General features: G+C 35.6%; 1 pseudogene; it reads left to right on the top strand.

Annotated features, from left to right (window-relative positions):
• Positions 1–60,086: 60,086 nt before the first annotated feature.
• On the top strand, positions 60,087–66,850 carry LOC124888938 (annotated as a pseudogene).
• Positions 66,851–72,089: the final 5,239 nt, after the last annotated feature.

The raw sequence follows: 72,089 nt of genomic DNA, 5'->3' as shown, positions 1-72,089 counted from the left end.
ACTTGTAGGCTAGAAGCCTAGTGAACTAGTTGGTTAACCTTACTTAGTTAAACTATGGAAACTAGTCCTTAAGTTTGTAACAGGCTCAATGATAATAGACCTAGTATTGTATGATGAGTGATTAAGTTGACATATATTATATGATGCCATGGTGAGTGAATTTATGACTTATAAAATTAAGAGGCTAACTATAAGATTGCTTCATGATGGGTGACTAAATAATAGTATTGGTAACTTGTAGCTTTTCCTTATTTGATGGCTAGTAAACTATAAGAAGCACAAACTAGTGGCTCGTGGAAATGGAGGATAACTATTATAGACTAGGAACGGAGTTAATAATGAGTTAGAGATTAAATAACAATATTCAAGTTATGGTGATATCAGCATCATTGTGTCAAATTGTTTTATTAATGATGATTGTAGACTTCAGTATGTGGCCATGGCAGGAATGTACAACTCATAGATTTGGTGAGTTGCTTGTGTTGTTGTTCCTTGATATATTGATAATTAAACTTTTGGTGTTCTCTATGGTAGTATGGGACACCATAATGATTTCTTCATTTGTTTTCCTTGAGTGTACTTCCCAGCGGTATGGGACATCATGGTAAATTCTTTTGCTTTATACTCTAATGATGGTAGTTGTGTTGACTATGGTAATTACATGAATTTTATTATATATATATGGCATTATTCTTCCAAAAATATTACTCTTGTTGTATGAAAGTTATGGTATATGTGGATAAAAAATGGCATACTATTGTTCTAGTAGATTAGTTATTTAGATAGTTATACCAACGAAGATTCTAGTTTGATTTTATTCATTGACTTTAAGTTATTGTCTTACTCTATATCATCCTTATTTTATAATTTAGCTCAATCGACCGATGATTCCTACTAAGTACCTATATTTTGGTACTCATACTACACTTCTGTATATTTTTTATGCAGACCCAAGTTCTAGTTGTCGTTGTTGAGTCGAGATCATACGGTGTTGATCATAGGAGATAGGGTGAGGTCTTGGAGTTCATGTTGCCCTTTTTCCCTTCTATCCTTATTTTGTCTTTTGTATTTGAGATGAATGTATGAGATTATTTAAGTCTATTTAGACATTGAGTTGTAATTTCTATTGTCACATGTAGAAATTCCCTCGTACTAATACTATCAAGTCATGGGATTGGTATTTGAATGTCAGTTGTTACTTTGTGAAAATTTATTGTTATATTGTATTCCCATATAGGGTCCATGTTGGACATTTCTACCAAGGTAACCCATTGCATTAGCTTCAGGTTATATTGTTAGCTTACCTACTATAGGTTATGGTTATGCCATCATGACTTAGAAATTGAGTCATCACAAATTAGTATAAGAGTTAGGGTTTCACCGATATTAATGGTATAAGAGTAAGTGTCTGATATAGTCCTATGGATCAGAACGTTGACGTCTATTTCCTATCTTCAGGAATATATATGACATTCTTAGGAGTCCCTCACTTCTTTCACTCATATTGTGGTAAGAGTCTAAGTTGGTTTGTTTGATATTCTCTTGACTTTACTATTTTCAAATACCCAGGACTCGTACTATAGTTATACATAAGGAGGGTCCCAAAATCTATACTCATGATGTGGCTTCAGTTAGGGATCAGTGTAGACCTCTCAAAACCCTTATTCCTACACTCAAGCCAGATATCCCTTCACCTCAGCCAGCAGTGGTCTAGGGATCAGCCTAGGCTCCACCAGGATTCATCCCTTTTTCTTCTCTTAGAGATGCTTTTGTTCAGTTATTGGGTATTATTGATGGTTCACAAACTACTAGGATAGGAGTCTAGCCTGCAACTGCAGCTCCTACAGTTTAGGTTCCTCCTATTTTGGTAGTTGTTTAGCCGATATTAGCTCAGCTAGTTGTGACCCAGCCTTTTATGTCTGCTGAGAAACAGAGGATGCTGGATAGATTCTTGAGGTTGCCTCTACCTAGGTTTCCTAGTGTTCCCAGAGAGGATGTATTTGCTTTTCTGAATACTTATGAAGATAGGTTTCATAGGTTAGGCCTTATTGAGACTCGTGGTGTGAATTATTCCGTATTTCAGTTGGATTTGTCTACTCAACACTGGTGGAAAGGTTTTGAGATTTCTAGGATATTTGGATCTTCCTCTCTCTCTTTTAGGATTAGTTCTCCAAGATATTCTTTAAGAAGTATATGCCAAACAACTTTAGAGATCATTTGAGAGATTGGTTCTCTCGATTGGAGTAGGGTTCTATGACAGTCACTGTGTATGAGGCTCATTTCCATGAGTAGACTAGACATATGACTTTTATCTTTGATACTGAGTATGAGAGAGTTTGTTGCTTTGTGAGAGGATGGAAACTTCATATTAGAATAGCTACTCAGAGTTTGGTTGCTGCGGGTAGGACTTTTACTGAGGTTTTTGATAATGTTAGAGTGATGGAGGACATGCAGCATAAGGGTCATGATAAAAGGCCCACATTTCAAGGTAGACTTGGTTGGAGCCATAGTAGTTCCTGATTTATGAGTAGTATTCATTATGCTTGACATTCTCTATGTCTATTTTTTTAGCCTAGAGTCAAACTACTCAACCAGTTCAGGCAGCTTTTTAGACCACTGATAGTGGTCAGTTCATTACCAGTTGTCACCTAGTAAAGATGGTGATCAGTTATTTAGTGGTTCATTTGTAGGCCATGTTATGTGTGGCAACTATGCTGGATCATCCGTATCTAAGAGTTCTGGTTTTGCTCGTGATTCTTATTTTGCTTGCAGACTTCCTGGTTATTTCTCTAGAGAGTGCCCTAGTCGTGGGGTGATAATTGTTTTAGCCCAGGGAGATACTCTCAATAGGGCATTTCATCCTTTAGGTAGACACGGTTCACAAGGTCATAAGGGTGGTTACCAGGGTGCTCAAGGTAGAATTCAGGCAGGCAGGAAAGGAGGTTGGTCAGGTGCCTAGATAGGCAGCGAGTGCGGTTAGTTGTTTGCAGTACTTACTAGATCCAAGGCTGAGACATTGGATAATGTAGTTACAAGTGAAATTTTGGAATACCGCAAGTTAGCTCTAGCTTTTTTAATCATGGATCCACTAATTCTTATATATTTTCTTATTATGCACCACGGTTGGACTTGATTAGTGATTTACTATTTGTGCTATTAATCGTATTTACACTCGTAGATGATTCTTTAGTAGTCGATCGAATATTCAAAATATGTGTTGTGATAGTTAGTGATGTTTATACTTATATTGACCTTATTATTCTAGATATGTTGGATTTTGATGTAATTTTGGGCATGGACTAGTTATCCCACTATCATGCGATCATGGATAGTTTTTCTAAGACCGTTGCCTTATACATACTTCGTCCACCCCCAGTCGTATGGTAGGGAGCGATTAGCTGTAAGACGATGGGCATTGTTTCTTATGTTTGTGACATATGGCTAATATCAAGAAGTTAAGAGTCTTATCTCGCCTATGTATATGATACCCATGTAGAGAGTCCGACACTTGACTTTGTTCCTGTTGTGTGTGAGTTTTCTAATGTGTTTCCTGCCGATTTTTCTAGTATTCCCCTAACCGTGAGACTAAGTTTGCTATTAACCTTAAGTCTGGCACTCGACCTATTTCTATGGCACCTTACCATATGGCTCTGACTGAGGTTAAGTAGCTGAACTCCCAGCTTCAGGATCTTCTTGGTAAGGGTTTTATTAGACCAAGTGTGTCCCTATAGGGTGCCCCTATTTTGTTTGTAAAGAATAAAGATAGTTCAATGCAGATATGCATTTATTATAGGCAGCTTAAAAAGGTGATGGTGAAGAATTATTATCCTATGCCTCATATTGATGATTTATTCGACCAACTTTAAGGCGTAACTATATTTTCTAAGATAGATTTGAGGTCTGGTTATCATCAGTATAGGATTCAGGTTAAGGTCATCTTGAATACAGCTTTTAGGACCCATTATGGTAACTATGAGTTCTTGGTGATATCTTTTAGGCTGACAAATGCCCCAATAGTATTTATAGATTTGATGAACCGTGTGTTCAGACCCTATCTAAACTCCATTATTATTGTGTTCATTAATGATATTCTGGTGTACTCGAGGAGTAGTGAGGAGCATGTGCAATATTTAAGGATTATGCTCTAGGTCTTGCGAGAGCATATGCTATTTGACAATTTCTCCAAGTGCTAGTTTTGGCTTGACCCAGTATCATTTCTTGGACACTTGGTGTCCAAGATGGATATTATGATAGAACTGGCTAAGATTTTAGTGATTCATGATTGGGCTAGGCCTACGTCTCCGACAAAGGTTCGCAATTTTATTAGTTTGTCTGGTTATTATAGGCTCTTTGTTGAGAGCTTTGCCACCATATCAACCCCTATGACTAAACTTACTAGGAAGAAAGTTCATTTTCAATGGTTTGAGGAGTGTAAGTCGAGCTTTGGAAAGCTCAAGGATTGTGACACTTCACCACCAATGTTAGCTCTTTCCTTTGGGGGGTGGTTCACATTATTTTGTGATATATTTAGTGTTGGTCTTGGATATGTTTTGATGTAGCAGGGTAGTGTCATTGCCTATGCTTCTAGGTAGCTTAAGGTGTATGAGCAAAACTGCCCCACTCATGATTTGGAGTTGGTGGCAATAGCTTTTGCACTTACAATTTGGAGGCATAACTTGTATGATGTGCATTACGAGATTTTCACCGATCATCGTAGTCTACAGCATCTTATGACCCAGTGAGAGCTTAATGCTTTCCAGTGCAGATCGATGGAGTTGCTAAAGGTCTATGATATTTCCATCTTGTATTATCCGGGTAAGGCAAATATAGTGGTTGATACCTTGAGCCACAAGGTGGCGAGTGTGGATAGTTTGGCATATATATTAGTTTCTCAGAGGCCCTTGGCACAGGATATAAGTCCTTAGCCAATTTGATGGTTCACCTTGATATTTTTTATCCCGCAAGGATTTTGGCTTTTGTAGAGGCGAGGTCCTCCCTGTTTGAGCAGATTTGCAATCGTCAGTTTAAGGATAGTAAGTTGTGTCTTCTTCATGACCAGGTGATGAGTGGTTAGTCTTGGAGACACACCATAGATTCCAAAGGTACCTTGGGGTTTTAGGGTCATATTTGCGTTCCCCTACTTGTGACATTATTCAGTCAATTCTACATGAGGCCCACAACTCTAGATATTCTATTCATCTAGGTAAGCTAAGGTACATGGAGATTTGAGGAAGCTTTATTGGTGGGTTGGTATGAAGATAGATATGGCAGACTTCGTAGCTTGATGCCTATATTGTCAGCAGGTTAAGGCCGAGCATCAGCATCCTGGAGCTTTGATTTAGAGGCTACCCATTCTCGAGTGGAAATGGTAAAGGGTTACCATGGACTTCATTAGTGGTTTGCCTTATACTTTCAGTGGTCACAATGGTATTGGGGTTATTGTGGAGCGTTTGACAAAGTTGGCATATTTTGGTCCTATTCAGTTGATCTTTAGTGATGAGAGGTTGGCCTAAATTTATGTTCGAGAGATATCTTATTTACATGGGGTCCCTGTGTCTATCATATCATACTGCAGTTCTATTTTGACTTCATGGTTTTGGAGAACATTTCAGGAAGAGTTGGGTACTTGGGTGGATTTAAGTACAGCATTTCATTCTTAGATGGATGGATAGTCCAAACAAACTATTCAGGTTCTTTAGGCTATGCTCCGATTTTACGTTATAGACTTTAGAGAATAATGGGATCAACACTTAGCATTGGCAGATTTCGCCTACAACTATCATTACCATTTAGGTATTAAGATGGCGCCTTATGAGGCTTTGTACGATAGAAGATGTCGTTCTCCTATAGGATGGTTTGAGACTTCTAAGGTTATACCCTATGGTACCAATTTGCTTCAGGACTCATTTGATCGAGTTAGGTGATTCAGGATAGGCTGAGAGCAGCCCAGAGTAAGCAGAAGGCCTATGCCGACTGTAGACTCTGTGCCTTAGGATTCAGAGTTATTGATCATATGTTCCTTTGTGTTTCACCTATGATAATTGAGATGAGATTTTGGAGAAAACGTAAGCTTATCCCTCGCTATATTTGTCCTTTTAAGATTCCCTGTGTAATAGGAGAGGTGGCTTATTAGTTAGCTTTACCTCCAGACTTTGCCGGTGTTTATCTGATTTTTCATGTCTCTATGTTGCAGAAGTATATTCTAGATCCTTCTCATGTTCTTAGATGGGACTCAATCAAGTTAGATAAGCAATTGACCTTTGTGGGGGAACCCGTGCTTAATTTGGAAAGTGATGTGATATGAGGTGGTTGCATTCTAGAGAGATTTCGATAGTCAAGTTTTAGTGGAGGCACCACCCAGTAGAGGAGGATACTTGGGAGATTGAGAGTGAGATGCGGGCCTAATATCCTTATTTGTTCAAGACTTCAAGTATTTTCTTTTTCTTTAACTTTCGGGGACAAAAGTTCCTTAGTAATGGATATTGTAATGACCTTTCAAGACATTGTCCGTGTTCTTGCTTATTTTTGCCGATAGAGATTCTCCATAGTTGCCCTAAGCCATTAGTGACTTATTGAAACCAATAGTTTGGTTAGTTAGCTGTTCGTTTGGTATTTAGAACCACTTTCCCAATTTGAAGTCTTTGATCGATCTAATTGACCATCAAGCAAAATCTTTAGCAAAACAGCCTTAAATACGAACTTTGACTTAGCCTACCTGTCTGAAATGATAAAATCTATGTGGCTATATATCTCATATTGTCAAAATAGACTCTAGATGCATCTCGAGGCATTGGCGAAATCCCATAACCAAGTTCCAATCATCATTCATAGCCTGGCATAGAAGGATATATTGCGACTGTTGTGGTGAGGTGTGAATGTGGTGTTGTGACCGCGGCCAAGGGGGTCCACGACTGCACTACCAAAGGTATGGTCTAAACCTACTTAAAGGATTTCTTGCAAAAAATTTTGGCCATTTTGCGCCTCCCTCTTGAGCTATAACCCTAATAGAGTGTAAAATCTTTAAAGTGAGTCTTATAGGTTGATTGGGAGCTTGAATAACTTGTGTAATCCATTTTTGCTACAAATCAATGGTAAGATTTCTTCAAGTTGGGTATTAATTTCTTGATTTCTAGACTCAAAACCCGTAATGGTTTGAGGTTCAAATGTAGCCACAAATGTGATTGATTTACTCAAATTTCTTAAGGGTTATATCTCACTAATGATAGTTGAACAAGAGGTTGGTCTAAAAAACTCATTTTCTGAGAGTGGGACCTACTTAGGGGTTTGGTGTCATATTGGGCCCATGGCATAATGGTACCTTAATAGGTGTTGTTATTCTTGTAATGATTCTTAGATTATATGGTTGATAGCTTGGCTAGTGGAAAAATCCTCAAGTAAAAGAAATGCAAGGCTCATTGGTTCGTGAGCAATTTGGTACTCAAGGTAGGTTAGGCTTACTTGTAGTTAGATTGAGCTAAATTATAGTATATTTATGATATCTTGTGAGTTTGGATGGCGTCTTAGGTGATAAATGGGTGAATGATGATACTTGGGATTAGTTGATCCTCGTAGTCTATTAAACTTGCAAAAAGTGATGCTTGACTATAGCCTAGAACATTGGATATTTCTACTTGTTTTCTCATGAATAGTATGAGAATACTTTAGTTGCTTTATTAGAGGAGAATGATGTGGTTGACTAACCTTAATAGTATTTTGACCTAGATATGACTAGTTACGAATTGGACTTAGTGTTTGGGGTGTCATAGAAAGGATATTTGAAGAATATTTTCCATTATAGGCGTAGTTAGGATTGATAAGCCCTTATTGTATCATTTAGATAACCTAGCCTTGTTTCCGGTAGAAGATAGTCTTGTAGAAGTTAACTTTGGCATTATTCGGATTTAGGAGTGGTATTTGACCTACCTTAAGCTTGAAATTTGTAATTCCTTTGTGACCCAGATACTTGATGACCATCTAAGTTACGTTATTGAGGTTATAATGGTTAAACTCGGTTGTCGATTTATTATGTGGTTGATGGTTGGATAATGTGTATACTTGATTGATTATCTTGTTGTCATGATATGGATAGCCTTGGAATATCTTATAAATTTAACCTATGGTTATTCTATCACTTGGCTTATTGATGAGTTCAAGAAGTGAACCTCTAATTATGTTACCACTCTTGCAATGACCCAGTTCTTCCCTTCTTCACAAACACCAGGATGTACCTGTTCATAGAATCTACAAGGGGATATGATGGAGTTGACTAAGCTCCACTAGCTTGAGGCTGGGCTCCTAGTGCTCTAAACCCACTATCATACTGAAAACAACAATCACCCGACATCTTTTGATAAAGAGCACTAGCCCTAGAATAGGAGCCAGAATTGCCTCACTTCTTCTTAGACCATTTTCAACCATCTATACCACTCTGTTACTAACCTCCACCATGATTTGAATACCGAAACTTCTTATTCTGCCTTTCACTCATCTCTTCTTCCTTCTTATTTTCCTCTTCTACTTGCAGCATATACACCACAAGTCAAGATCTGTACATAAAATTGCTCAACAAGGTAGCCTTTCTCTCCAGATCAACTAACGGGACAATCCAAAGGAAAACTTCTTCATTGTAGACCTCATACTAGACACCAACTCAAGAGCATAATACGACAGCTGATGAAACTTCAAGACATACTTCTTTACTGTCATCCTTCCATGCTTTAAATTCATGAATTCCTCAGCCTTCACCTCCCTCAATGCCTAAGGAAAGAAGTAATCAGGAAAATCACTAGAGAAGTCATCCCACAAAGCGGACTAGGCATTATTTCCCCTAAGATATTCCCACTATTCATACCATTGGTATGCTATATCCTTCAACTAATAAGCTGCAAACTCTATACCCTCCACATCAGTAGCATGTATCACACGAAAGATATTTTCCATCTCACTATTGAAATTTTGATGATCTTCCTCAAATTTAGAGCAAGTAAAAATAAGAACTCAATATCATAAATTAGCCAACTCTAGTAGCAATAGAGGACGGAGCAACAGAAGCAACCCGCTCAGTCTTGGAGGCCATGAACTGGTTAAGAAAATAAATCAACTAGCAAAACTCAGCATTAGTCATGCCAGCTTGAGGTGCTTGAGGAGGGATAGGGAGACTTATGTAGCTCCATCAAGACAATCAGAAGTAGTGAACCTAGACCAGGTCTGAACTCCAAGAGTAGGATGAGCTCCGTCTGCATTGTTCTCAGACGGGACAAAAGAGTTTACACGAACATCAAATCTTTTGGGAGGCATGATCTGAAAAGCAAATATACGAGGGTTAGAGGAGATTCAAGACCTTAGACACTATAGATCAAAATAGAAAAACAAGAAAGGGAAACATTCCTAAATGCCTCATAGCCTTTCAACTATAAGTATGGCACTACAGACCTATAAAAGAGACTCTACTTGACATGGCTTTGTTGAAAACCCATTGACACCAATCCTAGGCTCTAATACCATCTTTGTCTTAACCTGAACTACGGCCTAGCCGTGACGGGCATCTCAAATCCTACGTAGATTAGAAACTACCCCCTGCACCTAACCAAGTAACACAATATCCCCAATGTCGGATGAAGTCCGAATATATAACAAGATAACACAATATATGATATAAGGAATGAAGGGTATGTATATAACAATAACCTTCAACCGGACAAAACAACTGACCAAAATCACCCAAATCTGCAGTAATCCAACAAAGCCTTCTAACACAAGAACCATAAACCAGTCTCGGTCGGGACATTTCCCCGACTCTGACAGATGACAATAAAAATTATAATGTTTATGATAATGAAAATGCTTAATTCTAATCTTTGATAATGACGGATGAAATGTCAAAATCTTCTGGAGAATTCAACATCACCACTTCACCATAATGAACCTATGAACCGAGTTGTTCCACTTAACTCCACACAGGAAAAGTAAAGGTATCTCTGATCCCTGCATTGCATAGGGATATAACATCCTCGGATGGTTAGTGAGGTAAAAACTAACATGTACAAACATAATGTCGTGATCAATAGTTCAAAATCATTCAAACCCAATGCACATGATCAAATACATATACAAACATAAATATATATATTTATAAAAAGATGGGATAGGGAAACAAGGCTTAACATACTCTTCAAAACATTACTCGAGATTATGTAGCTCAACAGTCATTGCATAAAAAGGCACCCACAGTCTATATGGGCCCAACTCTCTCCTAGCTGGTAGGACCCTAGTACGTGTGGCCGCACAAACCATAGGGTATACATATGCACCATGGGGGGACTCGAACCTCCTGGCATATCAAAGTTATACAAGCACCAAATAATGTAATATAATATGGGGGACTTGAACCACCCAATCATATGATAACAATAAGAGGGACACAAACCTTCTAGTCATATACACCCCTTCGTCACCAACTATGGTTTCTAGTATCAGTCTCTCAGGACCTCCACTTTCACGACTCAGATAGAAAACTCTCATTAAATCCCAATTAAAACACTTAACAAACATTCCCTTTTATTGAACCATGATACATATTAAGGCTTGCATTTTTGTTTTTTCATACCTACTACACTTTTAAGTTAACATCAATATGACAAAGAAATTATAATCACTTTGGGAAATTTGCAACCCCCTTGGTTCAATAATACATTAACTTGGAGAATTGCACAATGCCATAAGGTTCAATTAAAAATCATCATGCTTCATTAACCTTTCACATTATTCAATAGTTCAAGAGTAGTTCAATATGCATACTTTTCATATTCAAAACCAATTACACAATATAGGGTTGAGGTCAGGTCATAACCACTTCAAAAGTCACAAGTTTGGGAAAATCACAATCCCTTAATTTATTCACCATTCCTATAAATCAATTTGATTTTAAGGCCACCGTTAAACATATGCCATGCAGTGAAAAACATGAAACATCACATAAAAAATAGTTATTTGAAAACCCTCAACCCATGTTTTCAAAACCATCATCAATACCATATGAACAACACTTTAAAACGTATGCTTTTAACAAATTAGCAATTAGGGAAGAGTAACATGCCTGAAATACCATATTTCACAAAAAGAATTCAACCCTTAAGCCTTTTGATGATCTACTTCTTAGAAACCCAAAGTATGGCTGCTTTAGAAACTAGAGAGAGCTTCGGAAGTGTTTGAGTATGCTTTGAATGAGAAATAACCTATGTTAAGTGCCTTATGAACATAGGGTTTTAATTGGGTAAGAAGGGAATTGTCCAAACTGCTCTCAATTTAAAAACTGAAATTTTGTGGTCAGTTACTATGGATCATTATACAACTCGTAGGGACTCATTAAGACTCGCCACCACGAGTCATAGACAAGACAGTCTCCAGGGCACCCATATACTGTTGACCCTATGACTCAACCGCTACTTTTCATAATGGGACCCTATGACTTGTAGGCTCCATCCATAGTCAACACAGAACCCATTTGGGGTAAATGTTGGACATCTTACAATTTACACCCAATGTCTCATGATGAGTCCTTACGAATTTAGTGAGCCACTCATAATAAGAGTAGAACTTATTCACACACTTATTGATTTAGTTACGATTGGGTCTGTAGGACCTGTTAAGACTCCCTACGACTCGTAGGGGAAGACACAGTCAGGAGAGTGAGGATAAAATATAAGAAATTTTTAAGGACAAAAAATATGAGGCATTATAGATATTTAATGGGAAATTATTAACTCAACTCCCTCTACTCATACCCAACTCCAACTTATGATTTCCCACTCTTCCTTAAGACTTAGGGATCAATATTGATGGATTAGGACTTAGAAAATGCAAAAAAAACTAGGAAAAACAATGATATATAGACCCAGGAGTTATACATCATGATTGTGAGGACTCCAAGCTTCCATCACAATATGTAAAAGAATTTTTCATACAAAATGCAAGGAACATGTCCCAAACATGAAGTCATAGCAAGATGAGCTATCAAAAATGCGATACAAGATGTCAAAAATGAAAATAAGTTAAAGAATTGGGTCGGCTCGACCCCTTATTACATTATGCAAGAGGTGAGGATTGCAATTTCGATAGTCAAAAGGTTAACCGTTCAAGAAAGCATCCCCAAACTCGCGAATTCCATGTGCAACGGTTGGCTGGACCAGATGCAGATGCACTAGATTTTCTCAAGTCCCTAATTTACTTTGATTGGGTGCTTGAGACTCGTACAGAACCCTTCGATAACCCAACTAGAAGTTTTGACAATTCATCAATGACTTTTAGCCACTGTAGGAAGGATCAAACACCAAGAATACATGAAAATCAATAAAATAACTTGAAGGGTCATTACAATATCCACTACTAAAAGTACTTCCATCCAAAAAAGTCAATGGGTAGAAAGAGCCCTAAAGCGTAAGAGAATGAGGTAGTAGGCCCACATGCATCAAGCATGACTCCCAAGATAACCTCTAAGATGAAAAAGATACTTTCAATAGATTTTTCCAAAGAGTATAAATTTTTCACTAACTTCCTTACCTCGCTTCTCAAATAGAAACAAACTAAACTTTAAAAAACTAGCCTCCAATTGCACTAAGCATGGCTGAAGCACATAAACCCAAACCATACAATACAACTTTATAAGACCACAAAAAATTTCAACAATTTTTATTTTGACCCTCCCACATGTGTAATGTAAATATTTTTTACTTGAATTATGATTAGGGATGTTAAAATGGTATTTTGGGAATGTTTCAGAATATTTAAAAGAGGTTTGGGGCCATTTTTGGACCCCGAGGCAGTAAGCCTCCTCATAGTGGCATGCCATGGAGCTTAACCTCTGCGATAAGAGTGTGGTACGAAGGCTAAGGTCCACGATAGCACCGTGCCATACCGCTAAATAAAATTTATCCAATTTTTGTTTTTATCAATTGGGGTAAGGGGTTTTGGGTCTTTTTACCCCTTGGATGACTTTTAAACACCCAATTGGACTTTTTTCGTAACTTTACAGAGATTAAACACCACTATTTTCATCTTTAAGTCTCCAATTAAGAAACTTGAATGGCTTTTCAAAAAACTACTACTCTAGGCTCCAAACTTTGAATTGTCTTCAATTTCTTGTGTATTTCAGGCATGTGTATCATCCCTAAACTTGTATTTTACATTATGACTAATGATTGAACATTCATGTGATTCAATTGTTGGGTTTAAAATTAGGTTGAGGGTTTTGATTGGTTTCTACTAAAATTGTTTCCCCATGATTTAAATATGCTATTCATGCTTTGATTAATGATTTTTGGCTAAATAGGGACATTATTATGGGGATTGGAATAGGGAACATAGGTTTACCCAAAATTGTTGTTTTTTGGCTTGAAATTTGAATTAACCTCAACAAATCTTTATGACTTTGGTTTTGAATATGGAATTTGCATACTTTAACTTACTTTTGGAATATCACATCGCATTAATTGATAATGGATAGTAAAAATATTTTTGAATGCCCTTGGTGGTAGTGGTTTTTATTTTAAATGGAACTATGGAATCTAATGATTACATGGCTTGGTTTGGCATAATTATTTAAGCTTGCAACCATATGGGTAGGATGATACCTCATTAGTAAATGCTTTAAATGAATTACTCATTGGTTAATGATTGGGTTTATGTACAAACAATTTTAATTTGGGCTTAAAAGGAATTGTGTAGCTCACCGTGAAGGTGTAGTCCCGAGGGGACCAAAACTAGAAACCATGTTTGTTGGTCAGGGCCTACATGACCACATGTTTGGTGCACACATTATATTTTTATTGGATATCATCTTGGTGTCTTTAGCTTTTCCTCGATTAATGCAGCTAACATGCACTAGGCTCTTTCAGTAGGGGGAATTGAACCCATATAGCCTGTGCGTGCATCTAGGATGGAGCGAGCTACACAGTTCAAGCTAATGTTTTAAACTCTTATTTTCATGACACTTGTCCCTATCCAGCATCCTATATATATACATGTAAATGTTGAGAATATGATTTTTGACTGGTTTTTGTAAATGGCTTTATTTTATTCCTTTCCCCCAAGTTACATGCTAGTGCTCGCCCCACTGTTCATCCATAGATGCCACATCATTTCATGACATAGGGTCCAAGGGCTTTTGATTTGCTCATTTGCAGCATTAGGTGATTTAGTATTGTCACGACCCAAATAAGGCCTTAGACGTGATGGGTATCTCAAGTCCACAGAGGACCAGAGATCACCTACTTTGCTTAGCCAACCAAAACATAATACAACTATCAGTGGATAAATTCTAAACATATAACAATTTAGAATAATGTAAGCTTAAAAGTGTCTAAGAATATCCACAAAAATACCTAATCCATAGTAATCCACAATTCCTCTAACATTACCAAATCAATCTAAATCAGGGCATGCCTCCGACGAGAGCCAAAAATAAGTCCAAAGAAAATTCTATGATAATAGATAAACAAAGAATCAATGACATTCTGAAAGAAGGAGGCTCACAACATAAAGCTAACAGTTGACAACCCAAAAATCCTATCACTGTACGGGAAAAGTAAAACTGTCTTCATGTCCTCAATAGCATGGGGATACATCATCCAGAGATGGTTAGCGGGTTGGCGCTAGCATGTAACTCAAGGATAAGGGGTAAAATAATGTCATGATCCATTGTTCAAAATCATTCAAAATTAGTGCACACAACCATATACAAATATATATAGAGAGAGAGAGAGATAACCTGCCAGGCTAGGGAACAAGGCTTAGATTGAACTTTAATACCTTAACCTAGATTATCTAGCTCAACCATCATAAGAAGGTACCCATGGGTTATATAGGTTAAGCTCTCGCCTAGCTGAAAGGGCCCCAGTACGTGTGGCCGCATGAACCAGAGAATAATCATATATTATGTCCCATAAGGGACTCGAACCTCTAGGTCATGTATCAAAGGTGACTTAAGCAACCAGTCTTTTAACATGGGGAACTTGAACAGCCCAATTATTTAATTATGGCGACTCGAACCACCCAATCATTTAGACCCTTTCACCAGCAAATACGGTTTTCAGTTGCGGTCCCTCGGGATCTCCACTTTCATGGTCCAGCTACATAACCCCCTTTAAGCCCAATTAAAATAATTTTCACACATTCCCATTTATTAAACTAATTCATTCATTAAGGAATACCATTGGTATCATCATACCAACTTCACTTTCAAGTGAACATTATTATGCCATACATATTATCCATCACATATAGAATCCATAACCCCTAAGGTTCAATTATTCATTCATATGGGGAATACATAATTCCCAAAGTTCAATTAGATCAATTTGTGGTTGATTAGCCTTTTAAGCCATGCAATAGTATAAGAAGCATATCCAACCATATGACAAAACCATGTTTCAATGTTAATTTCACATATGGGTTGAGGAAATACAATTTTCAAAACCATATGTCAATCCAAAATCTTCAAAGTTGGGGAAACCAGGACCCCTTATATTATTCACCATACTCATGCATCCAACAAGTTCAAAACTATTATTAAAGCAAAAACAATGTAGAATAAATTATGGGAAAATAATTTAAGAATCAACCATGCCAAAGCCCTCAACTAATATCAAAACCCATGGACAAATCAGCATAAATAAACATATAAATTCATGATTTAATGTAAAAAAAAAGTGTAAGGATAGAGTCACATGCCTAAAAGTATCACATTTATTAAGGTAATTCACCATGGGAAGCTCAAGAAAATCAACCTTGAGAATCCATAGGTGTTCTTTGACTTAGGGTTGTGAGAGATTAAAGAGAGTGTTTTGATTTGTTAAATGATAAAAATAATTTCCCAAAGGTGTTTTATGGGCGTGGGCCTTAACTGGGGAAAGTGAGAATTTACCAACATGCCCTCAATTAAAAGTTGAAAAATTGTCGCTTGTGACAATGGGTCACCATATGACTCATAGGGTCTCCTTATGATTTGTCACCATGACTTGTAATCAAAGAAGTACTTCAAGGCATTCTCTCTAGTCAGGTCACGAGTATCACCCTATGACTCATGACCAAACCATATGAATCATATAGCCGTTATCATGTGAAATCAAACTAGTGAGACTATCGATCACACATTATGACTCGTAATATTTCACAAGGACTCATCAAGTCCCAACCGTATTCAGGACAGAAACTTAGGGAACTATTTACAACTTACTTGTCAGGCTACAATTTGGGTCATGCGACCCATAAGGAGTCATCAAGACTCGTTAGGTCCAGTTGTTTTCAATGTAGTGAGCTCAAAGGTCTTGAAATTTCCAAGGGCAAAAATCCAGGGTATTACATTCAGCCCCCCCTCCCCTCTTAGGATCATTCATCCTCAAATGATGAGTAAAGGTATGCATTAGCATGATTTAACAAAGAATGCATTTACTCTTTCTTTTAAAAAGGACAAAAAGAACGATATTAAGGAACATACTTACCTCAAGAACGATTATCAAAAGGGGGAAACAAGAATGTATATTTAGACTTCATGTCCTCTTCAACTTCCCAAGTAGTTTCTTCCACCTTATTATTCCTCCAAAGAACCTTCATCGAAGCCATATCCTTAGTCCTCAAATGATGGACTTGTCTATCCATAATCTTAATCTAGACTTCCTCATAAGATAAGGAATCCTAAACACCCACACTCTCCAAGTGAACAATTAAGGAAGAATTACCCATACACTTCTTCAATAATGAAATATGAAAATCGATCGAATAGAACCCTAACACAAAGAAATCTCCAACTCATAAGACACATTAAGCACTCTTCGCAAAATCATGTAACGGCCAATATAACGGGGACCAAGATACCCCGTGTTTCAAAATCTCATAAGTCCCTTCATGGGTGATACCCTTAAGAACATCCAATCACCAACATTGAACTCCAACTCCCTATGCGTCACATCTGTAAAGGACTTTTTCTGACTTTAGGAAGTTCTAAGCCTATACAAAATCACCTTAACCTTCTTCATGGCTTGGTGAACAAAGTCTATACCAAATAATCTAGTCTCACCAACTTTGAACCATCTATTAGAAGAACGATATCTTCTACCATAAAAATCCTCGAAAGGATCCATTCCAATACTAGAGTGATAACTGTTATTATATGCAAACTATATGAGAGGCAAATGATAAACCCAAATACCAAGAAAATCAATTACACAGTCCCTTGGCATATCTTCCAAAGTTTGAACATTTTTTCCACTTTTCCATCCATCTAACGGTGGAAAATGGTGCTAAGGTTCACTTTAGTCCACAAGCCATTTGAAAAGAATGCCATAAGTGAGAAAAGAACTGTGTACCTTGATGTAAAATAATATAAATAAGTTTACCATGCAACTTTACAATCTCTTGGATAAATAACTTCGCATAATCCATACCAGAATAATAGGTTCTAACTAGTAAGGACTGAGCGGACTTAGACATCCTATCCATATGAACCAAATAGAATAAAACTAATTTTGATACCATGAAATACAAGTGATGAAATCCATATTAATCACCTCCTACTTCCACACAGGCATCTCAATCTCATGAGACAATCCACAGGCCTCAAGTGCTCTAGCTTCAGTTGTTGACAAACCAAGCATGTAGCAATAAAATTGGCTATTCTCTCTTCATATTATTCTACTGATAAATCTACTTAATGTCATGATTCATCTTTGTTGAACCTAGGTGAAATATATACCTGACTCATGGGCCTCAGCCCAAATTCTTTCTTGCAAACTATCAATGTCGGGAACACTCAATCTATCTTGGTACCTCAAGATACCATCACCACCAATCTAAAAAGCCATGACTTTTGGTTGGCCTACATCTTCCTTGATCTGCATCAAGATTGGATCGAAGACCTATTTTTCCTTCACCTCAGCACCAAGGGATACCTTCACCATCTCATGAACAAATACACCTCCATCCTCGAAATCCATAAGATGAACTCCAAGTTTAGCTAGCTGGTGAATAACCTTCATTAAGCCCGATTTATTCCCATCCATATGAGATAAGCTTCCCATGGAAAACGTGCTAAAAGCATCAACAACCATGTTAGCTTTACCTGGATGATCATAGTATTTGAGCAACTCAAGCCATCTCTTTTGCCTGAGATTCAACTCCTTCTTTGTAAACACATACTGCAAGATCTTATGGTTTGAATAGATGTCTATATATACTCCGTATAGGTAATGGTACCAAATCTGTAAAGCAAACACCACAACTAATAATTCCAAGTTATGCATCAGATAATTCTTCTCATAAATTTTCAACTATCTAGAAGAATCGACAACAGCCCTACCACACTGTATCAATACATACCTAACTCCCACACAGGATGTATTATATTAGACCACTAAACCATCAGTACCCTTGAGTAGGGCCAGGACCAAATCAAAAGTCAACTTGTTTTTAAGCTTCTCAAAACTATCCTCACAAGCATAGGACCACAAAAACTTCATCTTTTCTAAGTCAACATAATCAATGAAGTAGTGATGGAAGAGAAACTCTCCCCGAACCTCCTATAATACCCAACTAAACCTAAGAAGCTCTAAATATCAATTGGAATCATGGGTCTAGCCCTTTTTTTACCACCATAACTTTTTATGGATCCACCATGATCCCTTCACTAGAAACAACATAACCCAAAAAAGTAACAACATTCAATAAGAACTCACACTTAGAAAACTAAGCATACAAGCACTGATCCTTAAGGGTCTACAAGACTATAAAGAGGTGATTGGCATGATCCTCTTTACTTTTCCAATAAACCAGGATATCATCAATAAACACAATAACGTACAAATAAGAAAATCACTAGAATACCCATTTTATAAAATCCATAAATGATGTTGGGGCATTAGTCAACCCAAAACACATGTCCAGAAACTCATAATGGCCATATCGGGTATGGAACGAAGTCTTAGGGATATCCACTTCCCTAATCTTTAACTGATGATAACCCGACAAAAGGTAAATCTTAGAGAAGTACTTAGTACCCTGAAGTTGGTCATATAGGTCATCAATCTTAGAAAGAGGACACTTATTCTTCACTATCATCTAGTTCAACTATCCATAATCTATACACATCCGAAGGGAACCATCCTTCTTGTACACTAAAAAAAGAAGATCACCCCACGGAGAATACTAGGGCAAATAAAATCCTTATAAATAAAATCTTTCAACTACTTTTTAAGTTCTTTCATCTAAGACAAAACCATTCTATAAGGAGGGATAGAGACAGCTCCAGTATTTGGTAGAAGGTCAATCCCAAAGTCAATTTTCCTATCAAGAGGAATACCGAGAAAATTATTAGGATAGACCTCAAGAAATTTATAAACCATAGGAATGTAATGTGAAGGAGTACCCTCCGACTTAGAATCTTTAATGTGGACCAAATGATTAAAAAAACTTCAGAAACTAACCTCTGGTCTTTATAGTAAGAAATGAAACTTTCTCTAGGCTCTAGGAAACTCCCTTCGCATTCTATAACAGACTCACTAGGAAAATTGAAAATGACCTTATAGGTCCGACAATCTATAGAGGTATAACATGAATAAAGATAATATATTGCAAAAATTACATCAAAATTGACCATCTCCAACTCAACCAAGTCTACAAAGGTTTTTCGACCATAGATAGATACCACACAACCCCTATAAACTATTCTAACCCTTTCTTTGCAATATATAAATACCACGCAACCCTTATATACTATTCTAGACACAACAGAGTTATCCACCATGTTAGATATGAAAATGACATCAAAAATACACTCAAGACCAAAACCAAAATAAAAGGCCACATATGAGGTCACATAAGAAAGAGTACACCCCAAATAAAGTAGAAAGTACACATTATGAGAGGAAAGTTTTAGCATACTAGTGACAACATTAGAAAAAGCCTTAGATTCCTAATGGATGGAAAGACCGTAAAGATGATTCTAACTTATTCTAGACATAGAAGTATCACCCTTTGGTGTAGGAGCTAATGAAGTGGCAATAAAAACCTTATTAGCCCTAGAGGCAGCCCTTGAAGGACAATCGCACTGTATGTGACCAATCTGACCATAACTAAAACACTGATCCCTCTCATTATTACACTGACTATGATACAATTGACCAAAAAATTAGCAAAGAGTATATGATGCAGCTGACTGAGCCCCACTAGCCTGAGTTGGGTCCTCTGATGCCTTAAACCCACTGTCAGCTTGGAGATAATGGTCACTAAATAGCTTTAGATAAAGATCACTAGCCGTTGAATAGGAGTTATGATTTCCCCAATTCTTCTTCTTAAACCATTTTTTACTATCCTTATAACTATATTGTCTATCTTCTCCCTAATCTGAGTATCTAAACTTTTTACTTTATTGCTTTTCTATATTTTGCTTCCTTCTTTTCCTCCTTTACATACTGTACGTATACCACCAGCCAATAAATATCTATATCATGATTAAGTAGGGCAATGTTACACTCCATTAAATCTCGAGATATGCCTAAAAGAAATTTCCTCATCCTATCCCTTATGCTGGACACTAGCTTAGTTGTATAACAGGACAACTGATGAAATTTCAAGGCATACTATTTCACAATCATCCTACCTTATTTCAGATTTATGAACTCCTTAGCTTTTGACTTCTTTAACTCCTAAGGAAAGAAGCCATCAAGAAAATCTCTAGAGAAGTCATCCCATAATGCCAACTCCACATCATCACCCCTTGACTGATCCCACTCTTTACACTACTGATGGGATACCTTGTTTAACGAATAAGCCAAAAATTCCACACCTTCAGAATCAGTAGCATACATAACATTAGATATCTTCTCTATGTTACCCACAAAACCTTGAGGATCCTCTTACACCTTAGAGCTGTTAAAGGTCATAGGATTTAACCTCATGAACTGGCCTACTTTAGTGACCTCAAAAGATGAAGCAATAAAACAAATATGATTAACCTGACAAGACTTAGAAGTTACTATCTAAATCAACAGATGAATAGACCAATGAACTAGCATCGAAAGTATCTTCTTGGGGTAGCAGGGCATGATCATCATTAGCCCAAGGGGCCTGAGAAGGACTGGCATAAATCAGTTAACCTCTATGAGAGGTAGTATAATTAGAAGACAGGGTCCTAGACTGGGTTTGAACTCTATAAGTAGGACGAGTTCCATCCATATTGTTCGCTGGTGGGAAAGAAAAGGTTCTATGAGCATTAGATATTTAGGGAGGCTTGATCTAAAATACAAACAAATAGAGATTAGTGGAGTTTTAATACCATACACTCTATAGCCCAAAATTAGAAGACAAGCAAGGAAAATATTCCTAATTTTCTTGTAGCCTCTCCCTTATAAGTATGGAGTGCTACACAGACATAAAAAAACTTTTATTGACATGACTTTGTGGACATTCGATTGACCATGAACCTAGGGCACTGATACCAACTTGTCATGAAACAAACCAGGGCCTAGCCATGATGGATATCTCAAGTCCATCTAGGATTGAAGACCACCCTTTTCTCTTAGCTAATAAGAACATAATATAGCTAGTAGTGGATGAATTCTTAACATATAAAAAGATAAAATATGTAAACTCAAAATATTTTAAGAATATCCACAATAATACCCAGTCTATAGTAATCGACAAAGCCTCTAACAAAATCAAATAAATCTAACTCAGGACGTGCCCTTACGATAGCCAAAAACAAGTCCAAATAAAATTCCATGATAATAGATAAACCAATAAGCAACAAAAGGGAGGCTCACTATTTCAAGCTGACAACCCAAAATCCTATTACTGTGCGGGAAAAAGTAGAAGTATCTTTGCATCCTGCATCATAATAGGATAAAACATTTGAAGATGGTTAGTGGGTTTATCACTAGCATGTAACTCATGGATAAGGGGTAAAATTATGTCATGATCCACAATTCAATATAATTCAAAATCATTGCACATACCATATACAAATACATGCATATATATATCATGCTAAGGCAGGAATAAGGCTTATCATTAACTTTAAAACCTTAACATGGACTGTTTAGCTCAACCATTACAAGAAGACACCCATAGGATATATGGGTTTAGCTCTTCCCTAGCTAAAAGAAACCCAGGGCATATAGCCGCACAAACTAGAGAATTATCATATGTACATATATACCATGGGGGATTTGAACCTCCCTATCTTATATCACGGGTGACTTAATAACCCATTCATTTAACATGGGGGACTCAAACCACCCAATAATTTAATAAAGGGGACTCAAACCACCTAGTTATTTTGACCCTTACACCGACAAATGCAGTTTTTAGTATCAGTCTCTTGGGGCATCCACTTCCATTGCCTAGCTACATAACCCCTTGTAAGCCCAATTAAAACATTTTTCACACATTCTTATTCATTGAATCAATTCATTTATTAAGGCATACCATAGGTATTATTATACCAACTTCACTTGCAAGTTAACATTATCATGTCATATCCACTATCCATTACAAGGGGGTATCCTTGAACCCCTTAGGTTTAATTATTTATGCATACAGGGAAAAAATAATTCCCATAGTTCAATAAAAACAATATATGGTTCATTAACCTTTTATTCCATGCAATAGTATAAGTGAGCAAGTCAAATCATGTGACAAAATAATATTTCAATATTAATTTCATGAATGGGTTGAGGGAACCAAATATCCAAAACCATATGACAATCTAATATCATCAAATTAGGGAAAACCATGACCCCTTAGTTTATTCACCATACCCATGCATCTCATGAGTTCAAAACTATTAATAAAGAAAAAATAATGCATAATAAACTATGGGAACACAATTTAAGAATCAACCATGAGAAAGACCTTAATTCATATCAAAACCAAAGTATAAATCCGCATAATTAACCATATAAATTCATTCTAATGTAAAACAAGATTAAGGTTAGGGTTACATGCCTCAAAATATTACAATTATGGAGGTAATTCACCCCCTTGAGAAGCCCTAGGTGTTCTTTGTCTTTGGTATTTGAGAGTGTAAAGAGAATGTTTTGATTTCTTCAATAATAAAAATAATTCCCCGATGGTGTTTTATGATCGTAGTTCTTAAGTGGGGAAAGATGGAATTTACCAACGTGCCCTCAATTAAAAGTTGAAAATTTATTGCTAGTGGAAACGGGTTATCATATGACCAAACCATATGACTCATATAGTTGTAATCGTGGCCATAATAGAAAATATGGGCAATCACATTGGTGAGACTACAAGTTACACATTACAACTTGTAATGTCTCACAATGACTCATTATGTCCCAACTATAGTTAGGATAGAAACTTATGGAAATATTGGACAAATTTCTTGTTAGGCTATGATTTCGGTCATACAACCCATAAGGAGTCATCATAACTCATTAGGTTGAGTCATTGTTTAGGAAGTGAGCTCAAAGGTCAAAAAATTTCCAAGGGCTAAAATTTGGGGTGTTACAGATACTCCTATGGATCAACTATGAAGTGGTGAGCCTCCATCTTTCAGAAGGCATGATTATTGCACTTGATTTCTTTATTTCTTAGTATCTCTTTTGGATTTCTTTTGTTATGTCAAGAGCATGTCTCAACTTCATTTGGTATTCTAGATTTAGAGGCTTTTATGAACAAGTGTTGGGATGATTGGTCATTTTGTTTTAACTCTTGGATTTTATTTGATTTATATATCTATATTGCTATTTTTATTGGCTTTTACTGTATTTTTTAGTATACTATTGAGGTTAGGCTAAGGGTGTGGTCTTTGTCCCATGGTGGGCTTTATATATCTGACATGACTAGTCCCTAATTTGGGTGGTGATAAGCTTGTTATCAGATCATGATTCAGTGACTTTGGGTGTCCACAAAGTTATGTTATGTATACTCTCTTTTATGGGTATGTATCACACCACCCCTATTTGGCATTTAGGAATGCTTCCCTTTCTTGTGTTCTATTTCATGCTATAGAGTTTAGTTATCTTGAGACTTTTCTAACTCTTGTCTTACTCATATTTTTGATCATGCCTCTTAAAATATTTGATAGTCATAGAATATGTGTTGGAACTTCTATCCCACCTGGGGAAGATATGGAGGGAACACACTTTGTTTTTGGATTGCAGACCCAATCTAGGGTCCTACTCCTGACTAAATTTCTTGACGTAGGATTCTACAGATCCCAACTAGTCCTTCTTTTATTTCTTAATCTAGAGATACTCATGCCTTTACACCTTAGAGAGATATCTTAAATGCAGAGTTCCATTAGTCTATTTATATGCTTGGTCAATTAGTGTCATCATAGAGTTATAGGTCGATCATGTTGGTTTTGTTGTTAGTTCACATATGAGGTCACTTAGTTTGGCCAGTTTATGAGGTTGAATCCCCTAATCTTGACAAGATCTAAGGTTGAGGAGGATCTTTAAGGGTTTACTGATGAGACGGATAAGATTTTTAGGGTTATGCATGCTATTGATTCAGAGGGTATGATGTTTTTTTCCTATCAGTTGAAAAATATGGCGTATTAGTGGTATGGAAAGCGGGAAAAAATAAGGGGTGATGATGTTGAACTGGTGGTATAGGATGAGTTTTTAAGTTCTTTTCTTGATCATTTATTTCCTTAAAAGTTGAGAGAGGCAAAGGTTGAAGAGTTAGTGAATTTGAGGTAAAGTAAGATAAGTGTTAAGGAGTATACTTTGAAGTTCTAGTAGTTGTCTCATTATGCTTCTAAGTTGGTATCTAACATGAGGTCCGGAATAAGAAACTTTTCCTCTAGTTTGTCTCATAACCTGGTGATGGAATGTAAGGTTGCTGTGCTGAATAATGATATAAATATCTCCAGGCTGGTGGTTTACATGCAGCAGGTGGATAATAAGAAAAAAAATAGGTAGATATTAGAGAGAGGTAGAGAAAGAGGTTTAGATATTCAGAGTAGGGTGCATGTCTATAGAACAATAGGAGAGATGGCAGATAGTGGACCAAGAAGAAGAATTGGGGAACTTCATATTTGACAACTAGTGCTCCTTATCCTAAGCCTTCAGGTGATCATCATTTTCAGGCTAGCAATAGTCCTAAGGTATAGGGTGCTTAATGTCAGGTTAGTGGATTTTAGTCAGCCCCACCCTATCCTCCTTATTGATTTTGTGGGCAGCTTCACCATGGATGTTGTAAGGAAGGGAGAAATTGGTGCAATAATTATGGTCAGCTTAGTCATATACAGTGAGATTTTCCTTTGGACAATCCTTCCACTGGAGCTAATAAGGTTCCAGTTGCAACTTCCTTGGCTCCTACTTTAGGTACCGACACTAGAAAAAATCATCTTTATGCTCTTGATACTCGTTAGGAATCTGGGGCATCCCCTAATATTGTCACTGGTATGTTACAACTCTTCTCTTGTGATGTTTATTACTTACTTGATTTGAGATCTACCCTATATTATGTTACCCCTTATGTAGTTGTACAGTTTAATTTTGGTCCTGAAAATATTTTGACCCCTTTTTTGTATCTTCTCTAATGGTGATTCTATAACTTTTAGAAAAATCAATAGAGGTTGTGTGGTGTCCATCATTCATAGTGAGATATTTGTGGATTTGATAGAACTTGATATGGTGAATTTTGATGTAATCTTAGAGATAGATTGGCTTATTCATGCTATGCTTCTGTAGATTCTAGGACCTGAAAGATGAGTTTTTATTTTCCTAATGAATCGATAATTGAGTGAGAGGGGAATTTGTTTGTACCCAAAGGGAGGTTTACATCCTATCTTAGAGCTCAGAAGTTGATTTCCAAAGGGTGTATGTATCGCCTGGTTCTGGTTAAGGATTCCAATTCTGAATGTCCTTCTATGCAATTTGTCCCTATTGTTAATGATTTTCCTAAAGGTTACCTCGATGACTTTCCTTGAATTCCTCCTTATAGGGAAATAGATTATGGGATTGATCTTCTATAAGATACCCATGTTGTTTCCTTTCCTCCTTATAGAATGGCTCCAACTGAACTAAAGGAATGAAAAAAGCAGTTAAAGTATCTCATTGGTAAGGTTTTCATCTGTCCTAGTATTTATCCGTGGGATACTCCTATGCGTTTAGTGTGAAAAAGGGTCTTTTTGGGTCTCTGAGGCCCATCCAAGGGGTAACACTTGACCCATATAGCCCGTGGGTGGATTATAATGGTAACACTTCACAACCCAAGTTAAGGATTTAGAGTGAATACTAAGCATTTTTCCCTATCCTGGCATGGCATATATATATATAGATATAGATATGTATGTATTTGCATATGGTTATGTTCATTGATTAATCTTGAATTTTGATTATGGCATTACTTTATCCTAGGTGATTTAGGGATAAATTTTGAGTCAGACTGAAGTGGTAAGCTCCCATACTTTGGAAGGCCCCAATTCATGCTATGGATTTCTTCATGTCTTTGCTATTACTTTGGGTTTTGGTTTTAGCTATGGTTGGGAGAATGTTACGACGGAATATTCTTTGGTTTTGATTAGAGGATTTGTTGGACTACTATGAACATGGGCGATATTGGTTGGTTGTTTGTGGTTGGTTTTTGTTATAGACTAATCATTCTATCTTTAAATTGATATTCTCTTATCTTGTTATATTTTCAAAATTTATTCGACATGAGGTGTAAGGTTGTTAATGATTTAGGCATTAAAGGTGGTCTTTGGTAATGGTTCGACTTGAGATACCCAACATTGCAAGGCCCTTGTCTGGTCGGGTCATTTTGTCATAGTCGGGGGAATTCCCTAACTAAATTTTTGTATTCTGGTTTTAGAGGATTTTGTGGAAAGATATTAGGATGATGGATCATTTTGTTTTTGCACTTGAATTTCATTTGATTTAGCTATCCTTGGTGTTATTTTGGTTGGCTTCCTCAGGATTCTTTAGTATGCTCTAGAGGTTAGGCTAAGCGGGTGATTTCTATCTTGCAGTGTGCTTAAGATACCCATCATGACTAGGCCCTAGTTTGGTTCGTGACACAACTTCACATTGATACCATTACAACTAAGAAAAATCTCAATCAAGTTGAAGACAACCCAAGGCATGAAACTTGCAACAAACTACAAATTCCTAAATCCAGCATCCTTTTGCCTTTCCATTCTTATTGTATACTCTGACTACATAAATATCATCTAAGTCCTATTTTTGCAATCACATCACATGAACCTCAAAAGGCTGAAGTTGATATTTTGAAATCCATACCGGTGAGCATAAGAATAATCCTATAAGGTCTACCTGAATACTAAAATGGAGATGATCAAACTTATGATCTCCAACAATATCTACAATGGACTTTATGACCCTCAAAACCAACAATCGATAATTCCAAGCATAATCTTTTGAAGTTAAATGATCAACTCTCATATATCCCACCAATTGTGTGTGAAACCATGCTAAGTCCAACTTGAGCACGCTCCTCTTATTGAATAAACAATTGAAATTTCTGATGAAAACTAAGAATCAAGGTCAAAAGCAGTAGAAAATAATATCGTATGCCAGTGGATTATCCCTCGAGCATTTATCAAGCATAACACATCTGAACTAAAGAAAACCAGACCAATAGGTAAATATTGGATATAGTTAGTCTATAAATGAACACTCCATTGAAACAAATCATATAAAAAAAATTATGTAATCCATAACTATCATCTCGACATCGAAGATGAAATATTCAACCTTAACTTATAGAACTAATCCTATTGGCGTGCAAGAGTCCACGTACAAAAATATATTTCAACTCCCAAGTCATCATCCAAAAGAGTCAAAAATCTGAATTGGAGACAATAAGCCTTCAAGAAGATCAAATACAAAAGTTAATCTTACATTATGAGACTAAACATCTATAAAATTGTTCTCGCAATAGTTGTAACTAAAATATTGCCAAGAACATAATCACAATGGAGGAAAAACATGGGTAAAGACACAAGAATGTAATGCATCAAGGCATAATCAAAAACACAATGAGGCTTCAAAGAATTCTAATGGTATCCCAATGTTGACCAAATTGGAAAAGTTTCTATCTTAGCCTAAATCCGGTCAATCCAATACCAATCTATGAACATGAATACCCATAAGTACATACACCATGAAGAGGCAGTCCATGTAGTAAAATTAGGCCGAACAGTTGCAAAAAATAAAAATTTTGCGAATTCACCAATTTTAACCACTCTTAACTCAATTGAATCAATCATGCACCATATCAAAGAAAGAATAAAGTACCCAATTCAACACCAATACCAATATTAAGTCAATCACTAAAAGATGAACCCAACAAAATAAAAAATCATGCCTTAGACTTTTCAACATCAGAAATAGATAATAGAATAGAATTACAAACATAAAACCACAACAAGACCATAGAAAGCCAACCATAGAGGTACAAATTAGGAAATGGGACAAATATAATTCAAAGTAATAGGAAAAATTCTTTAAACATATAAAGTGCTTATAACTTATGTTGGAAAATATTAAAAACTTACAAAGTAAAATTAGAGAAAAATAGTAGAGAAGAGAAGAGAAGAGAAGAGAAGAGAAATTTATGATAAAAAACTTTTATTGATCATGGAAATAGAGAGAACACAAAAATTGAAAGATTGGGTAATAGAGAAAGCAGTATGGGTCTTTCTGAATTCCTTCTATTAATACTAGTTTAAAGTCTTAAATAGGCATCAAAAAGTGGTGACTGATATCTAATGTATGCAAACTACTTTACATCTGTCTATGTACAAATATATGTGATTTATTTTACACGTCTTTGATGTAGCTGATGAATACCTATCTATTCTGCACGTGTCCATGAGTAGCTAATTTATTGTTTTTTTCATCATTATCTTGTCATATTTTCTTGAACATGTATTTTTTCCTTTTATGATATGCTGATTTTTAGAAGTCCTTAAACTTTTGTGCCATTTATTTGCATAGTTTTTGTTGATTCTTTTCTTGTACTTTCAAGGTAATTTGTAGATATTTATGGTGTTTAACAATTGTTGTTGAAGTATCTTTTAATTCTATATGAAGTTCTCTCTCCATCCCTTTGTAGAAGGTATGTCTATGCTATGCCTTGTGGATTGATCATATCACCAGTATTTGGTTCACTAGAATATAACTATCCAATGTCTAATAATTTTATTATCTTCCTTTATTTCATATTTTATGGAGATTTGATAAAGCTTCTTCGAGCCTTTTTTAATTTCTCTTTAGAAAGGTAGAATTCCTCAAAGTTATCAAATTCATTGAAATTGTATTGATGATATTTGTTTATGTCCCCTTAATTGGCTCCACCATTTGTAAACCCATCTGGGAATTACTCTATTTTTCATCTGCTAATTTATGCTCAATTTGTACTAAATTGATAAATGTTTAAAATGAACTTATTATATCTATGGGTATTTAGGGGTTTATCTATCTCGACAAAGTTTCAATTTTTATAATAAGGTTTCTGCAATTCCAGTACATGAAAATCTTTATATTTTTATCAAGTGTCGTAATTTTTAATACCTAAAATACTGTCATCTCAAGTTGATTTTTATAATTTTTTTCATTTTTATTTTTTGATGCTGTCGGAGAGATTGCTTGTGAATATGTCTCTATTGGTTTTATCTCATAATTATATATTTTTTGGGTAGAATTTTTTACTAGCTGATGAACAAGGGTCTTCTTTAAAAATATTTTAAGTGGTTATCATTTGTGTAGAATGGTTATGGATTCTTTTAATGGTAAGGGAATGATAGGTTTTGGTAGAGATAGGAATTTTACCAGTACTTAATATCTATTTTCTGGTTTTTATTTTCTTCTTTGAGGAGTCTTTTCATTTTATATTTAGGTTTGATGGGTTGATATGGATGACTCAAAGGTCTTATTCTTATTATTTTGAGTCTCATTATTTTCCTATAGAAATTCTCTTATTGAAAAATTTGGAAGAGAATTGTTTTCTCCCTTAATAAATTCTATGTGAAGATCAAAGGTAGACAATAATGTACACCATTTGGCAAAAATTTCTTTAGAAATTAAATTCTTAACATCCTTTTGTAAATATCTTTGGATGGTTTTCAGTCTCCCCTTAATAAAATGTTCTTTTTTTAATATATCATTTTGAAATTTAATAATGCATGGTACTATAGCTAACATTTCCATTTTAATAGTACTATAAATTTTTTAGCTACATTTCATATTCCTGGAGTAAATCACTAATTTTTCAGCAAATCCTATGGAAATTCTCTATTTGAGGATGCCTTCATATCCTATGTCTGAGGCATTAGTTTCTACAATTATAAGAGTCACTGGATGTGGTATTCATAGATATAAAAGTTTTTGAGCTATTGATTTTATTTTTTAGTGTTACATCTTATGTTTTGACCCTTAGAATTTTTACTAGAATTCCACTCTCCTAACCCAATACGACTCCAGGGTATGAGACGTATGTTAGGGTACGAGTGGTATGGTCCTATCATATGCTGAGCAATGTTGGTTGGTAGGATGGATGCGTTACTGGAATGGATATGACATAGGGATAAGAGTTGTGTGGTTGGGTACGAGTCATATCTAGTGCTTGTATAGGGACAGTGTTCAATTCTCTTGGAATTTTATTTTTCCAAGGGTACAGATGGAAGGTACGGATAATATGCTTTGGATACGACTTGGTTGGATGAGTTGTATATTGGACAGTGTTGGGTCTAGTGGTTGGGGTAGTAAACGGGTGGTGATTACCACTTGTATTTAAATGGTACGACTCGTATGGGTCAATCATATCCTTGTGATGGGATTTTTATGCAAGACATTCCCTACTTACCCTAATAGGATCCCACGACTTCTAGCCTATTTGAGAGGCTACTTAATTTATTATATCCCTATTTAACACTTAGTAACTACTCCTAAGCAATATAAAATCCTCTCAAAATCTTTGGGGTAAGAAAGCTAGGGTTTCATTTTTAGGACTAATTTGGGGCTTGCTTTGGTGATTTATTTCCATCTATTCTTCGGTATAAGGCATGTTCCAACTAAAGGCATGATTTTACTATTGGATTTTATCATTTTATTGTTGAATGCTTTTTGTTTTTCAAATATGATTTGGGGGCTTTGTTTATGAATGATTGGTTATGGTTTCCCATGGTTTTAATTATGCATTTCTATGCATTTATGGTGGTTTTGGATATTTGCATTATATGGGAATGGTTGTTGGTAATTGAAATTGGTTTTGGATATATATTATGACCCCAATGTGTTTGACAAAATGCTTATAAAAATATGTTTATTGCATTAATTTTTTTAAATGATTCTCTTTCTTGTTTTAAATTTTGTAAAGGATTTATGCATGGATTAAATTGTCTGAAAAGGTAAATGTCTAAATGGTTATACTTGTGGGGTACGGATTCACCCATGTAGATTTAATATAGTAATTGGAAGGGCACCTAAGGTCCTCTATACCTATATGTGGTTGGCTATGGATAGTTCTTGCAATTATGGTTGGTATGACGATGCCACCACTAAATGTCATTAGTTAATAAATGGTAAATAGATTGTTTGGAAACGGTTTTTAATTGGGCATTAATGGTAAGGTATAGCTAAGCTATGGAAGGTGAATGTCCCGGGGGGACCAAAACTGGAAATTTATATTTGCAGAGATGAGGTTGGTCTTTGTGGACCATGTGCAAGATGTTACACCTCATGTTGGGTGATGTACTAGTCATTCAAATGGGATATTTCCTTGGTCATGTGGCTACACGAACTGGGGCCCTTACAGCAGGGGGAGCTCCACCCATATTGCCCATGGGTGCTTTAGGATGACAAAGCTACAAAGCCTAAGTAAAGGTTTTAAATTCATGCTAAACACAGATTTCCTTTCCCGGAACTTATATATATGTATGGTTGTATGCATTATGGACTGTTTTTCTTGGTTTTATAAATGGCACTATTTTATCCTAATCTTGAGTTCATGCTGGCGATCGCTCGCTAACCCGTCTACTGGTGGCTGTATACCCATGCTATGCTGGAATCAGCTATTCTATTTCTTCTGTCTAGAATGCAGATTTGGTATTGGCATTTGACTACCGTAGTGAGCTTCAATCCTTCTGAAAGGCTCAGTTTTATGTTATCGACATCTTTGGACATTTTTATTTTATTTTTTATATTGGTTTCGGCCATGGTTGGGGGTATGTCCCAATCTAATATCGTTACTCTTTTGGATAGAGGCTTTATGGTACTTCTGGGGGTTGGTATGGGTGGGATTAGTATTGGTGTTGGACTTGGCATAGGAATAAGCTGGGAGGATAGCATCATTGGATATGATTTCTCACTGTTCAATTATATTACATTTTAGGATTGATTATCATATTATGTTTTTGTTATTCTTTATTGTTACATCTTGGTTTACAGCCCTTGGTTTGGTTTCATATGGTTGGATGGTTGGTTTGGTATGGTTAGACTGGGTTGGATCTGTCCTGGTTATGACCCTATCCTAGAGTCTTCATGAGAGCATTCACACTATGATAATATATGCTTGAAATTTAGCCCATCTAAGGCTAGATATAGGTGGTTAGGTTGGGTAATAAGGGGTGGTCCCTAGTCCTAGTTAGACTTGTGATGCCCATTACGTCTAGGACCTAGTTCGGGTTATGACAAGTTGGTATCAGAGCTTTAGGTTCATGGTCAACTAGGAAGTCCACAAAGTTGTGTCAAGTAGAGTCTCTTTTAAGGGTGTGTAGCACGCCACACTCATACAAGACATTTAGGAATATTTTACTTTGGTGGTACTCTATTTTTAATCCTGGAGTCTAAATTCAAGAAATCTTCTCTAATCCTTATTTGTTTTTCTATTAGATCATGCCTCATAGATCTAAAGAACAAGAAAATTCTTCTATCCCATCTGGAGATGATGCTGAAGGGTTACGTCTTATGATGGGGGTACATCTTTGATCTCAACGTCCTATTTCAGATGGTACTGGGTTTCCTCCTAATCCTAGCAGTTCTCCCCAGGCCCCTCAGAGTAATTTGATTAATGTAAAATTCTATCAATCTATCAATGTTTTTACTCAATTGGTTATTGCTCAAGCTGAGCAAGATACATCTAGTGGGTTGTCAGTTGAGGCCACAAGGGTTGGCCAATTTATAAAAATGGGTCCTCCTACTTTTACTGGAGTGAAGGTGGAAGAGGATCCCCAAGGCTTCTTGAATGAAATGGATAAGATATTTCTGGTGATGTAGGCTACTAATGTCAAGGGGTGAACTTTGAAACTTATCATCTCAAGGATATTGCTTATCAGATGTATGAGGAGTGGGATACATATAGGGGTGATATGGAAGGATCTGAATTGTGGAAGGCCTTTTCTAATGCCTTCTTGGATCGTTTGTTTCCTCAAAAATCGATAAAAGCTAAGATGGAGGAGTTTGTGAATCTTAAGCAAGGGAGAATATCTGTCAAGGAATATGCCTTAAAGTTCCATCTGCTATCGAGGTATGCTCCTGACTTGGTGGTTGTTATGAGAAAAAGAATGAGAAAGTTTTATTCTAGTTAAATATATATTTGATCTTGGAGATCAAGGATGCTTTTCTCATTAAGTATATGGACATTTCTCGGTTAACTGTCCATATACAACAAGTGGAGTATAAAATAAGGAGGCAGGCAGAGTTTGGGGATAGGCAAGGAAAGAGGGGCAGATTTTCTAATAAGCAAGGTATGCAATCCAAGGGTGGTTGGGATGGTGTCAAGTGGCAGAAGAAGAAGTAGGGGAACTTGTGTTCCTTCTCTACTACCAGTGGCCCTAACGCAAATCAGTCGGGAGACAGTATTCATTAGGGTGATGATAATTCTCGAGCATACGGTGCCCAATCTTAAGAGAGTAGAGGTTAGTCAATTTCTTTATACCCTTTTTATCGGTTCTATGTCAACCCTATTGAGTTTTTGTGAAGAATTGAGGGACAAATGCTTCAGGTATGTCCAGTCAGGTCATCGGCTCAGGGATTGTCCAGTTAATAAAAAGTAGCTATGGGGGCGAACAAGGTTCCTATGGCTTCATCTTCTGCCCCTACACGTGGTGGTGTTACATTGGCTTCTATTACTACTCCTATTTCTAGTATTGGTCAAAATAAGTTTTATGCTTTGGCATCCCGGTTGGAATTCAACGCATCACCTGATGCCTATATAGGTATGTTACAACTTATTTCATTTGATTTATATTGTTTGCTTGATCTAGGGTCCACTTTTTCTTACATTACTCCTTAAATGGTTGTATGTTTTAGTTTTGTTCCAAAAGTGATTTTGGATCATTTTTCTATTTCTACCTCGGTAGGGGACTCAGTTATTGCTAAAAAGGGCCTATAGGGGGTGTAATGTCACTTGGTAACAAGCAGACTTTGGTGGTTCAGTTTGAGCTGGGGATGGTGGATTTTGATGTCATCTTAGGTATGGATTAGTTATACTCCTATTACACATCCTTAAATTGTTGGACCAAAAAGGTTATCTTTTAGTTTCCAGTTGTGAATAGGCTATAGAATGGGAGGGTGGTTTTTTAGCTCTCTAGGGAAGGTTTATTTCTTATCTTAGAGTACGGAGTTTATCTTCGAAGGGTATCTTTATCACTGGGGCTTAGTCCCCACTATGTTGGCCCATATAAAATTTTGAGTCACTTTGGGAAAGTAGCTTATGTGTTAGAGTTGCCTACGAATTTGGCATCAGTGCATCTGGTGTTCCATGTACTTTGCTAAAGAAATACATTGGTGATTCAGTTTTTGTTGTTCCTTTAGAGAGTGTGAATGTAAAGGATAGTCTTTCCTTTAAAGAAGTCCCAGTTGATATCTTTGACCATCAAGTTCGTGGGTTGAGGATTAAGGAAATTCCTCTGGTTAAGGTTCTATGGAGAAATCAGTCAGTTGAGAAAGCTACTTGGGAAGCAGAAGCAGATATGCAAGCCCAGTATCCTCGTCTTTTCTCCACAAATTTAGACTCAGCTTGAGTTAATAGTTCTCTTTAAGTTGACTTTTTCTGTTCTCTATTTCATCTATATAACCATTCTTATGTCACAGTATGTATTCATGAAATCAGTTCAGTCCATGTATCATGTATCATGTTTTAAACCCAGTTATTTAATCATGTTTCAGCTTATCAGTATTCAGTATACGCTATCAGTCTCCTTAGTATCTCAGCTTAACCAGTTTCATTCGAGGACGAATGGTCTCAAGAGGGAGATATTGTAATACCCCATAAGATTTTAAACTCGATTTAGCTTTTGGTTAAATGTTCAAGGAGTGCAAGCTTGAAATTTTTACAAAGTATTGAGGACAGTAATTTTTAAGACCCCAGGATTTTACAGATTTTATTTTTGGCCTTCACAAACCCGAGACATTGTTTTTTGAGTTGAAACATGTTTGGGGATATTAAAGGTGTATCTCAAAAGAGTTTTGGAATTTTCAGTCGAGAAATTTGTAACGCCTTAAGAGTACACCCTGGGCGTCACACAGTGCTGACAGTCCCGAGGGACCACAAGCTAACCCATGAGCTGGTACCTACTGTGAGTACTGAATAATATAATGATAATGCAGAAGAATAACTATGATGACATAAGTTTTTAAGTAATGAAAACTCATAAAATATGTTAATGCCAAATCTATAAAATAATCTGACAATAACAACTAAATATTGAATAACTGACTGTGGTGTCTGAAAGCCTCTAAACTGACTGAATGTGAGTTAATGGGATAGGCCCCAAATAACTCCAACTGACTACTAAACTGAAAGCATGAAATAGAATAATATGTCCTCAAAATATGAGGACTCACCACTGCTACTGATGAAAGCCTGAGAAGTCTAAGTGTGATCCGGGAATTGGACGTCCGAACCTATGATATGAAACATTATAACGCAAGAAAAGGTTATGCAATCAATACTTTGAATGTACTGGTATACTAAATGGGTTGGGGACATATGCATGGTTTCATGAACATGAACAAATAATCGTTTGAATATATATATGAATAACATAAGATACTGATGGAGTGCATGAAATATGCAAATACTGAAGATGCATGAAAACTGTAAGTACTGATGATACATGAAATCTGTTGATACTGGGGATGCATGACCAAGCATATAACATAATATGAGTATAATCTATGAACTAAAATACTAAAATTCGGATGAATGAATGTCTGATATCTATATACTATGGTTAAGCAACTAAAATTGAATAACTGAACTGAGACTGTAACTGAGACTGTGGGAGGTATCATCTAACCGACATGCCCCAATCTGAGCTAACTGATGGGTTCTCCTGAGAGGTAGTCAAGCCTAAGCTGATGGGTGACTTCTCATATCCTACACTGGCTACGTAATTCTAGAGTACAAGGACCGCTACTAATGACTCTGCCAATATGATGGGGAAGCCGTCATCCCTGCACTCGCTCGGTGCTAAATCCTACTCCCAACTGAATGACACTAAGTTACTAAACTGTTTGGAGTTTAACTGACTAATCTAATAATGCTCATAATATATTCTGGAGTTATTCTGAAGATACTGTGATGATACTAAGTAAAAAGCTAAGTTTTTGGGTATTCATAACCCCCAGGACTCATTAGCAATAATAGTAAAATAGTACTCAAGCTTGAAGGACATAGCATGAAAACTTTTATCAAATATTCGTTCTTGTAAGCATCTTATCAAACACTTGGTGTTCCTAGTTTAAGAAAATCATGGGAATAGTATAAAAATTGAAGTAATATCATGATTTCAACATCTATGACACTTAATCATGATTAAATTTGAAGAATGACAACACTGAAACATGTGAAAATTGATAACAATGATAATTTCATTAAAGCATGGTATAAAATCAAGATTCATAGAGTCTCATGGTTAAAATCATAATTTAAAATCATAATAACTTGAAAAGATTATAACTTTGTAATTAAAATTTGATACTTGAACTCCATGGGTGAAAGGAACCCATGGATGAACATTTAACATACCTGGGTGGACGAATTCATGAGGATTGAGGGTGAGTTCTTGAGATTTGACCTTGATTATTGAAGGTTAGGGTTTTGCTAATTGAGAGAATGTTCTTGATTTTAGGGGAAAATTGAATAAAATAATGACTAATTAGGTTATTAGGAATTAAATTTTGTATTTTGGGCTGACTGGGTGAGGGAAAAGGACTTAAAAGCCCTTGGAATTAAAGCACAAAACTGACTAAAAAATCTTGATTTGACATGCTGGTGCGATGCGGTGCTATAGCGCCATGTCACTGGAAAATGAAAACTGGGACCTAGAAGCTTGACGCGATGTGGTGTAATCACGGAGCCTCACTGGATAGTAATTTCGCCCTTGGCGCGACGCGGTGAAATCGCAGAACTTTACTGGAAAAGGACAATTCTAAAAATGTTGCTTGGTGTGATGTGCCATGATCATGATGGGGCACTGGATTTTGATAATTTCCATTTGGCATGCCTCCGTGACACGTTGATGTTCTAGGTGATACACTGTCTTACAAAAATGGCTCTAACTCTTCACCTGAGTATCAAATTTGGGGGAACTTTATATCGTTGGAAAGCTGACTAAATTTCCTATGCTATGGTAAGATCTTAACTGAAAAATACTGAGTATTTTAAAAATTTATATGGAATAACTCATGTGCTAAGAGTTAAATTTAGGCTAGGGAAATACGGGGTATTACAATATCTCCCCCTTTGGGAACATGCATCCTCGAATAAGACTGATTAAGCTAAGGAATACTGATAGACTGAGTTTACTACTAAACATGAATATTTGATGCATGAATACATGGTTAAGCTGATTCATTAATGCATAACTGACATGGTAATGATATGCAACAATAACTGAAGTTTGTAACTGTAACTGAACATGGAACTGAGTAAATCTAAGGAAGGATGATACCTCAAGCTGAATCTAAGTTTGCAGAGAAGAGGTGAGGATACTTGGTCCACATATCTGTTTCTGCTTCCCAAGTAGCTCCCTCAACGGACTGATTCCGCCAAAGAACTTTGACTAGTGGAACTTCTTTGCTCCTTAGTCTACGAACTTGATGATCAAGAATTTTGACTGGAACTTCCTTATAGGAAAGACTGTTCTGAACATCTACACTTTCCAAGGGAACAACTACAGTTGGGCCTCCAATACACATCTTCGGCAAGGATACATGGAACACAAGGTGTACTAAAGCTAGATCTGAAGGCAACTCCAGCTTATAAGCTACCTTTTCAAAACGACTGAGAATTCTATAAGGATCGACATATCGGGGACTGAGTTTTCCTTTCTTGCAGAACCTCTTCACTCATTTCATAGGAGATATTTTCAAGTACACAAAATCATCAACCTCAAACTTGAGATCTTCTATCCTCACATCTACATACAATTTTTGTCAGCTCTAGGCTACCCTAAGCCTTTCCCTGATCAACTGGACTTTCTCTAAAGCATCAAACACTAAGTCAGGCCCTACAATTGCAAGCTCTCCTACTTCAAACCAACCAATTGGAGACCTACATCTCCTCCCATATAAAGCCTCAAACGGAACCATCTGGATAATGTAATGATAGTTGTTATTGTATAAGAATTCAATCAAAGGCAAGTGGTCATCCCAAATACCTTTAAAATCAATAATGCAGGCTCATAACATATCCTTTAGAGTCTGAATGATCCTTTCTTCTTGATCATCTGTCTGAGGGTGGAAGGCTATACTGAGGTGAACTTGGGTACCAAGACCTTTTTGGAATGCCTTCCATACGTGAGAGGTAAACTGACTACCTCTATCTGAGATGATGGATAAGGGAACATCGTGCAACCTAACTAACTCTCTGAGGTAGAGTTTGGAATAGTCCTCAGCCAAATAAGAGGTATGAACTGGCAAGAAATGAGTTGATTTGGTTATCCTTTCAATGATAACCCAAATCGAATCATGCTGATGACGAGTACAAGGCAAAACCATAACAAAGTCTATGTTCACTTCTTCCCATTTCCATATGGGAATACTGAACTTCTGTATGGACCCATAAGGCTTTTGGTGCTCAATCTTAACCTGTTGACATGTCGAGAACTTAGCTACAAACTCTAAAATGTCCCTTTTCATCCCGCTCCACCAATAGATCTCCCACAAATTGTTGTACATCTTAGTGGCCCCTGGATGAATAAAGTAACACGCACCATACGCTTTTGTAAGATTCATTGACTCAAGTCATCTACAGCTGGCACACATAGCCGAACCTGACAATGCAGTACACTATCTCTCCCTTGGAAGAAAACTTCTACCTTATGATCTCTGGCTAACTCTTTCAGCTTTACTAGATTAGGATCTCTATCCTTCTTTTCCTTCACCTCAGAAACTAGAGATAATTTTGAACTACTCTGTACCCATACACTACCCTGTGCTGAACCGACTAAGCGAATGACTGGAAAGGTCATAATCATCCAATCCAAAAAGGTACATATTCAAATTGCATCATTTATCTTGATGTCTTATTCATTTTCTATTCACACCTCTTAAAACCCCAACAACCCCCCACATGAATAGGGAATGACTATTTTATAAAAAAAAATTATTGATAAGTGTGTGATTTACAAGCAAAGACTAATTGCATTTGGATAAGTAGGTTTCCCTTTGAGCTTTCTGTAGTCTCGGTCAATCGGTAGATTTGATATCTTTGAACTGTCAAACTTTAATGTACACTTAGACAACACAAGTTATACTACCAGCTTTTTACGATTTATTTTCTCATGGTTTTATTTGTTTTATCCATGAACACGTCCTGGTTTCATGAGAGGGTAGAGTATAGGCCTTTACTAATATTCTCATTGAATCAGCTTCCACTTCAACCTCACATAGATGATTCCTAAATGTTTAATCCTATAGATCAAACTATTTGGTCAAACCTGCTAAACTTAGAAACCATTAAAAAGCTTCAAAACATAAGCCTTATCCTTGTTATCTGAACATTGTCTTCATCATGAGAATGGGTTGAGTATATTAACAATTTTGAACCATCAGTCACAACTTTGTTTGATCTCGTTAAAGCTAGCTCTTAGAATCTCCAGTATTCTAGGTAGAGTTTCCGTTATGCTGACTTGTCCTAGGCCGTAAACCTATTTCTTTTGATGATCTCTCAACTCTCTCTCCAAATAGGCCTTTTTTATAAGTGGATCCAACATATTATTCTTTCACTTCATATAGTCAACAGTGATAATTTCACTGGAGAGTAGTTCTCTAACGATATTATGTCTCCGCCTTATATAATGAGATTTATCATTGTAAAATCATGCTCCTTGCCCTACCTATCACCGCTTGACAATCATAGTGAATGCATACTGGTTCCAAAGGTTAGGCCAATAAGGAATATCTTCCAAAAAGTTTCGAAGCTATTCAGATTTTTCACCAGCTTTATCTAACGATAAATTTAGATTTCATTGTAGTGCGGGCAATACGTGTTTGTTTGGACGATTTTCAAGAGTTTGCTCCTCCACCTAAAGTAAATATATCCATTTATAGATTTTGTTTCATTCAATAGGTGATCCAATTTGTATCACTATATCCTTCAATTATGTCATGAACCAAAGCTACCCCCTAGTTGCAACACGGTGCTTACGGCTACAAGTGACCCCATACTAACCCTTGATCTGGTACCTACTATGAGCATTGAATATTTCAATACTGAAATAATATGTGTGGAAGATATACTGATGAAATATGGTCAAAAATGAAATATTGAACCAAAATATAACTGTCAAATCTAAAAAACAACTGATAGCATATGAAAGTTAAACTGACTGTTTGAACACCTAGTCAGAATATCTGAAAGCCTCTAAAACATAAAGAGTTGATGGGATGAGCCCAACTAACTCCAACTAACTGACATGAATGAAAGTACTGTAAATACATAAAATCATAGGATCCTCGATGAATGAGGACTTACTACTACTACTATTGAGATGGGTACCGATCTGGCTAAGAGTGGTCGGATAACTGTGTATTTGAACCTATGTCATAAGACAACATAGTGAAAGAGAAAATATATCGTCAATACTTTGAATGTATAGGTATGGAGCGCAGACACTAATTAGAATAAAGTACTGACATAAGTGCATGGACATGCAAAGACAAATGCAATAAAAATAAGCATAGACATGTGCTGAACTAATTTAATTAACTAAATGACTAAATATATGTATGAATGGAAAACTAATGTTTGTATACTAAGTAACTGATATCTGAATACTGATTAACTGATAACTGAACACTGATTAACTGATAACTGAATACTAATTAACTGATATATTTATACTTGATCATGTAAAACTGAACTGTACTTAGTCTGAATAACTGGATTAAAGCTATGGGAGGTATCATGTAACTAACATGCCCCAATCTGATCTAATCGAGGTCCAACCTGTAACCCCAGTTGAAAGGGTGTCAATACCTTGCCATGGGTACTAACACTGGCTATGTGGATCTACTAAATTGATGTCCCACAGAAATAGGGAGTCACCCTCTACTGGTAGGTGCTCCTATGAGATATGTGTCAACCCTCAACTGGAAGGTGAGCCATCATCCCTGTGTTCGCTCGATGCTAAATCCTGCTCCCAACTGAACTGACACTAGTATTGACTTGAGTTTAACTGAACATCACAATTGATAGTGCTCAACATGATCATGACAACTGAATATAATGATAACAATCATGGTTTAACTGACTTATCACTTGGAAATCTAAAACCTACGTAAACACATAAGTATTGGGTGTTCATAACCCGCTAGCACTGAATGATACTTTAAAATATAAAGACATCATCCTAAACATTGCTAGTAAATCATGATTTAGAGGACCCAAAACATAATGCATTTAAATAACTGATAATCTCATTAATTACAATATAGGGATAAGTTAATCTTGAGAGGCTATCATGCATACATGATTAAATACATGAATTTGACAACTTGACATGGTAGTGACCAAACATGACATGTGAGTTTGGATTTTTAAGTCATATAGAATCATAATTCACATGGAAAATCTAATAGCATGGCTTGAAAGTAAAATTAATGAGGAAACATGGATAAATTTTATGATTTACACTAAATTAAATCATAGTAAAGAGTAAAACTCATGCTCAGATCAAATAGAGGATTTTTGGGACTCAATGGGTGGAACTTGAAGAAAGCTTGAACTTGAACACTTGAATTCTCTGGCGAAAAATCTTGAATTCCTCATTTTAGGGAAGAGGGAGGGTTTCTATGAATGTTATTCTGATGATAATTGGCAAATAATACCTTTTTAGTTGTTATAAGTTGTGCTTTGAATGATTAGGGTTGAGGGGAAAGGACCAAATTACCCTTGGCCTCTTTAATTCATGAAGCTGGAAATATAATGCCTCCACATCACAGACCTAACCACAAGGCATAGACTTCACGGCATAGACCCTAATGCGAAGCATAGCCTCTGTGATACGGAACCTAACGCATGGCATAGCCTCCACGACACGTCCCTATCGTGGAGACTCACTTCCTTCGTGCTCCAACCATGCCCTAATTTCTCGTCTAAAAATTCTTAAACTCTTTTGAGATACACCTTTAATATCCCCAAACATGTTTTAACTCAAAAACCAACGTCTCAGGTTTGGGAAGGCTAAAAATAAAATCTGTAAAATCCTGGGGTCTTAAAAATGACTAAGTCCTCAATACGTAGTGAAAATTTCAAGATTTTACTCCTTAAACATGAAACCAGAAGCTGAATCGAGCTTAGAATCTTACATGGTATTATAATATCTCCTCCTTAGGACCATTCGTCATCGAATGGAACAGGTTAAGCTGAGATACTAAGGATACTAAGAGCGTATACTGAATACTGATAATTTGAAACATGATTAAATAACTGGGTCTAAAACATAATGCACGATACATGGACTAAAATGATTTCATGAATGCATGTTGTGACATAAGAATAGTTATATATATGAAATAGAGAACAGAAAAAGTCAACTTAAAAAGAACAATTACCTCAAGCTGAGTCTGAATTTGTGGAGAAAATACGAGGATGCTAGGCTCACATATCTGCTTCTGCTTCCCAAGTTGCTTCCTCAATGGACTAATTTCTCCATAGAACCTTAACCAAAGGAATTTCCTTATTCCTCAACCTATGAACCTGACGGTCAAGGATCTCAACTGGGACTTCTTTAAAGGAAAAACTATCCTTCACATTCACACTCTCTAAAGGAACAACATAAACTGAATCACCAATGCATTTCTTTAGCAAAGATACATGGAACACCAGATGTACTGATGCCAAATCCGCAGGCAACTCTAACTCATAATCTACTTTCCCAAAGCGACTCAAAATTCTATATAGGACAACATAGCAAGGATTGTGATACAATCATGAAGAGAACAAGTATTACAAGATCTTTATAAAGGGACCAAGCTTGGTTTACTAAAAAGAGTAAAGGCCTTTTGGAACCTTTTCAAAGTTGTGGCATAGGTTGAAGAGAGGGGAAGGAACATTACACTTCATAGGCGCTTCACTTAAAGGGAATTTTGGTCTTCTATGCTTCATCACTTACCCTCAAGAGGCACCTCACCATTCAAGATCATTATGGGATTTGTGGTCTTTTGAGGCCTCCCTTTTACACTCTAAAGGAGAACCCTTCATTAAGGGTATTTTAGTCTTTTTAATAAGTATAAATAGATAAGTAGGCTTCTATTTTCATTAGTTTTGAAGAATTGATTGATTGGAACTCAAATTGTATTTTCTTTCCTTAGTGTAGGGTTTGGAAAATCCATTGTAGTGTAGGTCTTGGAAAAGACATCGGAACTAGGGTCATCTTTGAGTGTGGAATCACTCTTGTTGACATTTTGGCAAGAAAGGTTAGTGCTTGAGAAATTGATCCCTTTGTGTCCACCTAAGAGTGTGGTGTTATCCTCTATTGGTGTTGTGTGTCTTGGTGTTTGATACATACCTTGGTGCTATTTATTAGTGTAGGTGTATGTCTCTCTTACTATCCTTTATGTTTATGCACTTCTCTCTTGTTTGAGTTTGAATCTATGTAGTGTTTTCTTCATCTATCTTCTATTTGTGTTCTTCTACTTCATGTCCTTTTTTGTAGTTGTTGTTTTCACGTTATTAGGGCTAGATCTTGTATCAGACTGAGCCTCCCTTCTTTTTAAACCACTTAACCCCTTTCATGGGTGAAATTTTTTAATACACTAAGTCACCAACATCAAACTCAAGACCTCCTTTTCTCATATCTACATAAGATTTCTGTAGGGTCTGGGCTACCTTCAGCCTGTCGTGGATCAGCTAAAATTTCTCTATCACTGCAAACACTGAATCTAGACCTATCAAAGAACCCTCACCTGCTTCAAACTAAGAAATAGGGGACTTATATCTCCTCTTATAAAAAGCCTCAAAAGGAGCCATATGCATACTAGAGTGATAACTGTTGTTATAGGCGAACTCAATCAAAGGTTAGTGATCATCCCAGCTACCCTTAAAGTCAGTAACGCACACCCTCAACATGTCCTCTAATGTTTGAATACTCTTCTCTACCTGACCATGTATCTGAGGATGAAAAGCAGTGCGGAGATGAACATGGGTACCAAAACCCTTATGAAAAGCTTTCCAAAAGTGAGGTAAATTGAGTACCGCTATTTGAAATAATGGTCAATGGAACCCCATGCAATCTTACCAACTCTCTGAGATAAAGTCTAGTATATTCCTCAGCTGAATATGAAGTATGAATTGGTAAGAAATAGGTTGACATGGTTAGTCTATCTACAATGACCTAAATCGAATCGTACTGATAGCGGGTATGAGGTAAACCTATTACAAAGTCTATGTTCACCACCTCCCACTTCCAAGTAGAGATGCTGAACTCCTGGAGCATACCACTAGGACTTTGGTTCTAAACCTTAACTTGCTGACAGTTTAAACACTTTGCCACAAATTCTATAATATCTTTCTTTATACCACTCCACCAAGAGATTTCTCATAAATCATGATATATCTTAGTGGATCCTGGGTGAATGGAGTATCACGCACCATGCACCTCAACCAAAATTCACTATCTCAGACCATCAACACATGAAACACATAGCTTACCTTGACAATGAAGCACATTATCTCCTCCTTGGGAGAAAACTTCCACCTTCTGATCTCTAATAATCTCTTTCAACTTGAACAAACTTGGATCCCGGTCTTGCTTTTATTTTACTTCGGCAACCAATGAAGATTTTGAACCATTCTGAACCCCTGTGCTACCTTTGACTAAATCAACCAACTGAACACCTAGCCTTAAAAGATGATGAATTTCTTGGGTCAACTCCTTGTTATATTCTACATGAGCAACACTACCCATAGACAATCTACTAAGGGCATTTTTCCACTATATTGGTTTTGCCTAGATTGTATAACACTCTCACATCATAATCTTTCAACAACTCAAGCCATCTTTTATAAAGAAGATTCAGATCTTTCGCGTGAACACATACAATAAACTCTTGTGATCCATGAACACGTCAGCATGAACCCCATAAAGATAATGCCTCTAAATATGTAAGGAAGAAACAACAGCTTCCAACTAAGGTCATGGGTGGATAATTCTTCTCATTGGGCTAAGTTGTCTAGAGGAGTAGGCTATGACCTTACCTCTCTGCATTAATACAAAACTGAGACCAACTCTAGAAGTATCACAATACATTACAAACCTATTTGTGTCTCTGGGAAAGTCAAGACTGGAGTGGAAGTGAGTCGAATCTTCAACTCCAGAAAACTCTTCTCGCAGGAATTCGACCAAAAAAATTTGAGTTTCTTCTGGGTTAGTCTTGACAAGGGAGAAGCAATACAAGAAAACATTTCAGCAAACCATCTATAATAGCCAACAAAACTTAAGAAACTCCTGATATCTAATGGAGGATGGGTCTAGGCCATTTTCTTACAGCTTCGATCTTTTGAGGATCAACTCAGAAGCCATCACCTAAAACTATGTGACCAAGGAAAGCTATTGATCTCAACCAAATTTTGCATTTGCTGAAATTAGTAAATAAATAGTCATCCTTAAGGGTCTGCAATACAACCCTCAAATGGCTTGCATAATCACTCTCACTACAGAAATAGACAAGGATGTCATCAATGAAAACTATGACAAATATGTCCAAGTATTACTTGAACACCCTATTCATCAAGTCTATAAAAGTTGCAGGAGCATTCATTAGTCCAAAAGACATAACTAGGAATTCAAAGTGACCACACCGAGTTTTGAAGGTTGTCTTTGGAATGTCACATTCTTTAACTCTAAGCTGATGATATTCGGATCTGAGGTCTATCTTAGAGAAATAACTTGCACCTTGAAGTTGGTCAAATAAATCATCAATCCTGGGGAGAGGGAACTTATTCTTGATGGTGACTTTATTCAACTGACGGTAGTTGATGCACATTCTGAGAGAATTGTCTTTCTTGCACACGAAAAGGACTGGAACGCCACAAGGGGAAATACTAAGCCTAATGAAACCCTTATCTAAGAGATATTTTAACTGTTCTTTCAATTCTTTGAGATCATCTAGAGCCATTATGTAAGGTGGAATTAAGATAGGCTGGGTATTTGTAAGGAGATCTATTTAGAAGTTAATTTCTCTTTTGGGAGAAACTCTAGGAAAATCTTCTGGGAACACATCAGGAAATTCATTTACTATCAGAACAGACTCAAGACTTGAATTTTCTTAACTTGAGTCTCTAACCCAAATGAGATGGTAAATAAACCCCTTGGATATCATTTTTCTCTCCTTAAGATATGAAACAAACTGACCCTTAAGCACTGAAGTACTACCCATCTATTCAATAACTGGTTCATTAGGGAATTGGAACTAAAAAAATCTATTTCTATAATCAACTAAGGAATAACATGAGTGGATCCAATACATGCTGAGAATGATATCAAAATTAGTCATCTCTAACTCCACAAGTTCAACTAAGGTAACTTTCTGAGACACTGTGACAGGGTAATTTTTGTATACCTGTCTGCCTATAATAGACTTAACCACTGGGGTAGACACTAAGAAAGGTCCTGCTAATATTTTGAGACTGACACCAAAGTCTACAATTATGTAAGGAGTAACAAAAGAAAGTGAAGTTTTGGGATCTAGCAATGCATAAACATAAACATGGAAAATTTATAACATACCCGTAACCATATCAGGAGGACTGTCCTGATCATGCCAGGTCTGAAGAGCATAAAGTCTGTTCTAGTGGTGTCTATTGGAAGTAGCACCCTGCTATATTGGGCAACTATCTAGAGCTGATGAAAATTTGGCCTTACCCATCTAAAAAACATCCTTACTATTCTGACTAACCACTAGGCAATCCATGAACCTGTGGCCTGGCCTACCACATTCAAAACATCCAATACTACTTGCTCTGTACTCTTCCTAATAATTTTTACCATATTTCCTACAAAGCGGATTGGTATGAACATTGTTCACACTACCCTGAGTTTAAGAGCCTGATGCCCTATCCTGATTGCCTTTCCTAAACTTAGGCACCAGGGCACTGGCCAAAGATGGTGTTGGAGATGAAAATTTCTAATGAAACTGAGAACAATTACCATCTTCTAACCTTGGTTGAGAAAAGTTGAAACTGCCTGCTCTAGCCTTCTTATTCTTCTTTTCCTTCTCTTTGAGCTTTTCTTTCTCAATCTGCTGAGCATGGACCATCAATCTAGAAAGATCCATCTCCTTAAACAACATAGTTGTCCTACAATCTTTCACCACATCCGTCAAAACTCTTGACATAAATTTAGTCATTCTGGCCTTATAATCAACCACCATAGTAGGAGCATACCTTGCCAACTGTGTAAACTTGAGTGAATACTCCCTTACACTCATGTTACCCTGCATCATGCTTATAAACTCCTGAACTTTGGCCTCTCTCAACTCCAATGAAAATAACCTATCCAATAAAGTCGTGGTAAACTCCTCCTACTCTGCCAGCCCTACCTCAACATCCCTATCCTCCTTCCATTGCTTAAACCATGTATGAGCCACTCCCTGTAACTGGTAAGTAGATAAGTCTGCATTTTCACTAAAGATGACACCATGATGTCATTCACTTTTTACCCAGCATCCAAAAACTCCTATGGATCCTCCTCAAACTTTGATCCAGAAAACAAAGAGGGATTCATCCAAGTAAAATTTCAAATTCTAGCTACTACTGTATTTTTCAATCGATTGGCTGGGGCAAAAACCTACTGGTTATTTTGGGCCACTACTGAGTTAGCCAAAATGGTACAAGCGGCTCTGAATTTGGCATGGAAAATATGGTCGTTTAGGGGATCTTCCTAAATAGGTGGTGTGAGCTGACCCATGTTTTTTCTTCCATTGTTTTTTTCTGGGAGACATATTTTATCAATGGAATGAAGGACAAATTAGAAGAGGAAGTTCAATAGAGTTCATGCTTTTTCACATGACAGATACTAAAAGAAGGGAAATTTTTCCTAAAATATCTCATAACCTCTTTTCCATAAATGTGGCGCGCTTTACACTCATGTTTAAGACTCTACTCGATGTGACTTTCAGATACCCTAGGACACTTTAAAACCTTAGGCTCTTATACTAACTTTTTTCATAACCCAAAGCTACCCCCTAGTTGCAACACGGTGCTTACAACCACAAGTGACCCCAAGCTAATCTAGGATCTGGTACCTGTTATGAGCACTAATTAATTCAATATTGAATTAACATATGTGAAAGATATACTGATGAAATATGGCCTAAAATAGACTATTGAACTAAAATATAACTGTCAAATTTGAAAAATAACTGATATCTGGAAGTTAAACAGACTGTTTGAACATTTAAAAGCTTCCAAAACATAAGAAGCTGATGGGACAGACCCCCAACTAACTCCAACTAACTAACATGAATGCAAGTATTGTAAATAGATAAAATTTTAGCATCCTCTATGAATGAGGACTTACTACTACTGCTACTGAGATGGGTACAGAGCTGGATAAGAGTGGTCGGGAAACTGTACATCTGAACCTATGTTATAAGGCAACATAGCTCAAGTGAAAAGATGTAGCCAGTACTTTGAATGTACTAGTATGGAGGGAAGATACTAATTGGAATCATGTAAGTACTGACATAAGTGCATGAACATGTAAAGGTAAATGCAATAAAAATAAGCATGGACATATGCTGAACTAATCTAATTAACTGAATGACTAAATGCCTGTGTGGCTGAATGATTGAAATCCAAGTAAATGGACAACTGATGTTTGTATACAGAGTAACTAATATCAGAATACTTATTAACTAATAACTGTATACTGGTTAACTGATTACTAATACTGCTTAACTGATATCTGTATACTTGATCATGTAAAATTGAACTATACTTAGTCTGAATAACTGGACTGAAACTTAGGGAGGTATCATGTAACCAACTTACCCCAATCTAAGCTAATTGGGGTCCAACCTATAACCCCAGTTGGAAGTGTGTCAGTACCTTACCATGGGTACTAACACTGGTTGTGTGGATCTACTAAACTGATGTCCCGCAGGACTAGGGAGTCATCCTATACTGGCAGGTGCTCCTATGAGATATGTGTCAACCCTAAACTATCAGGAAGACTCTCAAACCTAAGCTGGTTATGTTGTTCTGGAACTTAGGAATTGCTACTTAGGGTCACACCCTCTATTGGCTGGTTCAGGTATACCAAACTGGTTACAGAAATCTCCTATCTGAGATTTTTCTCTAAGTTTATCAAGCTTAAGTTTTCTAGACTATTTTAACTCATTACACAGGTATAACCCTTATTATGTACAAGCTGCTATCAAATGACCATACATATACTTTTCCCAAGGAATTTCACCAAAGGAGCCTCTAAGAGTTTTTTTAACCCTTTCATCAAATAATGGAGAAAGTTTGTCTATAAACCTGGCCTTCCAATGTGCATATCTAATTTTATAATACTCAATATTTTACAGTTTAGAGCTTATCATTGCGTATAAAATTTAGTAGCTTTCCAACGATATAAAATATGCCCAAATCCAATACCCGGGTTAAGAGTTAGGGCCATTTTTGTAAAAGAGTGTACCAAGTGGCACTTCACCGCATCGCAGAGACCAGCCAAATGGCATTCATCAATTTTTAGATAAGCTCCACGATAATGGTACATTTCTCCAATGTCCCAGTTCATAATTGTCAAATTCTAGTGAGGCTCCGCGATTGTACCGCATCACGCCACAGGCCAAATTCCCAGTCATCCTTTTTAAACAGTTTCCAGTGGAATTCCAGTAGCATGGCACGATGGTGGCGCATCGCGCCAAGGGCCTAAATCAGAATTTTTAAGTGACGATTTTTAAATCTTTTCCAAGGGTAATTGGATATTTTTTTCATGACCCAAATCAGTCTTTAACACGAAATTTACCCCTAATTAACCTAGTTACAACATTATCTATTTTTCCATGACCCAAATCAGCCTTTAACATGGAATTTACCCCTACTTAACCTAGTTACATCATTATCCACTCATTCTTCCCCAAATTGAAAGAATTCTCTCTCAAAGGGCAAAACCCTAGCTTCAAGAAATCAAGAACAAACTCAAGACTTTCTCCAAGAACCCTTAAGAATTAATGTTCCAAGGTATGTTAGGTGTTCATCTATGGGTTCCTTTCATCCATAGAGTTCAAGAATCCTTTTTTAAACTTACAAGATCTTAGAATTATAAATTCCATGCTTAAAATTGATTGTATTCATGTTATGATATTAATTGGGTTTCAATCCATGATTTAGTATAAGTTTCACGAAACTAAAATAGTTTATATAATGAATTGCAAGCTAAAGCCTTGAATTTGACATTGAGTATTGTATTCATGATGTTCATGTGTTGGCCACTATCATGTGAAATAATCCATGTTCCCCAAGTATTTGCTAAAATACCTATGTGAAGTAAATAGTGGAATCATGACATGTCATTATGTGGTCCCAATCATGTACAAGCTTATACCGTACAAGTGTTTGATAAAATGTCTCTATAAATGAATAATGAACAAGTGGACATTGTTATGCATTTCAAGATCATGCTATGCTTTACTTTTACTCTATCGAGTCCTGGAGGTATCTAATACCCAAAAATCTAGTTATTTACCTAGAGCTATAGTAATTATAGAATAGCTTAGTAGTGTCACGATAAGTAAACTTAGTCGGTTACAAAACCCAGTAAACTCAGTTAGTTACAGAATTTAGTGAAACTATGGGGGCTCAACTGACAGTAGAGGGTGTGATCCTTAGAAGCAATCCTTACATTCTAAAACTATGTAGCCACCATATGTTAAGACATCAACCTACCAGTTGAGGGTTGATGAGGTATTTTAACGTGCCAGTTGAGGCTACCACCATTCTCATTAGAGTACCTGCCAGATGAGGGTAACTCTTCAGCTTGTCTTACCCGTGGAACGGTACTGACACCCTTCCAGCAGGGGTTACAGGTTGGACCCCAAATCTATTCATAAAAAAGAGTATGTCGGTTAGATGATTACTTTCCCTAGTTTCAGTTTTAGTTTTTAGTCTCAGTATAGAACGCAGTTCAGTTCCACAGAATCAAGTCTGTCAGATACAGTCAATCAGTTTTAGTAATTTAGTTATTAGTAAATCTTAGATTATCAGTTACTCAGTATCAAAACTCAGAACTCAGTTTCGGTAAAAGCTCAGTTATATTATATATACACGTATATATGCACTATCGCATACTCAGTACTTACAGCAATTTTAGTTACTTATGTACTCTCATATTCAATTACTCTATATCATTCAGTCAGTTATTGTTCATATATATGAACCCTTGCATTCAGCCTTACCTCATCTAGCATACCAGTATATTTTATGTACTGACGCATATTCTTTCTTTGCGTTGTGATATCTCATATTATAGGTTCAGACGCTCAGGTTCCAAACCGTACTAGACAAAATTAGATTTAGCCAGTAGTGTCAGATTTAGTAGTGAGTCATCATCTATCAAGGATATGTTTTATTTTAGTATTTCATTAGTCAGAGTTAGTTGGGGCATTGTACTATCAACTCCACATTCAGACAGTACAGTTAGAGGCTTTTTAGACTAGACTAGTTCAAACAGTATTCAGATTTCAGATGTTTTTATTAGATGTTATTCTTTACCAGTATTCATATTTTAAACCTTACAGTAATTCAACCTATTTTCTACATTATTTACAGTATTATTATTCATTGCTCACAGTAGATATCAGTCATGGGTTAGCTTGTGGTCCCTCGGGATCGTAAGCATCGTGTAACGTCTGGGTTACAGACTTGGGGCATTACAAACTTAGTATCAGAGCCTAAGGTTCAATAGAGTCCTAGAGAGTCTGAAAGCCGCATCTAGTAGAGTCTTGTGTATGGGTATGTAGTGCACCACACTTATGGATAGGAGGTTATAAGATATTTAGGAAAAGTTTCCCTTCTTTCAGTATTCATGTCGTGCGAGTGAGCATGAGCTCAAGCTAAATTCTTAATCTAATCCTTTTCTTCCTTTTGGTTACAGAACATCCCTCCCAAAAATACTAATGGAAGAAGAACTGGAAATTAATCAGCACCTCAGCCCATTCACGTAGATCCTCTGGACGAGTATGTCTCTCATGCAGAATTCAGAGATGCGTTTACCACTCTAGCTAGTTTTATAAAAGGTTAGAATAAATGACCACCTGTTGTGCAGGCCAACCCAATGGCCAATACTGCTATAGCCAGGATTTGGGACTTCACCAAAATAAATCTCCACTATTATTTAGATCTAAGTTAGAAGAGGATCCATTGGAGTTACTCGATCAGGTTCAAAAAATCACAGATATTATGGGAGTGACTTCTAGTGAGAGTATTGAGTTAGCTTCCTATCAACTACAAGATGTAGCCCATACGTGGTTTAAGCAGTAAAAGGTAGACAGGGGCATAGATGCAAAGCCCATAGAGTGTGAAGAGTTTGCTACTACTTTTCTAGATAGATTCTTTCTCTTAGAGCTGAGAGAAGCCAAGGTGTTAGAGTTTATCAATCTTAGACAGGGTAGAATGAGTGTGAAAGAGTATTCCCTTAAGTTTACTCAGTTAGCCAGGTATGCTCCACATGTAGTAGCCGATAGTAGGTCCAGAATGAGCAAGTTCATATTTGGGTTGTCAGAGAGTATGGTTAAGGAGTGCAGAACTGAGATATTAATTAAGGAGATGGACATATCCAAGATCATGGTCCATGATCAGCAGATAGAAGAAGCAAGAATAAGGAGAGAGAGAGAGAGAGAACAAGAAAGCTAGAATATAAAGTTTCAATTTCACTCAGCCTAAGTCAGAGGGTGGTAATCATTCCCATTTTTGCCCAAAATCTTTGGTTCCAGATCCATCTTCAGCTAGTACGCCAGTACCAAAGTTTAGGAATGACAGTTGAGATAGGGAACCAGGCTCTCAAACCCAAGGTAGTGTGAGCAGTGGTTGTACCCATCCACTTTGTAGAGAATGTGGTAAGAATTACAAGGGAGTATGTAGGGCTGGCAGTGATATATGTTTTGAGTGTGGCAAGCCAGGCCATAGAATCAGAGATTGTCCTCAGTCAGGTTCACAGGGTCAGTGCAGTCGTCCTTCAGCTCAGTCCGGCCGCCCGAATTAGCAGGGTGCTGCTTTCAGTGCCACCAGCGGGCAACATCCAAACAGACTATATGCACTTCAATCCATATAATATTAGGAAAGTTCTCCTAATGTGGTCACCGGTATGTTATAGATCTTCCATTTACATATTTATGCCTTATTAGATCCAGGAGCTTCTTTGTCTTTTATAACTCCTTACATAGCAGTCAACTTTAAAATTAGACTAGAAATCTTAATAGAACCTTTCTTAGTGCTTACCCCAATAGGTAAATCTATTCTAGCCAGACGAGTATACAGAAATTTCTTAGTTATAGTATTTCAAAAAATCCCTTTAGTTGATTTAAGTTTGAATCTTTAAAGATTGAGCTAGTAGAAAAAAGAGTTAAAAATTCAAAGTTAGCCAGTGTTGAGGTTGCTATAGGATGATTGTTGGGGTAATATGAAGTTAAGAATCATGTATCAAAATAAAGTACTAGCAGTGGACCATACGTTATCAGGTGTAGTCCTTCAGAATAAGTTTAGTGTTTATGAGTATTGTTATATCTCAGGCTCTAGAGTAAAGTGGTTTCAGTTTAATTCAGAGTTTATTAATTTATTCACAACTTAATAATAATGGCTTTAAGCCAAGGGGGAGATGGTAGAACAAGTAACCATGTCAGGTTTTTAGGTTTTAGTAGTAATATCAGTATATACAGAAAAGTAGTGGGAGAGAATGATGCCCAACCCATTTTAACCTCTGTGCAAAGTTTTGTACTTTAGCTATCACGATATCTACTCATGCATTACATGTCATCTCTATGATCATAGCTCATATTTGTGCATTATCAAAAATCATGTACACTTACAGTTCCTAGTATAAGGTGTTCTAGTTCACTCAGTGTTATGAATCATGCTCCATGAATACAGAAACTCCAAACACAGGTCATGCAAATCATGACTCATGTACTTATGCTTTATAGTATACTCAGTTCCCATGACTCATGCAACATTCCTAATGATCAGCTAAATTTAGACTATGTCATGTATATCCTCAGTTTAGACCTCTTGATAAATCTATGATATTGATATTCTATTCCTCAGGCCTCAGTTAAATGTCAGGTTCTGTGTAGTGTCCATTCATGCTTTAGGGCCTCATTTTTTAACCTTTCAGTATACTTTCCTTATAAAATGAAGAGTGATGGGCAACTGTTTAAATGGGATAGAGTAAATGTTTTATGTTAAGGAAAGATTATTGCATGCTTGTTTTATATGAGGTTGTAGTTATAAAGATAGGCTTGAAGGTCACATTGGTATGTAAGTGGATAAGTGAATTATCCATAGTGAATGGCTAGTAGGAGGTTGTGATTAGTTGTTGAAGGGAAAAACAAATTTGTTATGTAGATAAGAAGTTATGAAATATGGAGCGCATCGAATTCATGACTCGGGCTAGTACTACAGTGTTATGTGTGCATTTCTTGGATTTGAGTAGGCTTGAACTTAGTAGTAGAACTCAGTCTAGCTCAAACCTCAGTAGGTAAAGTTATCAGGGACCATGTGAATATTTTCAGTAGCCTCAAGTGAAATGCGGGGCTAAGATTACAAGTTAGTAGTTGCAGTGCATAAGACTTAGTAACTCTATCTTAGATGATGTTTTGTAGGCCTTATTCCATATTATAGAATTGGAGCCATGTTGTGATTTCTTATTCAGATGTCTTATTCAGACCATGCCAAGATTTCCTTGCTCCATAAAGATAGTGGAACTTTATAGAAAGAGTGTCAAGAAATACTTTAGTTAAGTATAAGTTTTCAGCATGAGTTAGTCCATAAAGCCAGCAATTCAGTTTAACAATCAGGCGGACAATTTCATATGGTTTCACATATTTCCACCCAGTCGTCCTATCCGAAGTCTCATGAATATGACCATTCCAGAGTGAATCATCTGGTAGTTACAAGTTCAGCTCAGTTCATGTATCATGCCTCAGTTTCAAATCCCAGTTATTCATTCACAATTTAGTTCGTGGGTGCCCCGTGTATCATCTCAATTTCTCCTCAGTATCTCAGCTAAGTTAGCATTCTTTGGGGGACATAATGTCCCAAGGGGGAGATGCACTATAACCCCTGAGCTTTTATGTCCTAAACCTTCCAGTTTCTCTTCATGTAACAAGATCCAGTTTGGAGTAACGAGTACTCATAAGCTGAATCTTTCATTCCCATCTCAACTGCATGACCAGTCCCCTGTCATGCATGTATCGAAGGAATCTGTTCAGTTCATGTATCATGTTTCAGACCCAGTTATGTTCTCATGTTCCCGTTCATGCATGTTCAATAAATGATCTCAGATTCACCAGTATACTCAGATGAGGTAACAGTTTTCCTTAGATTTATTTAGTTCCATGTCCAGTTATGGTTACAAGCTTGGTATCAGTTACCGTTGTATATCATCTTCACGACAGTCATGGATTCATGAATCAGTACAGTCATGTACTCATGAATCAGTACAGTCATGTACTCATGCATCAGATATGCATGTTTAGAATGAAAACTCATCTTATTAGTACTTTTAGTCATATATTCCATGCATCAGATATGCATGTCCAGTGTGTAAACTCAGTCTATTAGTAGTTTCTCAACTTAATCAATCTCATTCGAGGACGAATGTTCCCAAGGGGGAGATATTGTAATACCCCGTATTCCTTAGCTCATTTTAACTCTCAACACATGAGTATTCATATATAAAATTATTATAATACTCAGTGTTTTATAGTTTAGAGCTTATCATTGCATAGAAAATTTAGTCAGCTTTCCAACAATATAAAATTTGCCCAAATTTGATACCCGGGTGAAGAGTTGAGCCATTTTTGTAAAATAGTGTGCCAACTGGCACTTCACTGCATCGTGGAGACTAGCAAAATGGCATTCGTCAGTTTTTAATGGAGCTTTGTGATAATGGCGCATTACTCCAATGTCCTAGTTCACAATTGTCAAATTCCAGTGAGGCTCCATGATTGTACCGCATCGCACCACAGGCCAAATTTCCAGTCGTCCTTTTTAAACAGTTTGCACTGGAATTCCAGTAGCATGGCGCGATGGTGGCACATCGCGCCTCAGCCCAAATTGGGAATTTTCAGCAACGATTTTTAAATCTTTTCCAGGGGTAATTGGGTAGTTTTCCATGACCAAATCAGTCTTTAACACGAAATTTACCCCTAATTAACCTAGTTACATCATTATCCACTCATTCTTCCCCAAATTAAAAGCATTCTCTCTCAAAGGGCAAAGCCCTAGCTTCAAGAAATCAAGAATAAACTCAAGACTTTCTCCAAGAACCCTCAAGAATTAAGATTCCAAGGTATGTTAGGTGTTCATCTATGGGTTCCTTTCACCCATAGAGTTCAAGAATCCCTTTTTAAACTTACAAGATCTCAGAATTATGAATTTCATGCTTGAAATTGATTGTATTCATGTTCATGATATTAATTAAGTTTCAATCCATGATTTAGTATAAGTCTTATGAAATTAAAATGGTTTATGTGATTAATTATATGAATTGCATGCTAAACCTTAGAATTTGACATTGAGTATTGTATTCATGATGTTCATGTAGTGGACATTATTATGTGAAATAAACCATGTTCCCCAAGTGTTTGCTAAAATGCCTATGTGAAGTAAATAGTGGAAATATGACATGTCATTATGGGGTTCCAATCATGTACAAGCTTATGCCCTACAAGTGTTTGACAAAATGTCTCTATAAATGAATTATGAACAAGTGGACATTGTTATGCTTTTCAAGATTAGTCTATGCTTTACTTTACGCTATCAAGTCCTGGGGGTATCTAATACCCAAAAATCTAGCTATTTACCTAGAACTACAGTAGTTACAGAATAGTATCAGTAGTGTTACAATCAGTAAACTCAGTCGGTTACAAATCCTAGAAAACTCAGTCAGTTACAAAACTTAGTGAAACTCAGTATCAGTCTAAGTATAATCTGTTCAGTGTCTATTCAGTTAGGAGTAGAATTCAGCACCAAATGAACCCAAGGATGGGGGCTTACCTGCCAGTAGAGGGTGTGATCCTTAGAAGCTATCCTTGTATTCTAGAACTATGTAGCCAGCGTAGGTTGAGACATCAATCTACCAATTAAGGGTTGATGATGTGTTTTAACCTGCCAGTTGAGGGTAGCACCGTTCTCATTAGAGTACCTGCCAGATGAGGGAAACTCTTCAGCTTGTCTTTACCCGTGGCACAGTACTGACACTCTTCCAGCTAAGGTTATAGGTTGAACCCCAAATCTATTCAAAAAAAAAAGGCATATCGGTTAGATAATTACTTCCCATAGTTTTAGTTTTAGTTTTCTGTCTCAGTATAGAACTCGGTTTTGTTTTATAGAATCAGGACTGTTAGATACAGTCAATCAGTTTCAATAATTTAGTTATCAGTAAATCTCAGATTATTAGTTACTCAGTATCAAAACTCAAAACTCAGCTTCAGTAAAAGTTTAGTTACAGTATATATACACGTATATGTACAGTATCGCATGCTCAGTACTTATAGCAGTTTCAGTTACTTATGTACTTTCATATTTAGTTACTCTATATCATTCAGTCAGTTATTATCCATGCCTATGAACCCTTGCATTCAGCCTTACCTTATCTAGCATACTAGTACATTCCATGTACTGACGCATACTCTTTATTTGTGCTATGATGTCTCATATCATAGGTTCGGATGCTCAGATTCCTAATCGTGCATAGACAGATTTAGATTCAGCTAGCAGTGTCAGATTTAGTAGTGAGTCCTCATCTATCAAAGATATGTTTTATTTTAGTATTTCAGTAATTGGAGTTAGTTGGGGGCTTGTCCCATCAACTCCACATTCAGATAGTTCAGTTAGAGGCTTTTCAAACTAGACTAGTTCAGACAATATTTAGATTTTAGATATTATTCTTTACCAGTATTCAGGTTTTGAACTTTATGGAAATTTAGACTATTTTCCACATTATTTATAGTATTATTATTTAGTGCTCACAATAGATATCAGTCATGGGTTAGCTTATGGTCCCTTGAGATCATTAGCACCGTGTAATGTCTGGGCTACAAACTCGGGGCTTTATAGAATGATTTGGAAATATTTGATTGATTATGCTATTTGCAGTATGGTTACTGACCCTCTATGGTAGATGGCCAGATAAAAAGGATAGGGCAGATCAAGAGGAAGATCAGCCTCTGGTGAAAGGGAAAGATCATCCCAAAATAGATCATATTCTCAAGGATCATCATACGGATCCTCATCTAATTCCACCATTATACAAATGGGAAATAAGAGTTTAATAAACTCTAAGGTATCGCAGAAAGGTGAATCTTCATCATCTACTTCTATCCATCTGGATGATATTCCAGATGATAGTCCGTTATATGGATAATTGCACGCTTATTTAGCAGCTCAAAAGCAAAGTGATACATTTGCTTCAATTGCAAAAGATAATGATGAAATCAAACCTTATGAAAGGATAGAAAACAAAGAAATGATATTTCTTATTAAAACTCTGAGATTTAGAGGCGAAATGAACCGTGGAAGATACTCCACAATATTTGATGAACAATTTATTTTTTCCAAGCGAGTCATAAAAACCCACACTTATTATGAAACCATTCTCGGTACCACAGGTAGTGCAGAATGAGAACATTTCTATGGTTATAACTATGAAGAGAATATTTACAACTTATCTAAAATTATTGTTAAATGGATTATATCCGTAGAATATTGGGGAATGATCAATATGGCAGAAAAGCAGATATTGCTCAAAGGTTCCAAAATAAATTTCACTTATTGGGATTATATTCAGGCCATTGATAAAGTCCTTTATTATAATAATGATCAACATAAGTATACTTGGTTCATAAAGGTATAAGCAAAGACCTTTGCAGAACCAATTCCAAATTGGTTCTTAAAATGGTGGTCCTATCATGGTCCAACCATTCAGATATTGCCAGATCCATTTTTAAAGTTATACAAAGAATGGGCCAAAATCTCTCCTCAGTTAAATGAATTGTATCATGTATATCATATCTGCAATCTGGATAAAATTGATCAAATGTATTTCTTCTTTGAATTCTCTATTCCTTAGTTAGAAATAGGCTTCGTAATTTGGATTTGTAGGAGAACAAATCCCATGTTTATACAGGGTATTTTATAATAATTTTGGGAATAAATTAATGAGAAAGAATCCCTAAACAAAAATATTGTATGGACAGGAACTCTTGGGCTCTATTCAAAATAAGGTTCAAGAATATTCAGTAGTCCATAGACAAAATATTATTGAGAAAAATTCACTAAAACACATTGTAAGGAGAATCGATGTTCATGACAGTGACAGAATTGAAATGATAGAAAACTATATGGAAGAAGTCTGAAAAAATCTAATGAAAGCAGTTGATAGTCGTGATAAATCAGACACTTCAATGAAAAGTATAACTAGCGATGATATCGCCGAAGAAAATATTGAAGACTCACAACCTATTCCTTCAGATAGACCGCTGTCAGAAGATGCCATTACAAGAAATAAGAAATTTCTTATAAAATTAAAAGGGAAGAATAAAGTGTGATATACTATTCCCAGATGCCTGCATAGTAAATTCACTCTGCATGGGACCCAAATGTGGGACCCTTAGTACTATTGGTAGATTCTTATGCAGTAGATTCACTATGCATGGGACCCGGATGTGGGACCCATTTTACTATTTGTAGATTCTTTTTCTTTTCTATAAATAGGTACATTCATTTATTAGGGAATGCAAGAGAAGGTTTTTATTTTTTTCTTTTTTCTCTTGAAGACTCTCTCTCTCTAGTTCTTCATCTCTCTTGTATGGTATTCTTAAGTTTGGAATAAAAGTCTGCCATTAATTACTATTCAGACCTTGAATCCAGCCAATTAAGGTAGTTATTTCTTCCTTTAATTTGAGTTCTTTAATACCCTTTATCCCTCTTCGGCCATGACTATGTTCGGCTAAATAATTTTTATATATATGCTGAAGATCTAACTTCTCTTATATAATAGCCATGAAAAATCTAGACTCTATCAAAATATAAAGGAATTTCTCTATAGTTTGTTGACTGGGTTCCAAAATGGTGGTATAGTCAAAGTTGGTACTGCTTTTGTTCGTTTTCTCTTAATAACTACGTCTAGCGAGCTGTGAATTTTTAAGCCCGTTAAAATTGAGGAAAAGGGCATCCTTATTCATGGTTAGAACTACTAAACACATGGGCTCAACTCAAGAATGTATTAAGTTCTAACAGGACCTTTGTTTGGTTAAAACTCCCATACAATCAATAAGCTGTATGAAATTCTTATATGTTTCAGTTGGATTTCCATTTCGATTTTCCGATATTAAATTATGTCTGGATAGCCGTGTGAATTATCGCCAGTCCTCAGATCCTATAACAGATTATATTCCCAGGGATCATCATACGAATCCTCATCTAATTCCCCTATTATACAAATGGAAAATGGGAAATATGAGTACTAAGAGTACTTGACTTGAAGACATAGATATACCTCAAAACCTTGACTTATTAAACAAGTGGACTATTCCAAAAGTTGATATAAAACCATCTATGATTATGGTTGGTTTGATAAAGTTTTTTCTAAACAAATGATAAAGACAACTGAAAAGTCTTTACAATTAAATTCTTCTGAACAAATGATTCATTAATTAAATAAGCGAGACATTAATTTGTATAAGAATTATAATAATTTTATGCGCACTGGATTGGTTCAAATTTCCTTTAAACACTCTTAAAGGGTTACCAGAGACATTTTTAGTAGCTCTTAGATACTAGAAATCTGAATTTCAGACAGTCTCTAACGGGTTTGATTGAATCCACTATGGCCTATGGTCCAGTTTATTTCAATACTCAGCCAAATTTATAATTATCTTTGGCTGACGCAAATATACTTGATGCTTTAACATTAAATATGAAAACGCATGGTTATAATTATACTCCTGGATCTAAACTTATTTATCTGTCATACAAAATTTATTACGGATTATTAACAACTTTAAATCCTTGATGTAAGTTATACGATACATCGGATCGGACAATATTAGTCAAGATTAATTTTGTGAGGTCAAAGTCACCACAAGAAGACCTATTAAATAGGATGAGATTGATTTTTCCCATTACTTGGACCGTAAATTTGGTTATATCTCCAAAATAAGTCACTGATTATTTAACTAATAGTGAATTATTGCATATGACTCAAAATTCGAATGGTAAGATTTGTATTCAATTCGATGAAAGGTCTACTGTTTATAACAGACATTCATTCTCCATGCCTAAATAATTACCTTCTATGCATCATATTTCTCCTGTAGAACCATTATATGGTCCAGCTAGAAGTCGTGTAGCTTCTTTGCACACAATTGACTCAGCTTCTACAAGATTTGTAAAGAAAGTTAAAGTCAATCCTCAAACAAATATTGTTCAAGATAATGACAATATTTTTTATAGAGATATTCCTACTGCTTCTGAAATGAACTTTGATCCAAATGGCATTTAGTGATTCCATACATAATCAATTTTAGTCCTAGATCCCAAGTAAGAAATTATATTAGAAAAGAATTTTTTGATAAAAAATGGAACAAATTTAGAACTTGGTTTTTTGAAACTTATAGTCCTGATGAGATAAATAATATTTCTCAAGAATTTTATGAAACGTGTGCATTGCATAATCAAATTATGTATTTCCTGCCTTGGTTTATAACCACGTACTTGTCATTGTATGTTAAGGTGCTTGAAAGATCATATCAAGATAATAGTGGTAACATTGTTAGAACTGTTTACCCTCCCCAAGCTCTTTTTATTTTATCGAATAATACTGGTATTACCTTTTCTGCATTTCAAAAATTTATTAGTAATGAAGTCGCTTAGGTAACTATTGCAGAAATTAATAATTTGATTTCCCAAAATAATTATTTGAGCTTATAAGTGAAAGTTTTAGAAGAACATATTTCTTCTCTTGATAAAAAGCTTAATGAGTTAATTGATTTGATTAAAAAACTGAGTATTAGTCCAAACTCTATTGATATTGCTTCTTCTTCAAAAAGTAAGACAGAAGATTTGATGACTAAAACCAGTATTCATAGGCATCCCTAATACTGAAGGATTTCTACTTAAATCGTCATTGCATGATTTAGAACAGCTTCTTGATAAAAAGCTTTCTGGTTTAACTATTAGACCTATTGATTTGTATAATGTTTTTGATAATAGCCTAGAATCCACTCCTGATTTTAAAAATCATACCAAATCAGAGCTTAATAAGCTTAAAGAAATTATTAGAAAATAGTCGGGTAAAAATCCCAGATATGCCGATTTACCCCACATGCACACTTATTACTATCCGCGACCCACTCCTCAAAATGTTCTAATAGATGAAAGGTATTGGAATCAGACTAATACATCTTATAGCGGAGACGAAATTTACGAATGGCACCTTGATGGCTTAACTAAGAGGCAATTAACAATACTCGTTCACCGCATTATGATGTATTCAACGGTGAGCAAAGTTACTGGTAATAGAGAAAATAGAACAGATAAAGTTATTTGTAAAATTATAGTTGCTAGTTATACTGGCCAACTTTGTGGCTGATGGGATAATTTTTTGACTCGTGAACAAAGAGAGTTAATTTTTAATGTTGTAGCTACTGCTCCAAGGTTGATACTCTAGGAAGAGCCCTAGTTGAAAATAGGAAAGATGTTTTTATACACTCGTTCTTACAATTTTGGAACATTTTAATGGTAGATTCACCAATCAATACGAAAAGATTCATACTCTCTTGATTGGGCTTAGATGTAAGGCCCTTTGAGAATTTAGGTGGTATAAGGACACCTGTTTAAGTCAGTTCATAGAATTACCCGAAAATAGATACGCACATTGGAAGGCCAAGTTTATAGACTGAATTCCTCCATTATTTGCTGAAAGGGTTAGAAAAACTCTTAGAGGCTCCTTTGGTGAAATTCCTTGGGAAAGGTATACCTATGGTCATTTGATAGCAGCTTGTTCACCAGAAGAGTTAAACCTGTATAATGAGTTAAAATTGTCTAGACAAGTTAAGCTTGATAAACTTTGAGAAAAATCTCAAATAGGAGATTTCTGTAATCAGTTTGGTATACCTGAACCAGCTTTCACCTCCAGGAAAAAAGGACATAAATATTCCAAAAGTGAGCAGACTTATAGAAAAAAGAGATCTAGATATAGGTCCAAAGAAGAACGTGAAATTAGGAAATCTACTAGATTTACCAAAAGTAGGTCTAAGCGAGATCTTGCTAAGATTAAGTGTTACAGATGCGGTAACTTAGGGAATATTTCTCCAAATTGTAAGCTTCAAAAGCTTAAATCTTTAGGTCTTACTGATGATGTGCATGATCAAGTTTATGATTTGTTATACACCTCAGGTTCGAAATCTGATTATAATGCTGAATCTGAAAATGATCTTGAGTTGCCTGATTTATCTGATAGTGATAATTCTAATGCTTTTTTTGATTTCCAAGGTGATACCTCTACTTGTGATGATGCATTTTATAATTTGCAATCCCAGTTTGAAGATTTAAATGTTCAAACCATTACTTCTGATAATGTGTTAGAACTTTTGAGAGAAATTTTTGATGAGAAACTATGGGAAAAGATTATTAATTTGTCTACTTGTTCAAAACCCAGTACTTCTAAATCTGTTGATAACCTTACCTTTACTCCTAAAATTATTGATAGCAATTATTTTATGTCTTATTCGATATCAGAGGTTAAAAGACGTCTTGCTTTGAGTTATGCTCCTGGTAAAGATACTTCTTTTGATGATTTAAAAATAGAAGTTGAAAACTTAAAAAAAAAAAATCTCTTAAACAAAATCAAATGATTTGTGATCACAAAATTTTGCAAACTAAGAAAGATATTTCTCCCACACAGATTTCTATAGGACAAGAAAAAATTTCCGAAGAAAGTGATACGGATGATATTCAAAATTCCCTTGATTTAAAAAATGATTATTTTTTAGAAATGATACAAATTGTTACTGCTCATAAATGGTATATTAAATGTACTCTTTTGATTGATAATCATTTTTCAGTAACTAATATTGCTATGATTGATAGTGGAGCAGATGTTAGTTGCATACAGGAAAGGTTAGTCCCTATAAAATACTTTCATAAAACCACGTATGCTGTTAAATCTGCATCTGGACATGCTCTTGATATAGAGTATAAATTGCCAAACACTGATATTTGCCAGAATAAAATATGCATACCGCATTTCCTCTTTTTGGTTAAAAATCAGTTATACCCTCCAATTATATTTGAAACTCCTTTTTTAAATGCTATTTATCCTTATACTCATATTGATGCAAAAGGATTTATTGTTACTTACAAAAATGAAGAGATATCTTATTCTTTTGTTACAGACCCCGCAACTAGAGATATTAATGCTTTAATTGATATGAAGCAAAAATATATTAATTTTTTACAACTTAAATTACTTAGCATGAATATTTGTGATATAATGAAATCTGCTAAGGTACAGGAAAAAATTAAGTTAATTTTCGAACAACTGCATGTTGATATTTGTGCTGATCACCCCAATACTTTTTGAAATTGAAAAAGGCATATTGTTACTCTTCCTTATAAATGTAATTTCTGTGAGGATGATATCCCAACAAAATCACGACCTTGTCAAATGAATGCTGAATTAGTTGAATTCTGCAAAAAAAAAGAGATTGATAATCTATTACAAAAGAGTTTGATAAAGCCTTCAAAATCCCCTTGGTCATGTACTATTTTTTATGTTAATAACTCAACAGAAAAGGAACGTTGTGTTCCCAGGTTGGTGATAAATTATAAACCTTTGAATAAACATTTAAAATAGATTAGGTATCCTATTCCAACTTAAGGGGATTTATTATCTCATTTATACGACGTCAATATATTTTCAAAGTTTGATTTGAAATCGGGATATTGGCAGATTCAAATATTTAAAGAGCATACTTATAGAACTATTTTTAATGTTCCTTTTGGGCAATATGAAGGGAATGGAATGTCGTTTAGTTTGAAAAATGCCCTATCAGAATTTCAGAAGATAATGAATGATAGATTTAATCCTTATATGGATTTCATCATTGTTTATATTAATGACATTCTTGTGTTTTCTAATACATTTGGATTTCATATAAAGCATCTTGATATTTTTAAGAAAATTGTGATACAGAATGGCTTGGTGATATCAAAGCCAAAAATGAGTTTATTTCAAACAAATGTTACAATTATTAGGACATAATATCTGTCAAAGAAAGATTACTCCCATTCAGAGATCCATTGATTTTGCTTTTAAATTTCCTGATGTTATAACTGACAGGACTCAATTGCAAAGATTTTTGGGAAGCTTGAATTATATTTCCCTTTTTTGTGAGAATTTATCTCGTGATTTAGCCCCGTTATACGATAGGATAAAAAGGGATTATAAAGGATCATGGACGAATAGTCATACAAATCTTATTAAACATATTAAACAGAGTGTTAAAACTTTACACTGTTTAACTTTAGCCAATCCTGCTTGGCAAAAAATCATTGAGACAGATGCATCTAATATTGGTTATGGTGTAATATTGAAACAAGTTAATCCGCATAATAATAATAAATACTTGATAAGATTTCATTCTGGTAAATAGACTGATAGTCAGAGAAAATATGCTACGGTAGCTCATGAAATGCTAACCATTGTCAAATGTGTTCTAAAATTCCAGAATGATCTTTATAATCAAAAGGTTTTAATAAAAACTGATTCTCAATCTGTGAAGTATATGTTTGATAAAGATTTTAAACATGATGCTTCAAAGTTAATATTTTCAAGGTGGAAAGCCTAATTAGCCCCTTTTGATTTTGATATTCAGTATAAAAAAGGAATTGATAATTTCCTCCCTGATTTCTTATCTAGGGAATCTCTCAATTAAAATGAATTTTTATACTGTTTCTTACTGAAAAAACTTTAATTACCATTTTAAAGGTGATTCCATTATACAGAGATATTCAAAATCTCAAAATTGATAAAGTCATACATGATATGGTTGAAGAAGAATTTTCTATCTTTAATTATGAAGAAATTAGAGATATTGACTGGTATGATTTGGAAATATCTGATTGATTGTGCTATTTCCAGTATGGTTACTGACCCTCCATGGCAGATGGACATAAAAAAGGACAGGGTAGATCGGGAGGAAGATCAGCCTCCTATGGAAGGGGAATATCATCACCAAATAGATCATATTCTCAGGGATCATCATATGGATCCTCATCTAATTCCCCCGTTATACAAATGGGAAATAGGAGTTTGATAAACTCCAAGGTATCACAGAAAGGAGAATCTTCATCATCTACTTCTATCCATCTGGATGATATTCCAAAAGATAGTCTGTTATATGGACAATTGCAAGCTTATTTAGCAGCTCAAAAGCAAAGTGATACTTTTACTTCAATTGTAAAGAATAATGATTATATCAAACCTTATGAAAGGCTAGAAAACATAGAAATGATATTTCTTATTGAAAACTCTGAGATTCATAGGCAAAATGAACTGTGGAAGATACTCCACAAATATTTTATGAACAATTTATATTTTTCGAGTGAGTCATACAAAACCCACACTTATTATGAAACTATTCTCAGTACCACAGGTAGTGCAGAATGCACATGTTTCTCCTGTTATAACTTTGAAGAGAATATTTACAACTTCTCTAAAATTGTTATTAAATGGATTATATCCGTAGAAGATTGGGGAATGACCACTATGACAGACTAGCAGATATTTCTCAAAGGTTCCAAAATAAATTTCACTTATTGGGACTATATTCAGGCCTTTGATAAAGTACTTTATTATAATAATGATCGACATAAGCATACTTGGTTCATAAAGGTATGGCAAATACCTTTGCAGAACCAATTCCTAATTGGTTTTTAAAATGGTGGTCTTATCATGATCCAACCATTCGGATATTTCCAGATCCATTTTTAAAGTTATACAAATAATGGGTCAAAATCTCTCCTCGGTTAAACAAATTGTATCATGCAGATCATATCTGCAGTCTAGATAAAATTGATCAAATATATTTCTTCCTCTAATTCTCTATTCCTTGGATTCATAATGGGCTCCGAAATTCGGATTCACAGGAGAACAAAACCCATGTTTATACAGGGTATTTTATAATAATTTTTGGGATAAATTAATGAGAAAGGATCCCAAAACAAAAATATTGCATGGACAGGAACTCTTGGACTCTATTCAAAATAAGGTTCAAGAATATTGAGTATCCTTTTGACAAAATATTATCGAGAAAAATTCACTTAAACACTTTGAAAGGAGAATCGATGTACATGACAGCGACATAATTAAAATGATAGAAAACTATATGGAAGAAGTCCGAAAAAAATCTGATTAAATTTGTTGATAGTCGTGACAAATCAAACACTTCAATAAAAATAATAACAAGCGATGATATTACTAAAGAAGATGTTGAAGACTCACAACCTATCTCTTCAGATAAACCTCTGTCAGAAGATGCCATTGTAAGAACGGAGGAATTTTTAAAAAAATTAAAAGAGAAGAATAAAGTGTGATATACTATTCCCAGATGCCTGCATAGTAAATTCACTATGCATGGGACCCGGATGTGGGACCCTTAGTACTATTGGCAGATTTCTACACAGTAGATCCACTGTGTATGGGACCTGGATGTGGGACCCATTTTACTATTCATAGATTTTTTTTCTTTTCTATAAATAGGTGCTTTCATTTGTTAGGGAAGACAAGAAAAGTTTTTCATCTTTTTCCTTTTCTCTCTTGAAGGCTCTCTCTCTCTCTCTAGTTTTTCATAACTCTTGTATAATATTCTCAAGATTGGAACAAAAGTCTACCATTAATTACTATTTAGGACTTGTATCCGTCCAATTAAGGTAATTATTTCTTCTTTTAATTTGAGTTCTTTCATACTCTCTCTTCTTCTTCGGCCGTGACTATGTCCGGCTAAAAAAAAATTTATATCTATGCTGAAGATCTAACTTCTCTTGTATAATAGCCATGAAAGATTCAAATTCTATCAAAATATAAAGACATTTCTCTATAGTTTGTTGACTTGGTTCCAAAATGGTGGTATTGTCGAAGTTGGTACTATTTTTGTTAGCTTTGTCTTAGTGACTACGTCTATCAAGCCGTGAATTTTTAAGCCCATTAAAATTGAGGAAGAGGGCATCCTTCTTCGCGGTTAGTACTGATAGACACATGGGCTCAACTCAAGTATGTATTAAGTTCTGATAGGCCTTTTGTTTGGGTAAAACTCTCCATATAGTCAATAAGCTATATAAAATTCTTATATATTAGATGCATCTGTCTCAATGATTTTTTGCCAAGCAGGATTGGCTAAATTAAACAGGTTAAAGTTTTAACACTCTGTTTAATACGTTTAATAAGATTTGTATGACTATCCGTCCACGATCCTTTATAATCCTTTTTTAGCCTATCGTATAATGGGGCTAAATCACGAGATAAATTCTCATAAAAAGGGGAAAATATAATTCAAGCTTTCCAAAAATCTCTGAAATTGAGTCCTATCAGTTATAACATCAGGAAAGTTAGAAGCAAAATCAATGGATCTCTGAATGGGAGTAATCTTCCCTTGACAGATATTATGTCCTAAGAATCTTACATCTGTTTGAAATAAACTCATTTTTGGATTAGCTAACACCAAACCATTCTGTATTACAATTTTATTACAAATATCAAGATTCTTGATATGCAATTCAAATGTTTTATAAAATGCAAGAATGTCATCAATATAAATGATGATGAAATCCATATAAGGATTAAATATATCATTCATGATCTTCTGAAATTCCGATGGGGCATTTTTCAAATCAAATGGTGTGACATTCCATTCATATTTCCCAAAAGTAACATTAAAAGTAGTTCTATAAGTATGCTCTTTAAATATTTGAATCTACCAATATCCCGATTTCAAATCCAACTTTGAAAATATATTGTCGTCGTATAAACGAGATCTAAATCCCTTTTATTTGGAATAGGATACCTAATCCATTTTAAATGTTTATTCAAAGTTTTATAATTTATCACCAACCTGGGAACACCATGTTCCTTTTCTGTTGCTTTATTAACATAAAAAGCAGTACAAGACCAAGGGGATTTTGAAGGCTTTATCAAACCCTTTTGCAACAGATTATCAATCTTTTTTTTGCAGAATTCAACTAATTCAGCATTCATATGACAAGGTCGTGATTTTGATAGGATATCATCCTTACAGAAATTATCTTTATAAGGAAGGTTAACAATATGCCTTTTGCAATTCCAAGAAGCACTGGGGTGATCAGCACAAATATCAACAACCAGTTGTTCAAAAATTAACTTAATTTTTTACTGTACCTTAGCAGATTTCATTGTATTACAAATATTCATGCTAAGTAATTCAAGATGTAAAAAATTAACATCTTTTTTCTTCATATCAATTAAAGCATTAATATCTCTAGTTACAGGGTCTGTAATAAAAGAATAAGATATCTCTTTATTTTTGTAAGTAGCAGTAAATTCTTTTGCACCAATATGAGTATAAGGATAAATAGTATATATAAAAGGAGTCCCAAGTATAATTGGAGGGTATAATTGATTTTTTACCAAAAAGATGAATGCGGTATGCATATTTTGTTATGGTAAATCTAAGTGTTTGGCAATTTATACTCTATATAAAGAGCATGTCCAGATGCAGATTTAACTACATGAGTGGTTTTATGAAAGTATTTTGTAGGGACTAACCCTTCCTGTATGTAGCTAACATCTGCTCCGTTATCAATCATAGTAATATTAGTTACTGAAAAATGATTATCAATCAAAAGAGTACATTTAATATACCATTTATGAGCAGTAACAATTTGCATCATTCCCAAAAAATAATTATTTTTTAAATCAAGGGAATTTTGAATATCATCCGTATCACTTTCTTCAAAAAAAAATTCTTTTCCTTTGGAAATCTATGCGAGAGAAATATCTTTCTCAATTTGCGAAATTCTGTAATCACAAATCATTTGATTTTGTTTAAGAGATTTAATCTCTTTTTTTAAGTTTTCAACTTCAATTTTTAAATCATCAAAATAAGTATCTTTACCAGGAGCATAACTCATAGCAAAATGTCTATTAACCTCTGATATCGAATAAGGCATAAAATAATTGCTATCAGCAGTTTTAAGAGTAAAGGCATAGTTATCAGCAGTTTTAGAAGTACTGGATTTTGAACTAGTAGACAAATTAATAATCTTTTCCCGTAGTTTATCATCCAAAACTTCTTTCAAAAGTTCTAATACATTATCAGAAGTAATGGTTTGAACATTTAAATCTTCAAACTGGGATTGCAAATTATAAAATGCATCATCACAAGTAGAGGTATCACCTTGAAAATCAAAAAAAAAACATTAGCACTATCACTATCAGATAAATCAGGCAACTCAAGATCATTTTCTGATTCAGATTCAGCATTATAATCAGATTTTGAACCTGAGGTGTATAACAAACCATAAACTAGATCATGCAAATTATCAGTAAGACCTAAAGATTTAAGCTTTTGAAGCTTACAATTTGGAGCAATATTCCCAAAGTTACCATATCTGTAACACTTAATCTTAGCAAGATCTCGCTTAGACCTATTTTTGGTAAATCTAGTAGATTTCCTATAAGCTTTTCTAGTTTTACGTTCTTCTTTGGACCTATATCTAGATCTTTTTTTCTATAAGGTTGCTCACTTTTGGAATATTTATGTCCTTTTTTCCTGGAGGTGAAAGCCGGTTCAGGTATACAAAACTGATTACAGAAATCTCATATCTGAGATTTTTCTCTAAGTTTATCAAGCTTACGTTGTCTAGACAATTTTAACTCATTACACAGGTTTAACCCTTCTTGTGTACAAGCTGTTATCAAATGACCATAGGTATACTTTTCCCAAGGAATTTCACCAAAGGAGCCTCTAAGAGTTTTTCTAACCCTTTCAGCAAATAATAGAGAAAGTCCGTCTATAAACTTGGCCTTCCAATGTGCATATCTATTTTTGGGTAATTCCATGACCCAACTTAAAAAGGTGTCCTTATGCCACCTAAATTCTCCTAGGGTCTTACATCTAAGCCCATTCAAGAGAATACGAATGTTTTCGTACTGATTGGTGAATCTACCATAAAAATATTCCAAAATTATAAGCACGAGTGTATAAATAGCATCTTCCCTATTTTCAACTAGGGCTCTTCCTAGGTTATCAACCCCTGAAGCAGTAGCTACAGCATTAAAAATTGACTTTTTTTACTTATGTAACGCCTCAAGTCTACACCCCGAATACCAT

The sequence above is a fragment of the Capsicum annuum genome, chromosome 11, assembly GCF_002878395.1.
Source record: "Capsicum annuum cultivar UCD-10X-F1 chromosome 11, UCD10Xv1.1, whole genome shotgun sequence".
Lineage (NCBI taxonomy): Eukaryota > Viridiplantae > Streptophyta > Magnoliopsida > Solanales > Solanaceae > Capsicum > Capsicum annuum.
Note: the sequence above shows the minus strand (reverse complement) of the source record. Positions and strands in the feature narration are given on the sequence as shown.